We start from the raw sequence: 69,989 nt of genomic DNA on the forward strand, positions 1-69,989 counted from the left end.
AGGAGAAAATGAAGAACTGAAAGTTATAGCAAAGAAGAGAATCTCCATCTACTTTATCAGTTTGTCACGAACAACTAATGTTTGGTTGTGTAAGTGGTTCTATCATTGTTTCTTGGGAAAGGGATATCCATCATAACCTTAAAGAAAAGCTGGAGGAGGACGAATCTGTTTTAAGGAAACAGCTTAAAAGCATGCCTCGACATCTCCTTTCCTGCACTTAGAGTTGGGAGTCGGGAGTTGAGAGTCTAACTCAGCAATTGGGAGTCTACACTCAGGAGTCTGCGTCGGCATTCGAACTTGGTAGTTGGGAGTCTACACTCGGGAGTCTGCATCAACATTCGAACTCGGCAGTTGAGAGTCAGCACTCGGAAATTGGGAGTCTATACTCGAACTCGACTATTCGGAGTTTGCACTCGGGAGTCAGGAGTCTGCACTCGACTCTGCAGTCAGGAGTATGCACTCGGGCATACAAGGCAGTCTAGTTTTTTAGCCAACTCAGTCATCCCAAGCATCTTTTCCTTTCCTACTTGACAATTTGAGATTATCAGCTTAGGTCAACTCAACAGATAAATCTAAAAGTTTAGATTTTTTTTCCCTCTATTTTTGGTTACCAAATTGTCCAACTGTTATAATCAAATCCCTGGGCTAAAATGGCTGATAATGCATGGTTGCATGAGATTCCACTCAAATTCCATTTCCTACGAGCACATATCCACTCTTCTAAATTTACATTGTATTTATTCCCATCAAAGAATGTAACTTGGTAATGAAAATTATCCACTTTAATTGGAATGCAATCTCCAACCACAGCTAAGTTTTTCTTAATCAGTTTATCTATTCGAGGGCAAAACATTTATTCCCAACTTTTTTCAGCCTTATCCCTGCTAACCTGCATCCTTGTCATGAAGTATTCAACTAGTCATTCAAGCATAGACAATATAACCTTCTCCCTCGCATCTAAAATATTGTTATTAAAAGATTCAGAACAATTATTCAATAATGTATCACATTTGAAAATGGTACTGGAATATGATCTACTCCAATGCATTGGTGGCTTATCTTTGAACCAATCAGCTGCATGTGCATCGATTTCCTTCATTTCTATCATAGTACTGCTAAAATCATTCACCGTCATAGCTGTACCACATGCATTTTTAAGTGAAGACCTCTAAACCCAGATGTTTTAAAATTTCCATGCATATGCTGGATGCCTAAGACAAAATCGGTGATGAACCCTTGTGAAAACTTCACTGAATGCATAGATAAACCCTTTCTGTTTGTCGGACATAAATGTCCATTCATAGTCCTTTGTAATATTTAAATCTAATTTCAATGAGCTGAGAAACCACCCCCATGTCTCACATGACTTATTATTCAAAATGGTAATAGCAATAACAATTGGGAAGTTGCTATTGTTTGGATCAACTCCTGCATCCGACAATAGCACCCCACCATGCGGTCCCTTCAAATGGCATCCATCAACCCCAATAAAAGCCTACATCCAGACAGAAATCCAACTTTCAATGCATACAAACACATATACAACCTATCAAATCTATTCTTGATCGCCAATTGTACCATCAGTGTGAATCACAACAGGGCTCCCATGGTTCATTTTCTTCAAGACAGAAATTCAACTTTCAATGCATGCAAACACATATACAACCTATCAAATCTATTCTTGATCGCCAATTGTACCATCAGTGCGAATCACAACAGGGCTCCCATGGTTCATTTTCTTCACCTCATTTGCAAAATCCCAAAGTAGTGCATATTGATCATAAGCCAATTACCCTTCAACTAGTTTAACCGCTTTTGCTTTTGCCCTATAAGCTTGGGACTTCCAAACATTACATCTAATTGCTTCTATAACATCAATTTTAAAGCCATTCATATTTCTCTTTGGGTCTGATCTAGTTTTGCTCAAATACCTCTTAGACAATCAGGTTGATTTCAGATATTTTTTTTTACCTTATAACACACCGCACATTTGTGCTCAGACACGTACTTGATTTGGTAAGTGGATTCCCCACTAAGATTCAATGCATGAAGCTTCCACTCAAACTCCTCAACTTCACACTTAGTGAAAATGTGGTTAAAGTGGGCCCCTGGAGCGAGTTAGACTATAGGATAATGATAGGGTGGCCAGAGTTAAAAGGTGGTCAACATTCTTAACTAAGGTTAATCATCATTCGGATCGAGAGCTCCCCCGATCAGACCCTCTGGTCAGTCGGTCCTCAAGTTCCAACCTTGTGCATAAATGAAGCTTGAAGCTTTGAGCACGCCCCACCGGATCCTTTGGTCGGTCAGGCCTCGAGTTCCAACCTCCTAACATTGAAGAAGCTTAAAGCCAAGTATTAACTAGACCAATCAAGTGCTCCAGCCAATCGGACATTTGGCCCGATCAGACATATTGGATGTTTGGTCCACCCAAGTCCTCCGTTTAAGAGAAAAGGCCGAGCAAAAGGTGAGTCACCAATTGCATTCATAAAAACCAACCAGATAGCTCTTGTGAGTCGAGGTCGGTTGGATTATATCAAGGTCTCGGTCGGCTAGTCACAGGAGCCTATTGTGGGCCCCATAGCTCAACGATCTCACATTCTTTTTTGGTATTTTGTGCTACAGAAGATAGAGAATATTTTGTGTGAAAGCTGTACATTTGAAGCTTCCACCCTGTCAATTACAGAGATTATGGGCCCATTTTAGAAAAGATGTCATAACCTTTTTATGGTCTATCCTTTTTTGGAAGTGCTTTTAGATTCGTGCACAGACACAACATGGCATTATAAAAACGGTCTTCATCTACAAGCGCAGATACACAAAGCTATATAATTTTATATGCTCTTTGCCACTGTTTATTCTACATTGTTTCATTGACTCAACCTGATCACTGATTGAGCGTCAAAGGGTCAATGCCAGGGATTTTTTCCTAGCCCGATCACTAATGCACCTAGTCGAGACTAGGCAAAGAAGTCTTAGTGGACACTAGACAGGTGGAAAGTCCTAGCTGCGGCTAGACAACAAAGTCCTGGTCTGGGGGACTGGGCAAAGTTTGGGTAGGTCAAGGACATCGGACGGAATCCTAGAATCGTGCATGGACACTGGGTAGAAGTCCTGGGAGTCGCGGATACTAGGTGAAAGATTGGACGGGTCGGGGATTGAACGTCCAGTAGAAAGTCGTGAGGTCTTGAATGCTGAACAAAAGTCCAAATGGTCTGGAGGACTGGTTTGACAAAAAGTAAACTCTCCTGAGAGGAGTAAGTGAGGATGCATTCCCCGTTAAGGGACTAGTAGAAGTCTGTTCGACCTAGAGTTTCATGAAAAATCTAAAAGTCAGAATCAGACAATCCTTAAATTAATCATATTTTATTATGCTAACTTTGTTTTATAGATTAAATATATTTTTGTTAGACTAACATATTTTTGTAGGATCAAAAACAATGCGCAACTTCAGGTGAACAGTGTCCGAGATGCCTCCTCTGATGCTAAAGGCGCCTCGGATACCCTGGTCAAGTACCCCACACGGAAAGGTGTGGAGGCGCCTTAGAGCTGGGCACAGAGGCACCTTAGAGAGCCGGGAAGGAGCCTTCAGAGGGATAATTAAATAGTGCAGTTCGCACAGCTTATCGCAACCGAAGCGCAAGGGATGATTTTTATAGATGGAGGCGTAAAAGAGACTGTTGGGGGCACCCTCAATGCTTTATAAAAGAACTAGTCAAGCACAAAACAATACACAAGTCAATTTCATGATCTTTCTCTTGCGCGCTGCTTCAAAGACAACTCTACAACTCTGCGACACAACTCCGATGATCGAAAGCACAACTCTCTGAATCCTTAAGTCATCAATATAATTTTTGTTTATAACACTTAAATTATAATCTTATTATACTTATCTTTGTACTTATAATTTACGAATTGATAGTGAATTTCCCAACAAAAGTGATCGTTAATCGTGGGGGTTGGAGTAGGAGTCATCAAAGCTTTCGAACCAAGTAATAACAAACTTGTTAGCATTGTTTTGAGTTCCGTTCTTTACTTATTCACTGTGTTTTACTCCGAGTTTTAAAAGAATTAGTGAAAAATCCATGAGCATTACTCATTCCTTCTCTTCTAGCGCTTTCGATCCTACATAATCTTTTCTTTTGATAAATTTTAATTTTTGGTTATATAATTTACATAAAATTTACCAAACATCATTTGATTCTTTGAGAAATCGATTTCATATTGTACGTATACTTTCAGTTTCATATTGTAGTTATAATCGAAAGTATACAACATGGAATATACTTTCGATTTCATGTTGTAGTAGTTAATGTCCAATAGCTGCTACAACATGGAATATACTTTTACTCGATAAGTAGTTGCTACACATTGTAGCAATTAAGTCTTATACGTTACAACATAAATCCTAATAATATATTAGGATTAGAAGGAATTATAACTTAAAATGAAATGACATACCATCGAATGAATTATGGGAAATGATGTTTGACCAGTTTCCTACAAATTATATAATTAAAAAATGATAAGAAAATATTATTTGGACTATCCAAGTAGCCGCTACACGTTATAGCAGCTAACTTTCTAAGTAACTACTACAGCATATAGTAGTTAACTGTTCAAGTAGTTGCTACACGTTATAATAGTTAGGGCTTTTATATTGTAATATAAATTTTAATAATATATTACGATTAGAGGGAATTACAACTTAAATTGAAATGACTTATTATCCAATCAATTGAATTGCAACTTAAATTGAAATGACTTACCATCCAATCAATTATGTGAAATTGAAATAACTTAAATTAATAAGTTTTCTATAAATTATATATCCAAAAAAATAAATTTTATCAAAAAAAGGTTATTAACATTGTATGATTTTACGTTGTAGGCTTCAAAAGCTCTTTTTGTCTTCTCTTTACTCTCAAAGAATTGGTGTGTAGCACCTTTAAAATGATTAACTTATGTAAATACTTATATTCGGGTGTCATAAACATCCAACCGACGCCCAATAAAGATAGCATATATTTTTTCCAACATTAAATAGATCATTTAGAGTTATTTATAAATAATATATTAGGATTAGAAGAAATTACAACTTAAGATGAAACGATTTACCATTGGTTATGAAATGTAGAAAATGATGTTCGGCAAGTTTCCTACAAATTTTATAACTGAAAAATTTAAAATTTATCATAAAAAAATATTATACTTCATTGTAAAAAAAGGTTTTTTAAACTATCCGAGTAGCTGTTACACGTTGTAACAACTAGGGCTCGTATGCTGTAGCTATTACACGTTATAGCAGCTAATTGTCTAAGTAGCTACTATACGTTATAGTAGCAAGGACTTATATGTTGTAACATAAATCTTAATAAAAAAAATATTGTACAGAGTTGAAAAACGGATAATGAAGTGGAAATGTTTACAATCGAGAATGTAGAGGGGTGTTAAGCAAAACAACATCGACTTTATTTGCGTAAGCAGTTTGGCAAGCTTCCAATTAGCTCAAGAACAAAATAAGTTGTGCTTAACTTGGAGTGTCTTTGCTTTGCTTACCGGTAGGAACGAGAGCGATGGAAGATGACAGCTAAGGAAGGAGCAAGAGAAATTTAGATTTAGAAAAGTTGAGTAATTAAAACTTTATATATATATAAATAGAAAATATTAATTTAAAAAAAAATAATCCACGTGTGAATTTCTAAATCTCTGTGGCGTGTGAAGACACACGGCATTTCGTCCGCATCTCAAAATTAAATTGTATATACATTGACTAAGCTACTCCCTGCCAAGGCTGCCAGTTATCTTCCCTTCGATCCACGATGCATGGCGTGCGCCCATTCTTTCTTTCTTCTTCTTCAAAGAAATACGGCAGCAGCGGTATTTAGAACGAACCTGATCACGGGTCAGTGGTCGATCAGTCGATGCGTTTTCTCTAGTCGATCGGTCGATCGGTCGGTCGTCTTTTGCTTCAACAACATGAAGGTATCTAGCTATCTACGAACGCAGCTGTACGTAGGTCAACATTGAAGGCCAATTAAGAAGCTGAGTCACTTGCACACACTCCGATCCTGGCGACCAGCTGGTCGAAGGGATTGAAACGCAGTTGAATTGTAACATGACACCGCGCGCCTATATGCGGAATCCAAGCGTCAACATTTTTTTTTTTTAGTATATTATATATATTTGGTGTTTAAAATTTTAAAATTTAAGAGTTTAGTTATAATAAATTTAAGTTAATATTTTTTTTATTATAGTGTATAGAAAATTTAGATACGAGGTTCGATTAAAAAACACTGAAGAAGATATGAGCTAGGTTCGTAGACAAAACAGGAAGCGACTTTACAAAAAAGAAAAATGAGTACTTGATAGTTGATAGTTGATACGAATAATTATTTTTTTAATATGCATGACCCGTATAACTATTACGTACGCGTTCATCTCTAGCAAGTCATTCCCGAGCAAACCAATTAAAACTTGACACAAATTATTCAGCGAAGGATGTGAAACGGCATTGACAAAGAATTACATCGAACAAACCTCAGGACTTGGAATTTTTTATCAGTCTATAATAGACAAATTCTGTTTCATACGACCATCACCGCTCTACAGAAACAAAATACTGCTGCTTTAATTTCGTCTGTCTTCATTCAAGCTAAAACTAATTTACTACGTACGTGAAATCCCGACACGCACATTTTATTCATCACTACACTCGGCGACGACAGTTTAATTAATCCAAAATATAAACAGCATTTTCCTTAATTCAGACGAAAACAATTTGATTTAACTTCATTGCCTAATTAAAAACTAACTTTTAACACTAAGAGTCTTTCAATCTTTCAAAATAAAATAAAATTTTAATCAAACAGCTGGCATTACGTACGAAATTAAACCATCATATTTAGAAATGAAAAATAAATAAATAAATGGAAATGAAATTAATTAATACTGAATTGCACCTCTGACCATTTTGAATTAACGTCCTCAATACAATTTTCATGCAAGTTTTACTGACGACTTGTTGAATAAAACTTTCAAATTTTGTGTGAACGTTGGATAAGTAATACTTGGTCTATAGTTCACACCCAATTAGCTACAAAATCTAATTTTCATAGTTTTTTATTTATCATTTTCAATCTATATTACTACAAGATATAAAATTTAATGCGTAAAATAGTTGACTAGATATTAATTAATACTGAATTGCACCTCTGACCATTTTGAATTAGTCCTCCGTACAATTTTCATGCAAGTTTTACTGACGACTTGTTGAATAAACCTTTCAAATTTTGTGTACACGTTGGATAAGTAATACTTGGTCTATAGTTCGCACCCAATTAGCTACAAAATCTAATTTCATAGCTTTTTATTTATCATTTTCAATCTATATCACTACAAGATATAATATTTAATGCGTAAAATGGTTGACTTGATATTTTTTTTTGTCCAGTAGAGACGCAAGCATATATGGACCAAGTGAGTGGATAGATGGTCCTCCCCTCTCTCTCTCTCTCAAATCTTGGTTGAGCTCACAATGCGTTTGTCAATTCATCCCAAAATTAACATAAAAATATAATTTATGAATGACTACTAATTTTAAAAATAATGATTGATACATAAGAGAAGTATTTATCTCGATTATGTCGAGATTAGAATCCTAAAACTCATAGTGTCAACATTTCATACGATAGCCACTAAACCGTTTCAAGAGATCTCTCTCTATGAAATCTTGTATAAATATATGGAAATCCCACGAGATTATCCGAGATAGTAAATGATAGTTACATTTGCAGCTAAAAATGCGTGGTCGAGTCACAAGGATGCCGGGAGTAAATCTTCAAATCCTATGTACCTTACCCCATCTATTATTTACTCTCTCGACTATCATAATTTATCTTTCTCATGATAACCTTAAGTTGGGTGCGGCAGAAGAGCTAGGCGAACGATTTCACCTTTTGTAGTTCTATAAATATATGGAAGAGAGAGTGGCAGAGATCCATCAACATAAACATTACGTAGTACGTGTGCTACTGCAATGGAAGCACACATGGTCTTGGTCGGCTCTCTCTCTTCTTCCTTCTTCGTCGCTCTTTTCCTCTTCGTCTTCTTCATCGCAACTCTAAAGAGGATGAGGAAGAGTAGTGAGGCGGGACAAAAGCTAGTCCGTCTTCCGCCTGGACCGCCTAGACTTCCGCTCGTCGGAAACATCCACCACCTCGCCGGTGCCAATCCCCACCGCAAGCTCCGCCACCTTGCCCGAGCTCATGGCCCACTCTTGCTTCTCCGGCTCGGCCAGGCGGACCTAGTGGTCGCCTCCTCCGTGGAAGCCGTGGAGGAGATCGTCAAGGTTCACGATCTCAACTTCGCCGACCGGCCGTCGGACTTGACCTTCGCCAACATATTGTCCTACGACGGCCTCAGCGTCGCCATGGCTCCCTACGGCGGCTACTGGAAGCAGATGAGGAAGGTGTACGCCATGGAGCTACTCAACTCCCGTCGCGTGAAGTCCTTCGCCGCGATTCGCGAGCGCGCGGTCCGTAAGCTCTCCGCGGAGATCGCAAATGCGTCGCGCAGCCAGAGTACTGCGCCTCTCAACCTCAGCCAGATGGTGATGTCTATGACGAACGAGCTCGTGATCAGAGCGGCGTTCGGGGAGAGGTGCGAGCAGAAAGGGAAGTTCTTGAAGCTGGTGAAGGAAGGGGTGGGCTTGGTCACCAGCTTCGCCGTGGCCGACATGTTCCCGTCGCTCAAGTTCTTGGACACCCTCACCGGCTTAAAGTTCAAGTTGCAGAGCGTCCGGCGGCAGATCGACGAGGTGTTCGACGAGATCATCTCTCAGCGTCAAGTTGATCGAGCTTCAGGCTCTTCGGAGGAGGAGGAGGATCGAATCATCGACGTGCTTCTGAGGCTTAAGGACCAAGCCGACGACGACCAAGAGTTTCCAATAACATCCACCAGCATCAAGGCCATCGTCTTGGTACGAGAAAATATAATTAAATTGAGTTCCTTACTAATTAACATTTACATATCTCGATGAACAAATTAAATCAGGAAATATTTCTCGGAGGAACAGAGACATCGTCGACGGTGATCGAGTGGGCTATGTCGGAGTTGATGAAGAACCCGGAGGTGATGGAGAAGGCCCAAAGGGAGATCAGGGAGTCTATGCAAGGACAGGGAAAGACAGAGCTGGAAGAGAGCGACATCGCCAAGTTCGACTACCTTAAATTAGTCATCAAGGAGACCCTGAGGCTTCACCCGCCGGGGCCCCTGTTGCTGCCGAGGGTGTGCAGGGAGACGTGCGAGGTTCTCGGATACAGAGTGCCGGCAGGGGCTCGAGTGCTGATCAACGCGTGGGCATTGGGCAGGGACGAGCGCTACTGGGGCGCCGACGCTGAGAGTTTCAGGCCAGAGAGATTCGCCAGCGGCGCCGTCGATTTCAGGGGGTTCAACTTTGAGTATGTGCCGTTTGGCGCAGGACGAAGGATATGCCCCGGCATGACGTTTGGGCTGTCGTCGGTGGAAGTTGGGTTGGCTCACCTTCTCTTCTACTTCGACTGGAAACTTCCCGGCGGAATGAACGCAAAAGAATTGGACATGACGGAGATTTCCGGGGCTAGTGCGCCGAGAAAATCGCCTCTGTTCTTGCTTGCCAACCCGCGAGTTCCTCTGCCGTAGCCTACTCTTTGCCTTCTATTACTACATATAATATATATATATCTTACTTGTCTTAATGATGATAAATAAGAGTGATTACTGTTTACTCAGGTTTAGGTTATGATGGGTGATAATAATATACTTGAATACGTTGGCATTAACATTTCACATTAACGTCCGCAGAAGTTCTAATGAAGAAATGCACGTTAAGAATAATGTCACTGAATAAATTTTTGATAAGAATTAATAATAAATAAAATCCAAAAAATTGTTAGTGTTGAAAAAGAAAATTAAAAAATGGTGCATTTTATGATTATTTTGACTCAAAATATAATTGACAATAATTATATAATTCGCCAGTTCCAAAATAGAGATAATAATATGCAAATCCGCTAGGAATTTAAATGGTTATAATAAACTTTAAAACTATTAAATGTCTAACATCTATATTGGAACACAGAAAAGCAATTCGAAAGTAGGTTTTGAAAGATTTAGTATTAAAAATAAAAGTAGAAATATTTCATATCTTAAAAATAGACTGCTAAATAGATTTTTTAAGAAACAAGAGTAAGCTTTAATTAAAACTATAGGCCTTTTTCAAACAACTGGGTTTCTTTGTCATAGCAGCTGAGACACTAGCCACAGGGTGGGATGCACATCTTCCCAAAATGAACACTTTAATATAAATTTTAATAATTCAAAAATATATAAAAAAAATTATCAAAATATTCACTCACAAAATTTAAATATTTAAAAAACTATTAAACGACAATAAAAACATAAATTTTACTGATATTCAAATATTAAAATAATTTATTTTATAATTAAAATTAAATTTCAAAGTAAAGAAAAATCAAACTTCAAATTAAATGTATGAGGAAAAAAACTATCCCATTATGATAAAACAATAGGAAAAAAGTAAGAAAATCTAACTGAATCCAAAGACCGATATTATAGATATTATAGACAAGAGAAGAGTTTACATTTGAGAAGGGAAGGAAGGTCAATATGAGAAGAAAAGTCATGCATAAAAAAAAAATATTAGTAAAATAAATTTTCAAGGAAGAAGAGGAAAATTAGTAAAATAAATTTTCAAGGAAGAAGAGGAAAATTGATGTTCATGTTCTAGGAGCGATAGGAATCAAGCAAGAAAAATATATCACATGACATGTATGCAAAACCAATCTAATTATTTTAAAAAGTAATTAAATGTATGAATTAGTTTTTTTAAAATTTTTCTAAAAAATTCAATAAGAGGAGGAAAATCATCCCTTAAGCATATAGCTTAACCTCTCAAAAGGCACACAATTAAGACATCTTCGTTAGAGTTTTAAATAATTTTTTTTATGATTCCAATATGCCACATCAATAATATAAAAATTTATTGAAATATTTCCTAAAGATCTAAATAAACTTTTTTTGTGATCCAATTCATAATATAAATTGTATTATTTCATACTTATTGTATCAATTTCGATACAACAGAGCATGTATGAATTTGAACTATTACTCTTAAACTACAAATCTCAAACATACCCTGAATTTGTACTATTATTCTTAAACTATAAACCTCAAACATCCCCTCCATAATAATTTAAGGCTTTTTTGATTTTATAAACCTCTTACAAACCTTGCAGAGATGCCCTAAAGCGTATTGTGCCTGGGTCACTGCCCAGTTGGCTTGGCTGCACTAGGCCAGGCGTGTTTTTCACAACTATGTTTGTCAAACCCATCAAATGATGCATTAACAATCTTTAATCACTAGTCAACAGGTGTTATATCTTAATATATGTTTTTAGCCATTAACACCGGTGAAGCAACCAATCCAAAACATGCATTCAAAGTAAGAGCATGATCAACTGTAGCTGTTAAGATAACATTAGACAAAGTATATAAGCCACCAATTACCATGAGAAACTTGAATCATCGACATTAAAGAAAAAAAAGTGATCATAATTGAAACAAATAGTTCCATACCAGCAAAATCATCAGTTTACACAATGATTCATAAAGTTAAAACAAAAGGACGAAACTTGATCAAAGTACATGAAAGTAAGTGCCAAAACCTTAGAAGCAGAGTAAGAAGAGGAGAGTGCCTAGTCTCCTTTGCGCCGGAAGGAGCACCCCTCGGTGAGCCTGGCGCGACCGCCCGTTGGCTGGCAGAGCACCGTCTGGCAATTGCCGCACACCACCACGGTCTGCGAGTGACTGAAAACAGTAGTTCTGCAGGGAGGGGAAAAAGGTGTCACATATGATTCAAATATAGTAAAAAAATCGACAGAGAAAAAGAGGAACTTGATCTCACATGTTGAAGCAGCCTTGGCATTTCACGTCCTACGATTAGGAGAAAATAAAAATTAAGGAACGGTAATGGAAGGCGCGAGTATAACATGAACAAATTGACAGTTTTTAATGGGCGTCAGGAATGAGATTACCATGAAGAAGGAATTCGGAGACTGCACGAGGCGCTTGAGCTTGTGCCTCCTCTTCTCGAGCTCGGCAGGAGGGTTGAGCAAATCGATGTCGTTCGGAAGAACCTAATCAACCGAGCCATGGGAAAACAGGAAGATATTAAAAAAAACATCAATCAGAATAAAAGAAGGAAACCGAAGAGGAGGAAATTTGCCATGGTCGCGGATGCAGATCGCAGATGCACGAGAGGACGAGAAGCGGCGGCCGCGTGATGCTTCGATGGAAGAGCAACAGAAGAGCCTTAAATTAGGGTTGGAGAAGGGTAGGGAGCAATCAACCGGGCCCCGCCGGCCCGGCCCGGGTTTGCTTTAAAAATTGGAAAATAAAATAAAATAAAACAAAACAATATATAATTCAAACATGAAACATAAACACATATTATAATATAGTGATCAATTAAACACGTATATCCTAGTCAGTACAATCCAAACATAAAATCAAGAACAAATTGCATCAAAAAGAGTATTCCTTGAGATCTGCCTTGGAATCGCCCAGTTCCAAATCAGCTAGGCATTCCTCTGCAGTCAACGGAGGAAGCTGCCTCGTCTTTCGCTTCAGGTTATGCTTGTGCCAGTCAGATTTGAAGTGCTCCCTGTACTGTTTAGCATCTCCAAATGCAACACCACAGGCGCTGCATCTGTTCTGCTTGGCCTGATCTTCGCCGTGACCATTCCCAGTGGAAATTTCTTGCTCGTGCAGCCTCTCACCCAGTTGAGTAACTGCAGATGGCTCCTTTGTTGACCTTGGCATAAATTCTTCAGTATCATACTGGTCGACCTGAGCATCCCCCTCCATATGCACAGATACGGCAAGTATTTCCAACCTCCCTTGCAAGCTCCTCATCATGGCATCACAATCACGAAAAAATCTGGGTTCTAACTCGCAAACCTTCAGAATAAATGATCAGAAGTTAGAACTAGGAAGAAAGAATAATAGGTGACTTGGGGGGACAAAACAAACAAATTGGATCACAAAACCTCACTCACTATTAACTGTTACGCACTTCAAAAAGTCAGAAATGAAAATTCAAACATGCTTTTCACATTCCCTCAATATATCTGGCAGCTCAATAGCATCTAAGTTAATTGTGCAATATTTAAGGTTCACAACTAACCATAATGGAACAGAATCAACAATGTCTAGTGAATTTCAAATAAAAGAGTCCAAAGTAAATTAATGAGTATAAAATGTAAAACAAAGGTCAATACATATGCAGTTTCCAACCACAATACTTACAAGAGATGGTTCATTTCCAGACTCATCCTTGGAAGTAATATTAGGATTCCAACCACTGAGTTTCTCTATGAGAGTAGGAAAGCTTTTCTCTGGCACAACAAGCCGCAATCTCATAGGGGATCTTTCAATAGGGAAATGCTTTTGAAGCTCCCTAATAACTTCCAATGCCTACCAAAGGAGACAAAAAAAATGTAATCGTACTACTACTTTTCTTCAAATAACTAATGGAGACCGACACTTCATGAATCAAATAATACCGTGATAAGGTAAATTAAGCGGATAAAATATTTAAGTTAAGCCTGTCCTGTATTTTTTTTTCAATAAAAAGAGAGAGTTTCAAGGGTATAAAATATAATTTTATTTCATTTTTATGGAGTCTGAATTTTTTTTTTTATTTGTACTTTTACGATTTCCAATAAGATAATCTATTTTGCATGGAGACTGGATGGATATAATTGAAACCTATAGAAGAGATCATTATTTATGGTAATCTTTCAAGCAATAAAACAATTTCTAATTTCATATTCTCCCTTCGCTTCCAGCAAACTGAATTGAGGCAGGTCGATTTATCTCTTGATGTATCAGTAGTCCTTTATAGTTCTACCCTTTGTTTAATGATCCAATGACATCTGGTTAAAATGTCAGACACTCAGGCATAATCATGAAGCGTGAGAACTGGGATGTGCTGGGATAGAACTAGTATAATTATCAAAGATTTAACTAATCAATTATAGCTAGTTAACATACTAACCAATCTAACAATGACAACTTATAGAAAAACGTGATATGAGTTATATGTGTTGTAATATTATCTATTTGCAAAATTGATTTGCTTCATACTGAAGCAGAAATCTGACCATTTCTCAACTTGGAGTCAGCCTGAGTTCAGAAAGTTTATTACAATCAGGATATGATAAGAGTTGAAATCCAAGGCAGTTGGTACAGATGCACACAACTGTGTACATATCAGGGCATGTACATATATTGTTTTTTCGACTAAAATAAACTTTAGCCACATGCACAGTAAAAAAAAAAACTGTCATTTCAACACCATTCTATCCGACTAGCATTGCCAAGTACATCTATATAGTCTCCAATTAAAATGAAAACTTGCCATTTCCTACCCTTATTGTCTCTCATTAGCCATAAGATAGAAAAAAAGTTTTAAAAACTATAAAGAGAGTGAGCCTATTTAGCTTTATTAGAAACTGTAGGGAGTTTGAACAGAGTTAGATGAGAATTCTGGTCTGTATTTGTCAATAAATTGGCCAGTTGAAATGTGAAATGATAAATTGTCTGGTTCATCTACAAGTTCAGCTCTAAATCATTGATAAAAAAAATATAGACATAGATACATCTTACAGAAGTAGGATAGGACACATTGGATGGGGTAAAATTCTTTTGCCCCCCAAAGAAATTATGATTGTGGTTGCCAAAAAAAGGATAGATGAACATGGACGTTGAAATTTAAATTAAGCAACCTACCTGTTTTTTTGAGCTTTGATTGGAATCCACTGCAAAATGAGTCTCATGCATAAGTCGCTCAATCATGCTAATTGTATAGGGACGATGAGTTTCAGGGTTGATTGTCTTCTGCATCACGATAGTTGCAATATCCCGGAACTGACTAGATAACTGAGATTCTCTCTCCTTCCCAGCAACTTGAAGCTCTCCTTTTTCCAAGATCTATCAATCATCCACATTTTAGAGAACTCACAAATTTACAAAAACTTAAATTTCCTTTAGCCACAATGAATAATATATAGCGAACCCACATGTAAAAAAACTGCATCAATGGATGGAAGGAGAGAATCTTAGTGTGCTGCTTTTCATGTTGTATCAGAATTGTAGATAGGGGTTATCAAAGCACAAGGAATTTTTTTTTCCTAATTGACCGACATTGAGAAATAAAATGTGTACAAATGATCAAACGTTGGAGTTGAAGAATGCATATTAAATATAGCATTTATGAAATATATTTTATCACATAAAAATAGTCCCAAAATCATTACTAGGCACACTAATCTGTTATGTTTGTAATCTTATTATCATATACCTCCAAACATATTTTTGACTGATCATCGGTGCCAAATGCTGCGATCAATTCCTTTGACTTCGCAAGAATTCCTTTTGATACATTTGAATAAACTGTTTGTGACTGCAACACTTCATCCAAATCCTTCTCTCTGAATAAAATTTGTACAAAGTATGACACAAGTGATAATACACCAACAAATGAAATAACTATTAGGAATCCCAAAACACGCGTGAGGGAAACAAATAATAAACACAAGACACAGAATCGTAGAAGTAAATCTAGCAATTAAATTAAACTGGGAATCTAGCTCGACAGCCGAAGGCAAAGTTCTAGAGCTATAAAATGCCCATAAATCTAGTCACAATCTACACAAAACAATACCTTTATTCTGTTTATTGATAAACCCATCACTCTCTTCCATCCCGAGAACGATTAGACAAAAGCCGTACAAATTTGGGAAACACGATAAACACTCACAAGAAGTATCAAGTACAGTGCGAAGAAGAGGGAGAAGGAATAGGAGGAGATAGTTGTTAGGCGACCAAAAGGGAAAAGGATGTTCCGGGACTCTTACACTCCTGATCGCCACGAAAGGACCTTGTTCTTGTAGCAGGCGATCTCGAACCTGATTCCGTGCTTCTTGAGACGAACAACCGCCACGTTAGTGAGGCGCTTCTGCCCGATGGGCTGCACCAAGGTCTTCGACATCGCCGTCCGGCTGTTTCCGCCGCTAGCCGCCCCCGCGATCGAACTTCTCGACCCTTCCAATTCCGGAAGAGAATCAGGAAATCCGTTTCAAGATTCGTGCAACTGGCCCAAGTCGGAGCGAGGTCTCATAGTCGGACCATCAATTTTGGGCCGATTTGGGCCCAAGTCGAAGCGAGGTTTCATACTCATTTCTGATGCTTCGCTTAATTTTGATTACGCTCCTAATCTGCCCTCAAGGATTTTTTTTCCTAGTGCATGCATGCCGCTGAGAATTATTTTAACAATTATTATCCACTCTAATCAACTCGGCATTCTGTTGGGACAACCCGTCCCTAGACCAATACGAAGGAGGTAAATCACGGGTGGCTACTAGTCATTAGTACAAATGGCCAAGACATGGGGGAGGTTATGCTCGGTCACGCCGAGTTTCGATCCCAAGACCTCATATGGTAACACCCCATGTCTTAATCATCGCACCGCCCCAAGGAGACTTAGATAAGTGTTTGATGGTACTTCTAAATAAAATTAAAAGGAGCTACAGTGCAGCGGAAATGTGTCAAATTGTCACTCAATATCTAGGGTTTGATTCGCTCGTGAGTTATTTTGGTCTCAATTTGAAAAAAAAAAAATCGTTCAAATTCGTTTGACTAAATTAATAAGTTAAGATCAAGCTATATATATATATACTAGTGTATCGTGCACACGCGTTGCGTGTGTAATATAATAATATACAAATTATTTGGGTCTTTGAAAATCTAAATTGTTTCAATTTTTTAGTGTCACCCTTATAAACTACTGTAACGGGCTTCCCTATGCAAAAAAAAATTTATTTTAATATTATACTTGTCTTAGTAAAAAAAAAAACTAAAAAAAGTATATTTTTTAACATCGTTGGCTCAAAATATTTATAGAACCTTCTTTGATCATAGTATTGTCAATTCTAAAATGTGGGATTAAAGAGAATTATATTTTTTTATATAAAACAATCAAAGAAAATTAATAAAGAGAAAAATTCATAATAATATGTCGCAGCCGAATTTCGAACTCTAGATCACTGATTGTTTCGCTTCTGGAATTACTAATAAACCTTGGAATTATTTTTAATTTAAATAGAAAAAAAGGCATAACCTAAATGCATTTTAGGGTTCACCAAAATTAGTTAGTAAAGGGGAGAGATTTTTTAATAAAATAGTAATATATATATATATATATATATATATATATATATAACAGTAGGCATATATATATATATATAACAGTAGGCGACATTCAACCTGCATGATCCAACGCGACTAATTTTTTTTTTCCTTTCGTATCTATATGTAATTCTCTTCTTTTTTTTTACTTGTAAATCTCTCTCTTACATATAGGATGATGTTTTTTTTTATAACCTAGCACTAAGATGAAGCTGATCTTTAAAGATTATTTTCAATGGGATGATCTTTATAGACAAGCACCAACACATTAATTATTTTTATTTTATTTTATTATATATATATATATATATATATATATATATATATATATATATATATATATATAGCTCGAACCATTTAATTTTATTATGAGTAGAACTCGAGCTTAAGAATTAAAATTTAAATCTTATTCGAGTTGAATTCGAGCTCGAGTTTAGAGATAATGAACCGAGTCAGAGTTCAAGTTTCTTACTGTTCAACTTAATTTTATTATACCCCTAAATGGGACGCATAATTTGAAGAGGCTAGATTTTTAAACTATATTCATGATTACTTTTCGATTTTGATAAAAAATTTCTATAAAATCTAATTGATCGCCTAAGGTACAGGTTATCCGAATTGATATGTGGTGGGATGCTTGCCACATGAGGTCGCAGGGTCGAAACTCAGGGTAGTCGGGACGTAAATCTCCGGTCCCTGTGCAACTCACCCCACCTGCCACATGCTTATTCAGGATGCTATGATTTACCTCCCTTGTGATGACCTTGGGTTTGGACGGACGAACGATTTCACCTTTTACCACGTATTATCTAGTTCATTATTGACCATACCTTCAAGGTGGCAGAAGAAAGGAAGGCCACAGAATTAATCCTTAACACCTTATAGCGATCTACAAACTCAAAAAGATCCACTTTAAAATTTGTACATGCCCCTCCACTTTAGGTTTCAGATGCTCAGAAAGAATGTCCCTTTCACCTGATTGCATTGCCATATTTATGGCAAAATATGACACTGCAAACAGTGAGATGGATCATAAACTAGAGTACTGCAAAACATCAAAGATCACTCATGGCACAATATGACAACGAATTGCCTGCATGATGATGATGATATATATAAAAAAGGAAAATCACACCACCGATTGATACAGATCTTTTCCTACCGCATGCACATGCGTGTTCGAGCTCACAGTCCTCCTTGGTCCGTCGCCCACTTGGCTCTCAGCAGCTTCAGCAGAGCTCTGGCCTTGGACTTGACCTGCTCGCCGCTCTGGCTCTGCAGCAGCAGCAGCAGCTGCGTCAACACCCCGGCGTTAATGGCATCCGTTCTTGCTTTGGCCGAATCATTGCACAGCAGCAGCAGCGCCCCAACGGCATGCTCACTGCACCCCTTATCACAGGGCACCCTGAACACCATCTTCACCAGCACCATCACCCCGTTCTCCATCTTGCTCATCCTCCTCTTGCCAACTTCCAGCGCCAGAAGTTGCTCGAGCGTAGCCAGAGCTAAACTCGCGTTCGGGTTCCGTGAACGCGAAGCATAGATCGCGCTTGAAAGGTAACCAACGAGGCCGTCCATGGCGCCTTCTCTGATCGCAGTGTTCCTGTTAGCTTCGAGTGAGCACAGACTGCAGATTGCCCTGAGGGCAGCCTCCGTTAGCCCTCGGAATTCGGATTTGTCGAGCAGAAGAGAGACCAGCACTTGGAGTAGCTTTTCCCTTCTTCCTAGGACGAGACACAGCTCACGTGCCAAACTACACGATGCGATTGCCTCCAACAGGCAGCACAATCTGGTCTTCACTCTGGAATTCCCTTCTTCTAGTAAAAACACTAGTTGAACCAAGTTGGATTCATCCCTCAACATGTTCACAGACTCCAAGTCACTCGAAGGACTTAGATTGAGAAGTCCATCGAGAGCAAGCTCTACGATCTCAGCATCCTCTGCCATTGGAAACTGGAAGAGCACTTGCAGCAGCAGCTCAAACAAGCCTTCTCGAACCAAACTAGCCTGCCTAGCGCTCGACTCCGAAGACAGAAGTTTGATAATTCGAAGTGTTTCCAGCTTTGTCACAGTGGTGGATTCTCTGAATTGGAGGTTGTGCTTGAGCGCAGATAGTGTTACATCCGTGCTTTTCATTGGGACAGTAGTAAACACGGCAGAATTTGCAAGGAGCCACTGCTCGATCAAATGCCTGAGGGTGTGGTTGGGAACTAAGGATGTGTCAGAGAGCCTCTGCATTGTTACGGGGCAGGTCAAGTTGCCATAGGCAAGCCACTTCTCGATGTTCACCCGATCATAAGTCTGGCCCGTGCTGAGAGCCACTGGATCAGTGAACAAATCGAGGCCAATTGGGCACCTGAACAACTCAGGAAAACTCATTTCCCCAAGCAATCAGAGTTGCAAATCTATACAATTAATCATCAGTTTAAGATTACAATAAGAGCTTCGTATAACTGAAACTAGGCAACTAAAAAGAGGAGAGAGGAGAGCGGAGAGAAAGAAGTACCTGTCAAAGTTGAATCTGAATCAGCTCCCAACTTTCACTGAGCTGTTAGATATGGCACAAAAACATGAATATGCTTTGGATGAAGGGCAATAAGAGTCGTTTTTTTTAAAGACTTGGTGGGGAGGAATCAGATAACACTAGAGCTGCAACAACAAAAGCTGGTGGTGGCAATTGCTTGTCCTTGTCCTGGATATGGCCTCACTCTGCTATAACTAGCAAAATAATTGGCTAAAAATCGTCTGTCTGCGATCCCAACAATCTGAATTATCCGGTCAAAGTTGGGCTTTGGCTGATCTAATCAACCAAATAATAATTGCGAGGTTTTGGATGCACCCGGTCGTAGAAGAAGAATCACACTAGTAGGTGGAGGATTAATAACACTGACGAAATGTGTGGGAAATCATACACTAAAGCTCCACTACAAGAACTTGAGAGCTATCAAATAAAAGAACTCCAACCCGCGCACTGTCGTTTTGGCAAATGCATGTTTAGCATCTGAGTTATGACAAACTTTTGTGTTGGGTGCCCAGAGTTGTATCCGGAAAAGGCAGCAACTAACGAAGTAGGTGCAAAAGACCACTCAGTGTTCCATCAATTAACGTTGCCCTACAGAAAAGGTTAAAGAGGAGGGATTTATTAGGATCTCATAGTTGAATAAAGGTATTTGCATATTTTATAAGAGAAAAGGTATCGACTCTGTCACGAGTTGTACTCGAAATGTACAGATAATTGTTGGTTGAGGAAGGTTTATCAGCATTCTAACAGTAATGTATGTTTATTTTATTCTAAGTGGAAGACAAGATAGTGTTCAAAAGTTATCCATAGTCGTGTTTCTCTCAGTCAACCAATCATGCAGCATATTGTTGATATTTTCAATCATTTTGACAAGAAAAGTGAATTTGTGGGCTAGATCTGTGGAACTCAAATCTCTCCATTTCTTGACAACGAGGAGAGGATATACACAAGCCTATTAATCAATCGATTCATGATTACAACACATGAATTAAATGCTCGGTCAGTATTTTCCAGAATGAAAAAATTTGTCTGATGGTCTTTGTTCAAGGACATTCAACAGTGAACACTAAAGATAGACGTCCTAACGAAAGGTAGCAGTCAAGCATTAACTCGCTTTCATAACAATATGGACAGCATTGATATGAGTTGTACTCGATTAATGCATGGGACAGCCAGTAGTCCCGGAAGTAGGGCCTTTTGTGGCAAAAGAAAGAGCTAATGCATACCGATAAAAACACTGAAACAAAAAGAGTGGTAGAGATGTCATCTGGATGAATCATAAGCACACTGGGCACACTCTTTTTTCAGAGATATTGCTTCCTGAAATGTAAACGATACCACAAGTTTCTCTAAAGATCCGAGAACCAACACATTACATAGATGAACTCCAAGATGGAAGAAGGTGAATTTTAATTGATTCCAGGAGCCTTATGGCCTGGTTACTTCTAAAGAGGACGAAGCAGAAAATGAATTGTGCGAGGGCTAAGATATTTTTCTTGAAATAATGAATTTGGGTCCAGGTGACCAAGCAATTCTAACGACCTCAATTTCTTCTCTACGTGCCTAGATCCAAAAGCTCATGACTAACTCAAGGAGAAACATATAATATGCTTCAGTAAAGATAATATCAGGTTTGAACCTTCATCTTCACGATCCTTGTTTCCATCACTACTGGCCACTTCGCCATTCAAATTTAAGTCCTCTAGAATGAGAAGAAACGCAAGATAAGGCACAATTATGATAAGAATGCAAGATTTGCTCCAAGACATCATTATTATACATGACTCATGGTTAGGTAAAAACAAGCATTCATTCGCACAATATAACACCTTCAGCAACGTAGTTCAAACACAGTAGCAAGTTCTCCATGTTAAAAATACAGAAGGTACCTATAGATAATCCTTCTAAGATAATTTAGCATCTACAACATCTGAACAAATGTGAGATATTGTCATCATTTGCTTTCGTGCAAGTTAGGCTGGATTGGCTGCACACGGAAGGCCATAGTCATTTGTGGAGCAAACTCCCTATCTTTGTATCCAAGCTCTAGTCCCTGCACGCTTCCATCCATTGCCAATTGCTGATGGTGCTAAACTTGCAAAGACCAAGTGTTAATAGAAACATTATGAAGTAAAATGTCTAACAAAAAGTGATACATCGGAATCTCCCAGAACTAGACATTAGCAAAAGAGTCGCCTGACTCATAGCTAGAGATGACCATGCTGATATCTAAATTCCATAAGGTCAATTGCTAAAGAAGACTTGCTAAAGAGGCTAAATAGTTGCGTGAAATGTGTCCAAGAGAATGATAAAATAGCATGTCCCTGTACCCACAAGTTACTTTGGATTAAATGTGTCCCATTATTAATATTCCTCTATTAATACATGAAAAGTAATAACAGAGTATTGCCATAATAATTGATCCAACACCTACCAAACTTTGTAAATCAAGAAACAGGTATAACATTTGAAGATTACCAGCATATAAGTCAGTTGCTTGTTCTCCTCCTCAAGCAACTTTTCCTATATAATAGACGGAACTCATTAGGAGCAATAAAAAAATTAAAATTAAAATTAAAATTAAAATTAAAACAGCAAATTGCAGCGCAAAGGATTTTTGTATGCTGACATTCTTCTTGTGCATCTTCCAGATCTCCATCTAGCATGGGGAAAAAAATTGATGACTACTGATTCAACAACACAAAGATAATCACAGTTACACTGAATAAAAAATTCATCAAACAAATTTCTCACTTGCTTCTCCCTTACGCTTGTAAGGCCAATCTGAAGAGCTTCTTCGATTGGAATTAATTCTTTTGGGTAAAGGGAGTTCAGATCCTCACCCTTGAGATGCCTAATAATTCCACAGAACAAAGCCATCATAATACAGCATAAACTTCACCAAATGAGTGATGCAGTGAATAATATAAATCAAACAGTCAATTAGCACAATAAACCTTAGTTCAATCTGCATGTTGTCGTTCTCTTTCTTAACTCGTTCAATTTCAACACTCAAACTCTGCAAAATACAGCAACTTTCTTGAACCTTTTGGTATAAGTAGAGGAAAATAAGGTTTTATAATAATGGGATGACTGAAAAGAAAAAAAAAAGTCAAAGAAATGGAATCTCCATGATTTGTTTTAAAAATCAGGAAAAAAAATCTTTGCATTTATGGACGAAAAAAGGAGCCTTTTGAAACAAAGGAAAAGAAACAAAGCAATCTCTTTTTCTTTCTTTTTTTTTTCGTGGCCATGTTACCTCGTGCTTTGCATCCCAGAGCTTTTCGCCGGAGTTCGTCTGGTACCTCTCCAAAACCTTCGGCAAACTGACACAGTTCCATTCGCAAGCGTCATCAGAGTCTCAAAATTCACTTACCACACAAAAAACATGAGCCAAAATTTTTTTTTCTTTTCTTTCTTAGGAAAAACAAACAAATCGTGTGCAAGCTCACGTGGTGGAGGGGCTGCAGTACTCGGACATCTTGCCAGAGCTTGAGAATATGACGACGGAGACCTGCGCTTCGCAGAGGATGCTGATCTCTCTCGCCTTCTTAATGATCCCATTGCGGCGCTTGGAGAAGGTGACCTGCCGGTTGGTGGAATTCTCGATCCGCTTGATCTCGATCTTCCCGCGCCCCATTTCCTCCACCACTAGCACCGTCGCCGCCGCCCGGCTCCAACTCGTAGAGGAATAAAAGAAGAGGAGACTGGAGATCGATGAGGGAGGGAGGCTCGAGAAAAGGAGAAGGACTTTCCATACCGAGCTTGAAGGGGAGGAAACTTTCGGGGAAGTGCCAAAACTGCGCACCACTGACTTTATAAACCCTAGCGTTCAATCCCGAAAGACAGAAAGCGGGACGGAGGAAACGGCGAATAGGTAGGCGAAACGCAGAACCGATTCAAGTTGCCTATTGACCTACCCGCTATCTGTATGGCTGATAAGATGGCGGGCCAATGTCCCAAGCAATCTAGAGACTGGTAAGCAAATGATGTGAGCAAAGGCATGTCAAACGTTGCCGAGACAACGATGGCGGAGATCACCTATCTCAGGGCAGACAGGCAATTCCACTCAGCTACGTTACGTTAGTAACCACTGCACGTGATAATTAATTTTTTATGCACGATTAGTCCCTTTCTCCTTAGCATAGCTATCGGCGCGTTTCATTCCCTGACGATTTTTTATAAATGTATTTTCGTAAATTTTAAATCAAAATAATCACTATTTCTCCCTTATCTTTTTATTCAAAAATAATTATTATTTCATAATTATAGCTTTATTTCAGGAAGGAAAATAATTATTAACACATATAATTTGAATGAAAAGCTAATTAACACAATGGGAAAGAGATCTATAATTGACGCTTTATGGATGATAATGTGTAAGATGTGGTCCAAGGATGTGTATCTGTAATATTGGTCTTTTTCTTTGATTTTTTTATATTGAATCATGATTAAAATTTAATTAAAATTGACTATGATCTCTTATAAATTATTTTTATATTTAAATTATAGTTTAGTTAAGACTGATAGTTGGATCGTCGCCCACAAGGCCACAATAGACGGATTGTATCTCATCGTTTATCTTGACTCAAATTCTAATTTTAAATGAAAAAATAAATTTTTAAAAAATTATAATTAATTTTAATCAAATTTCAATCACGATTTAACTTACAAATTACGGAAGAAAGTACGAAGAAATTATACCTTACGGACAAAAAGATTCGCTCCGGTTGGTGCGTGGCAGGTCAATTCCGGTTGGATTTTTAAAAAAAAAAGAAAACTCCTCCAACTTTAAAGTATTACTGACAGTTAATTATAAATTGGTCCTTTAATTTACCAACTACGAGCGTAATCATCTTTTTGACGTGACAAAACGTATGCGTTAAAATCTGAACTTTCACTCGACCAATAGATGATCGACAAGTTAACGCGAGTGAGTCGGTGGGAGAGATTTATTATCGTCTTTTAATAGTTTATTTATTTAAATAATAATAAATTTAATAGAAAAAATGAGAATTTTGCGAGTTGGAGCTCCAGGTCACCGGCGGAGAGGAGGAGGAGGAGATCGCACTTCGCAGAAGACATGGACGTTCGACATGACCAGAGAAGAAGCTACGTAGGAAAGAGGCAAGCAAGATGAAACCTTTGCGCAAGATAAGAGAAGAGGTGACGGTGACGGTGGCGGGGGAGGAAAGGGGAAGCCGATTTTGGTCGGCGTTAGGAGTGGGACCGACACACAGAGCCGAGAATTCCTCACTTGGGCGCTCGTCAAGGATGCCGCAATCGGCGACCATGTCGGTGCCCTCTTTTCCTGCTCGTCAAGGAACTGATCGCTACGCTCGCCGTCGATGAAAAACAGGTTCGCTTCCCGGTCACGGCTTCAAATTCGAAAATTTGACCTCAAAATTAGGGTTTCCCCGTTTACCTTACGTTTCTCATGGATTTGCTTGGCAGATCGACCTAAAGTTGAAAATTTGTGGGGCTGGTAAGCGAGGCGAAATCTTCCTCTGCGTCAATGAGGACTTGTAAAGGTTTTTTTTTTTTTTTTTTTTTTAACACTGTTTTTTTTTATTGTGTAATTAGTTGATCTTTGTGATCTCCTAATTTTGTTTGGTAATTTACTTATTTTATTTAGATTTTTGAATTTATAAAAAAAAAACGTACTACTTTAGCATTTATCAAAAGTACATTTTTTAAAGAGATCTTCCTATTCTACTCTGATAAATTTAATTGATTTTTTATTTTCATTTCTCCTTTTCTCTTTTTTAAGAATGTATCTTTTTTTTCCTTCTTTGTTTTTTTATCTTCTCTTTATTTTTCTTTATTTTTTCAATTTTTTTTCAAACATGTTATAAGAGGTCAAATTCATGTTGACCTTGATATCTCTCCATATCAGATTTTTTTCCTTTTTATTTTTATTTTCTATATTGGGCCTGATACAGAAAGATATCAGGTGTAATAATAGGGAAAGAAATAAAAAAAAAAAGGAGAGATTTAGATTTTTCAACACCTTTGGTTCATTACTAGAAATGTCAAAAATAATAATGGAGAGCATATTTAGACTCCTTGCAATTTTAAAAATCTATAGGATCTGAAATGATTACAATATGAGATCTCTAAGTCGATCAGTGGATTTTGATCGGAATTCATTGATGGATCTAGAAAGTTCCGATTACACCCATTTCAGTTCCTGTGGATTTTTAAAATTATAAGAAGTCCAAATATGTTCTCTATTATTATTTTTGACATTCTTAGTGGTGGACCAGAGGTTTTGAAACCCCTAAATCTATCGTTTTTTTTTGGGTCTGATATCTCTTTATATGAAGCCCAATGTGGACCTGATATCTCTCCATATCAGGTCCAACATGGGTCTGATATAGATTAGGCCTGATATAAGAGATATCAGGTCTAATAACAAAAAAATAAAAAAAAAATAAAGAAAGAAAGAGAGATTTAGGCATGATATCTCTTCATATCAGGTCTAATAACAAAAGAAAAAAGAAAAAAAAAAAGAAGAGAGATTTAGACCTAAAGAGTTCCGATTGCACGCATTTTAGTTTTTGTGGATTTCTAATTTTGCAAGGAGTTCAAATATGCTCTCCATTGTTATTTTTTACATTCCTAGTGGTGGATCGTTTTGAAAACCCTAAAATGTATAGGGATTGTTTTGCTGATTATTTCTTATTATATTTTAACATCTTTTAGAAGTTGAAATAAATAATAGATAGTATATTTTAACTCTTTGCAATATTAGAAATCCACAGAAACTGAAATAAGTACAATCGGAGCTCTCTAGGTCCATTAGTGGGGTTTGATCGAAACCCACTAATGGATCTAGAGAGCTCCGATTGCACCCATTTTAGTTCATGTGGATTTCTAAAATTGTAAGGAGTTCAAATATGTTCTTCATTATTATTTTCGGCATTCCTAATGGTGGACCAGAGGTTTTGAAAAATCTAAATATCTCTTTTTTTTTTCTTATTAGGCCTGATATCTTCCATATCAAGTCCACGTTGGACCTGATATGGGGAGATATCAGGCCCACATTGGACCTGATATGAAGAGATATCAGATCCAACGTGGGCCTGATATCTCTTCATATCAGGTCTAATAGCAAAAAAAAAAAAAGAAAAAAAAAGGACAGATTTAGGTTTTTCAAAATCTTTGGTCCATCTCTAGGAATCTCAAAAATAATAATGGAGAGCATATTTGGACTCCTTGTAATTTTAGAAATCCATAGAAACTAAAATGGGTGCAATCAGAGCTCTCTAGGTCCATCAGTGAGTTTTCGATCAAAATCCACTGATCGACTTAGAGACCTCATATTGCAATCATTTCAGGTCCTGTAGATTTCTAAAATTACAAGGAGTCTAAATATGCTCTCCATTATTATTTTTGACATTTCTAGTAGTGGATCATGTGTTGAAAAATCTAAATCTCTTTTATTTTTTATTTTTTCCTCTATTATTAGGCTTGATATCTCTTCATATCAAGCCCACATTAGATCTAATATGGAGAGATATTAGGTCTAATGTAGGTTTGATCTCTTATAAAAGAAAAAAATTGAAAAAAAAATAAAAAGAAGATATAAAAGAAGAAGGAAAGAGAAGATACTACTAGAAAGAAAAAAAAATTAATTAAATTTGTAAGAGGATAGAATAGGAACATCATTATAAAAAAAAAAGTCTTTCTTTTGATAAATTTAAAAAATATCTTTTGGTAAATTATCAAATTTTGTTCATAGTATTTTTTCTTTTAATAAATAAATAAATAAAACTTAGAGATAAAACAAGAATTAAATATCAATTTTAATTTTTTAAAATTTGAATACGCACAAGAACATGCGATGGCGTGGCTTTTTGAAGTTTCAACTTTGAATGGAATAGGGGTATAAGCGGGACAGCAGTGTCGCCGTTACCTTCTTCTCCTCTTCTTTAAAATCGCAACGTTCCCTTCGAAGCTAAACACTGCGGAATCGATCCTCCCCAGAGAGGGCAAAGCAGAAAACTCCCTTTTTTTTTCATCGTAATGACGGAGGAGGAGAGGAAGCCCCTGAGCCTCAACGAGCGCAATGCGCGTCTTCTCGATTCGCTCTCCCGCTCTCGCAACCCTAAACCTCGTTCAGGTGTGTAACCATCGAACTCGATCTTACCATCTTCTCCCCGTGACTGAAGTTTTTGGTATTGGTCTTCATCAGAGGTTAGGGTTCGCAAGGTCAAGATAGAGGGCCGCCGTCGTCTCTGCAAGCTCTCCTCCGCGGACGCGGAGAGCGACGATGAGAAACGGCTGGGATCGCCTCCAGAGGAGGAGGGCGAATGTGGCGGCGGCGAGAGCATTCGCGACATCCTCGACGATCTCACCGCACGGATGGATGATCTCAGTGTCGAGAAGCCACCTCCGAAGTCGAGGGCGGTTCCGGCGCGCCCGGAGATGAATTTGGAGTACGAGAGCGCCGCTTCCTCGTTGTCTTCTCCCACGGTTCATTCCAGTCCTGACGACAAGAGGGTGGAGATTAAGAAGGAAGGAGAGATAAAAGAGAAAACGGTGAGTGTGTTCTCTGTCGACGATGATGTGGTGGGAGACGAGGAAGAGGAGGATTGTGTAGTGTTAGGAAGTGACAAGTACGAAAAATCAAAGGGCATAGAGATCCATATGGAATCGGATGATGGCTGGGCTACTGAGGAAGCGACGAATATCAGCAGTCAGGAGGAAGATGAAAGTAGGGATGACTTCACCATGCTTGGCAATGGCAGCAGTAAATCCAGGAAATTCGTGCTTCCATACATGATTTTCAAGATGTTATACCCACATCAGCGGGATGGTTTGAAATGGTTGTGGGCACTTCATTGTGGTGACACAGGAGGCATTCTAGGGGATGATATGGGGCTCGGGAAGACTATGCAGGTAAATCACCCGATCTTCACTTATCTTTGCAAGACATTCACGGTATCCTATTTCCATCCCTGGATCAATTTGGTACAATTTTTTTTATAAGATAAAGTGTTTTTTGCTCGGAGATAATGCATTAAATCCTTTGTTGCCTTCATAGTTGGAAGTCTTTTTGTTCTATGTTGTTCTTAACTAGATTTACTCAAACTTGATTCATTCAGTAATTTTCATGTATAGGCGATGGCTATTAGTTAAGCTGAATTCTTATTAATTTGCCTGACAAAATTGTTCCTTTAAAGATCTTAACTTTGAAAATGATTTAGTTCAAAAGGTTTATCCAGAATCAATTTTTTCCCACTACTACCAATGATTTGAATAAGCAGAAACAAAGATTCTTTATTATGCAGAGTAATAGGGAAATTATTAGTCAATTTTTATTGCTAGAGATCAGATTATAACTAGGATTTATACAATTTGTATATAAAATTAAGTAAAAGATGTTCAATCTCAAATAAGGACTAACTGACTTCAGGTGCAATATATTACTTATGCATAAACCTTGAATTCTTAGGAACTTTTCCTAACCAAACTTTTTTCCCTAATGTCTTTAATGTTTTTAAGGCTTTAAGCCTGAGAGTATCTATCTGATCTTTGCTTGAATTTAAGGCAATTGAAAGCTAATTGTTCCTCTTCACCATAGGCCTCAAATAAGTCACTTTGTGACAGAAAATTCATATTCCGACATATCTATTGCGATAATGAACAATAACTCAATGTTCCAAAAGCCTAGAATTACCACATTTTTTTTTTCTTGCAACACTATCCTTATCTGAATAATATGTTTGTTCAAGCTGATTTCTATTTTCAATAACAACTGTGATTTTATATAGTTGCAAAATTGCATAATATTGTGACTTTTAATAAGACAAAGGCTTCAATGACTGATTTTATCCACCTTTTTTTGGGATAAAATGCACGAGAAATTTAGCATTGAGGCCATATATTATTTTACCTTTTTGAGCCTTTTGAAATGTTTAAATTGTGATATGGAGCATTGTTCAGGTTTCTGCTTTCTTGGCTGGTCTATTTCAATCTCGCTTGATTAAGAGGGTGTTGGTTGTTGCTCCAAAGACACTTCTTGGTCACTGGATGAAGGAATTAGATGTTGTCGGTCTTAGTGAGAAAATTAAAGAGTGAGAAACTCTATATTGCTACATATCTTTAGTCTCATACGCAATGCTAAGATATTTTCTTATTTATCATCCTTTTTTGGATGCAGCTATTCTGGACCTAATGCAAAGCTTCGCCAGTATGAACTTGAACATGTGCTTAAGGTGTTTACATTGCCTCTATTCCCTGAGAAATGATTTTTTATTGTTTTCTCTGTATGAACTTGTTAATATGTTTATATTTCCAACAGTTTTATGTAGACGTATATTTTTTCTCGTAGCACAGATAAGTAATCATATAAGAATATCGGTACCTAGGTTGTACACAATGCTGTCATAAGATCCCCCATTTGTATTTAATGACTGCTTTTTAGGAAGGTGGTGTTCTTCTGACAACATATGACATTGTTCGAAATAACTCAAAAGCTTTAAGAGCCGATTGGTTTGCTGATGGGGAGGGATGTGAGGAAGACAATTTATGGGATTACACTGTGCTTGATGAGGGACATATCATAAAGAATCCTAAGACACAAAGATCAAAAAGCATTTCTGATATACCATGTGCTCATCGTATTATAATAAGTGGCACCCCAATTCAAAACAATCTAAAGGTAATTATTTATGTTTTATTCCATAGGTTCATTTTCTCTTGAAATCTTCTTCACAGTTTTCTATTTGGAATGAAAGAATTATTAATAGTAAAATTTTTCTTTGATTAGGAATTGTGGGCTTTATTCAACTTTTGCTGCCCAGATCTATTGGGTGACAAGGATATGTAATCAATTTCTACTACTTACCAATTTATTCTTGCACCATTTTGGGAATTTGGATCACTTTCTTGTTTTCCATTTATGTAGGTTCAAGCTAAAATATGAGAATCCTATCCTCCGTGGAAATGATAAATATGCCTCTGACAGGGACAAATATATAGGCTCAACTGTTGCTAAGGTATTTCTTTTAGTTGGAAATGACTATTATATTTATGTAATCTGTTTGAAACTTTGTTAATGATCGTTGAGAGCATTCAGTAATTAATTTACCAGCCAACTAATATGTGCATTGTATTTTAATCTAATGAATTACTGCCAAATCTAATGTTATTATGTAATTTTTTGTATAAATACAATACTCAAAGTAAATCATCTATGACCTAGCTTTATTGTGATTCTTGAGGACATGTTTTTCTTGTTTAGGATGTTGTGTGTGAATTATGTAATTAATCATTTTATAGGAACTAAGAGAACGAATAAAGCCATACTTCTTGCGTCGTTTGAAAAGTGAAGTATTTGTTGAAGATGATGAGACTAAAAATCCTAAACTCTCGAAAAAGTGTGAGATGATTGTCTGGTTAAAATTAACTACTTGCCAGGTACTTCTCTCATTTTTCTCCATGCAATGCAAGTGTTATTGGAGTGCACTTAGCCTATTTCACTTTAAGGCAAATGAAATTGTTTTTATCAATGCAGAGACAACTTTATGAAGCTTTTTTGAAGAGTGAGCTAGTTCATGCTTCAATGGAGGGATCACCCTTGGCTGCTTTGACAGTAATATGGAGACTGTTGTTTGTTTATTCAATTGATTTATTATAGTTGGTTTAGCATGGCAAATTTGCATGTCCATTCTGGAAAAAGAAAATTCTTAGCTAGTTCAGCTCTTGAAACTGAATTGTGACTAACCCCATTTTGTAGAGGGTGAATTTAGCTCCCAATTTGACTGATAAAAACAGAGTTAGATTTGTTTATAGTCTTTCTCTAAGGTTATGTTTTCTTAGAAGAAAGAGATCAAAAAAGGAACAGTGTTAAGTTAGGTATCCTACCTTGATCATATGTGAAGCATAATCTACTTGGATATTTCCACAAAAGGAAACTATCATTCAATATGTCAACTAGTAACTTGTCTGGATACTCACTTGTTAGTACTGGTCAAGGTTTGAGTCTTTATCCTAATATGGATTTTATTATTCGGTTTGACTGGTATGGCTCAACAATGCTTAGTTGTAGTAAATGTAAAGACCGCTTAGTCATAACAAATATAATGAGTAATAAAACCATTCGGTATCCAGTTGACCAAAGGTGTTTCAATGGTGGACCCTCTATGAACTGTCATATTTTAGTAATAAAACCATTCGGTATCCATGATTGTGTGCTTTCAAAAATTCCTTCCACTAGTGTTTACAGTTTTATTCAAGAGCACCAAGTTAGTAGACATGCACTTTAACAAATCTCTCTGAAGCTTTATGAGCTAAACACAGAGAAACAATGTCACTTTTAGCAAATCTGGATGAATGGGCATCAAAGAAAGGCAATTTTCTAAAGTATGAAAATATCTATGTTTTTTGTTGTGGTTTGTTTCTTTGTGCATATTAATCAATTGAAATTAAGTTAATTAGGGGATAAAATATGTATGAAAGAAACAAACATATATTTCTAAAGATTCATCTAACTATATTTTGCCAAATGTGGAACCAGATTCTGAAGAAGATTTGTGATCATCCATTAATTTTGACAAAGAGAGCTGCAGAAGGTGTACTTGAAGGGATGGATTCAATGTTGAACCGTGAAGAACTGGGCATGGTTGAAACTATGGCAATGAACTTGGCAAATATGACTGGTCAAGATAGCTTGCTACAACTGGATCATAACATCTCATGCAAGATAGCTTTCATAATGTCTTTACTGGTTAGAATATTGCCAATTTGCTTGTGTTCTGAATCATAGGGAATGCTATTGTAAAGTTGTATATTTTTTTCTTATTTTTCAGGAAAATTTGATTGAAGAGGGACATATAGTACTCATCTTTTCTCAAACCCGTAAAATGCTGAATATAATTCAGGTTTTGTTTATTGAATAACCTCTGGCTCTCATATAATTTTTTATTTTTATTTATTTATTTATTTTTTCAGTCAGATGCCATTTTAAAATTGTGCAACTTGTATCTAGCTTTATTTAAAACTTGTTGAAAGTCAAATTTGTGGAGCCTTATTGATTAGATTTTCTGGACCATTAAGAACTTTGGTTTATGAATAAAATCCAATTTTATAGTGACTTGATATAGATTTTTAATACTATTTTTTGATGATGAGAAACTGTGCTAGGTTTAAACTTTTAATACATATCACATTTAAGATGCAAACCTAGATTTTTATTGCACTTTTCTTTTTACCATGGCATACAATTTGATTACTATACATTGAGTTGATTTTGATAGTTTTAGGTTTATGGTAGTTATAAGCTGTATTACCTTATTAGCTAAAAGGACATGTAAAGTAGAATTCTAGAATGAACAATGCAAAATCATCTTAATATATTGGTAAGTACAGATAAAAATAGCATATTTCAATGCAGTGAGTACTGGATACTTTTATGGTTAATTCACAAGTTTGACGTATTTGGAGACTTTTTTTAAGTTTATAATATACCCAACGAAAATTTCTATTGAAAATACTCCAGTACAATTAGCCTGGTTTTAATTATCTAATGACAAAGCCAAGGATCATTGTAGTAATGTGGAAAAGAATTACTTAAAATTTGTGTGAATTCTAAAAATGTGTTTCCAGGATGCATCAAGACTTCAGAATAGTTTTAGTGTTCCTTATGTCAATTAGAAAAGCTTGGCAATTAGTGTTGATTTATAGTTTAATATTTTGGGCCATTATTAACCATTGAAACAAGATTGCTATATTATTGACACATGCAATGCTAAAATTGACCAACTGACTACTTTTATAAAAGCTTCAGGTGTTTTAAACAGAGATCAGTCTGTATTTTTATATTCTTAACAATTCTTGCAATGTGTAGACAAGCGGACCAAAAAACTAGACTGGAACTTAATATGTAGATTAGCTTAGTATAATTGAGTATATATTACTGACATAGTAATTAATTTTATTGTATCGGCCAATTAATCTCAACAATCAAGATTGTTTTGAAATTTTGGGATAGATGGTCAAGGTGATGCTAAAATTGATTGGCTGACAACTTATTCCAAAAGCTGAAACATTTTGGACAAATGGTCAATCGACTTACTTTAGCAATGAAGGATGTTTCTTTGTTCTTGTTTTTACCAACCAACTGCTTCTGCAAAAGCCAGAGTTTTTTTTTGGGGGGTTGGAAAAGACATACGTTATTATGGAAGAGAGCAAATTTTATCTTTGTATTTTCAATAATCTTGTCATTTATTGGCAGGCTTATATTTATATTTTTAATTATCTTGTCTTTTATGTGTAGGCTTATATTCATATTTTTAATAATCTTGTCATTCATAGGTTGGCTTATACTTAAATTTTTAATAATCTTGTCAATCATAGGTTGGCTTATACTTATATTTTTAATAATGTTGTCATTTATGAGCAGGCAGATAAAGGACACCCAACACCTAACATGTGGGCTTTCTCAACTTAATTGAGTATATATTACTAATATTGGAAGTGATTTTTGTGGACTTCTTACTTTGAGGCCTTATCAAAAGGCTCATAACTTGTTCCAAAACCTTGTACTTTTCAACAGATGGTCCACTGATTTACCAATGAAGATCACATTTACTTACGCTAATTTATTTTCATGATTTTGTTCTTCTAACTAGTGTGGTTTATGGCTCTTCTTGTTCAACTTTACAAATTGAGGCATTGGGCCTAAGATAACTAAAACACTTCAATTTAAAGCATGTGGCTTATGTAAATTCTGAAGAACAAAATCTTGCTAGACTGAAAATCCATAGTTCTTTGAAGAAACCCTAAAGACTTTGCCACCATCACTTAGCAACTTTTTTTGTATTCGGCTGTATGATATTGTGTTAATTAGATATGCAGCACTTTGCCACCATCACTTAACAACATTTTTGTATTCGGTTGTATGGATATTGTGTTAATTAGATTTGCAGCCTGTCAAGTGATGCATCACCCAGATGGTTCAAATCCAAATTGGCCATGATAATTCATGGTCAGGTTTTGTAGTTCAGTGTCACATGGCATAATCTCTAATGTAATCAGAGTGAATGAGAATATTAAAGAATAGAAAATGTACATATCTCCAAATCTAGCATGAATCCTTCCAAATAATTTTCTTTAGATCTTGTATTTTTTCATAGGGTTGACTAGTTGCTTTTATTCTACGCAGGAAGCTATTACCCGTGAGGGCTACGAGTTCTTAAGAATTGATGGCACAACAAAAATTACTGAGAGGGAGAAATTAGTCAAGGTTGATTAGTCTTGATATTTACATGTGCAATTCTTATTGGATTTGCCCCTGAAAATGAGTCTAGTAAATTCATTTTTTCAGGAATTTCAAGAAGGTTACGGAGCTCCAATATTTTTACTAACTTCGCAAGTTGGAGGCCTTGGTCTTACACTAACAAAAGCAGATCGTGTCATTGTAGTTGATCCAGCATGGAATCCAAGGTTACTGGAATATTAATATATGGGACTTTTTTCTTCTATATGTTAATAATCATATTTTTTATCAACTCATTTATTACTAAAATATTACATATGTTTAGTCTACATTTTTCCTTAATTATATTATTTGTAAAGTATTAAACAAATTAGTATAGTTTCTTTTTTCAGTGGAGCATATATTCAATGTGATAAAAAAATATGTATGATAATGTGGTTACTACTGTTACAACTACTAGGAGTTAGTGGGTCCAATGATTTTTCTACAGTTATATTGCCCTATCTTGCTGCATTACTAGTAGATGTTCTGAACAATCATATTAAGATAAACTTTCTTGTTGTATGGTATTTGTAGATGGTATTATGTTAATCAATGAGAGTTTAATTAGATTGAATTTAAAGCTTAATCGCGGAGAAAAATTTTAGAAACAAAGGTTTTAAGATATGTAAGATAAGTAGAATGAAAATTGAATATATAAGATGTTAAAGTAGAAAGAAAAGATTTGATGGAATAGTAAGATAGATGAACATGTAATATTGGTAGTATGAGTTATAGGTGTCTCAATTCTATTATTCATTAATATAACATAGATGAAAATCCTTACAGAGATGTGTAGTGTTACAAGCATTTGAAAGCAATTAAGTGTACAACAACAATGACAATCAAGTCTTATCCCATTAAGTGAGGTCGACTTTATGGATCCTCCTATTCCTGTTGGGCTTTATCCCCTATTATATCATTATTTATATTTAAATAAATTATATCTTGTTTTATTGTTGGTTAACTAACCAAGTCTTCTTTGATCTTCCTCATTTAATGTGTGTATTTTTTATAGTTTTATATCGCTTAATTGAAACATTTCTAAGCATATGTTCATACCAACTTAATTGCGCCTCTCGGAGTTTCTGCAACTTCGACTTTCTCTAATGTTCTATTTCATATTTTGGCCATCTTCGAATGTCCGCACATCCACCGTAACAATTAAGCGTAGTTCTACTAATTAATGAAATGAGAGCAAATAGTTTGAGACGGTATGGACAAGTTCAAAGATGGCCAACAAATTTATAGTTAAAAGAGTTAAATATATTAGGGTGAAAAGTATAAGGGATAGAGGGTGACACACATTGGTCAATATAATAATTTTTTTTTACTAATTTGAATGTTACTAGTGATATTGCCTTGCATTGAGCTCAATGGATGGATAAGATTCTTGCAACCAACTACATATAGTTAGGCCAAACACCATTTTTTATTACAATAATTATACTAAAGGTTAGTTCTTGATCAAGTTTATATTTTTTCCCTTATATATTGATATAATCTTGTTTCACCAATATGATATTGATTTGTTATAGTATACATTTTGGTTCTATTTATTATCTTGTTTCACTCTTTTTCTTCAGTTCTTTTCTCTCATTTTGTGTTAACCTTGGAAATAATCATCGGCAAAAGAAATCGTTTGAAAGATCTTTTAGGTTGAAGAAGATCTGTAATCTGGCAAGATAAAATGAAATATAAATGCAAATATAACAAATAAGATATAAAATTTCTCGGCCACAAATTATTTGTATAAAAAATAGTTTTGCCAATGGAAGATAATCCTTCCCTGTTTCTGATCTTAACGGGCTAAGAGAAAGCAGCTTTTGTTTGAACTTGTTGGTTTGGTTTTATGAGGATACCTTGAGACATTATAAGTTAAATTGCTATTTGTTCACTTTTGCAGTACAGATAATCAAAGTGTGGACCGTGCATATAGAATAGGTCAAAAAAATGACGTCCTTGTCTATAGATTGATGACTTGTGGGACAATTGAAGAGAAGATATACAAAATGCAGGTTAGACCTTTGAATGTGAATATGAAATTATTTTCGTTGATTTACTCTTTTATCTTCCATAACATACGATAGCATTCCAAATGGTTGAGCAAACTGCATATTTTCTAATGCCTAATGCTCGTTGGTGCTATCTAAGTTGTGGTAGTACCATCCATGATTGATTATGTTACATAAGTTGCTAAATCCTTCCAGGTCTTCAAGGGTGGCTTATTTAAAACTGCTACAGAGCACAAAGAACAGACTCGTTATTTCAGCCAAAAGGTACATCTAAAGTAGTTTCAAATGATTTGATGCATGTTTAGATTTTACTTATACCTTAAAAAACAATATGCTGATAAATATTGCTTGGGAATTTAGGATATAAGCGAGCTTTTCAGTCTCCCAGAACAAGGATTTGATGTTTCACTTACTCAGCAACAACTACAAGAGGAGCATGGACGACAACAAAACATGTAATGTCATAATTGTTTCTTATTGTTTCACTATTCAGCAGAATGGTTTTTTGTAAACAACATTGTCCATAGTATCTTAAGCTAATCTTGGTCACTCGAGATGATTGAGACACATGGCTTGTAGTTGTAGTATCATTAACCTATAATCCTTACATAAATAATCACTTCTGAAAATTTAGTTCCGAATGCAAGGAAGGAATATCAATTTGATTGTTGTCCTTTTTTAATGTTTTTCCTCAGGGAGGAGTATTTGGTAAAGCATATCGACTTTCTACACACACTAGGTATTGCTGGTGTTAGCCATCATAGTTTGTTATTCTCTAAGACTGCTGTTGTGCCTCTTGTTCCTGGTACCAATGAAGCAGAAAGGTTGGTGTTCGCCTTACCTCCTGTATTGGTAGCTTGTATTGAATGCACGATCCTTTTCTCCAGTTTAGGGATTACTATGCCTATTTCTTGGGCTATGCTTGTATGAACTCATCCTGTATTTTCTATGGTTCCCATCACCTCTTTTGACAACCTTAGGTTTGTGCTTACCAAGGTGGATCATCATTTTTTATGTGAAATTAATTGCGTACTTGAATACTAGTGACATTCCTTGAGCCTTTCCAGTGATATGCTTGAGGTCAATGGATGGCCGGGCGGCCCTAGTTACTATGCTTGGAGTTGGCTTATTAACTATTTTTAGGATGAAATCACATTTTAAAATGCACATCTAAACGATATTCTTTTGTTCCACATTTGGAAAAAAAAATGGAATCTTTGATTATGTTGTCTTTCATGGCATTTTTCTTCAATGCAATATGTATAATGGATGGTGGCATGAAGTGCGAAAATTATGTGTATTTTTTTTTCCTTCCCTGACTATTGATATATAATCACTCTATCCTGTGCAGATTTGTTGGCAAGTTTGTATTAGATTTTCCTTTATCATTGGAAGAAATAGATATGCATAATTGCATTACATTGTTTTCTTTTGGAAGATATATACTCGCATCAAGTTTGAGTGTACTCATTTAATTATCTTTTGCAGTAAAATGAAGAATAGGATCATAAGAAACTCACAATTTGGCTCTTCAAATGGGTATGCATCTGAACTACTAGGCCATTTCTTAATCCCGGATATACAAACACTGAACTTCTCTTCGTTACAGGGCTGAGTATGCCTTCAACCCCAAAGATGACAAATTCATTTCTCGTACATATGCTCCAAAATTCCAAGCAAGTACTTCAGAAGACAGCCCGGAAGTGATACAGTTGAAGATCCAACGCCTCTCGCAAACCCTAGGAAATAAAGTAAAAATGTCGACTTGCAACCTAGTTAATTAGGGTCTTCTGTCTATGTCAGGCTGATTTATTTGGTATATTGGGATTGTAGGCACTGGTGGCAAGACTACCAGACAGCGGAGAAAAGATACAGAAACAGATTTCTCAACTCCAGTCACAGCTTCATGATCTTTCATCATCAGTATCATCCGAGAGGGAGGAACCAGAAGTTGTTAGCATAGATGATCTCACGGATGATTTGAAAAGAGTTTCTGTATGAATGCAAGCATACAGATGCGCAGATTGGGTGAAGTGATATGATTTGCTCATCACTTATCTCAAAGAGGATATGAAAAGAGTTTATGCTGTAACGCAAGCATTGAGATTTTTTGGGTGGAGACTGTGAAGTGATGTGCTCATCACTTTGGTGCTCTGGCTTTGTTAGGTTATTTTGGAAGGCGAATGATATAACTTGTGGACTGTTTGCTTTCAAGCGTATGGCTCTTAAACGGGCAGGAAGTGAGATGCGTATTATTGATTTAGATATTTTTGCCTTCAATTAAGCGATATTGTGGTTCCATGCATAATCTAGTTTGGAATACCTTGGCACAACGAAAATTCTCTTGATTGTACCTTTGGAAGTTCTCCAAAGTGTTACAATAATCAAACACTGTCGAATAACATTAATGTCTCTTCTTCATTCAAATATATTCATTACATTTCTCCTTAATTATCCATAATCTGTTTTAATTTTTAAAATACTGTAAAGTACATGAAAATACGTATGAATTGATACTATACCAACCTATCTATGGTACTTCAAAGAATGGTGCTGGCTATAATGTTTACTAAGCTGACATACCCATCCTTAAATAATCAATCTATATATGCACTCACGGTCCGATTCCACAAGACCGGAGTCGACTCGGTCTCTCTCTGCGGCGGCATCATCAGCCGTCCGATTCGGCAACTGTCCCGAAACCAACGGTTCAAAATGCAACTCGGTGAGTGGACTCAGTTCGTAGCTCGTCTGCCGCATCTTCAAAAGGGCTTGCCCAAGTAGACGAGGATGTCCTGGAAGGGATCGCTCGTCCCGGTCGAGGGAAATAGACCCGGTTCGACCTGGTTGAAGAGCGAGTTGGGGGCGGTCGAGAAGCCGAGCGCCCGGTCCCAGTCGCTGGGCCGCCAGCGTGGCTGGCTCTGCACCTCCCGCTCGCACGCCAGCTTCTCCGGCGACAGCACGTGCTCCGAGCAGCTGGAGTCGGCATGGAGCCTCGGCATAGAGTCGGCCGACGGCGCGAAGCTGTACACCAGCTCTGCCGCCGGCACGTGCTGCCTGACCGCCGGAGCCGGCGGCACCATGAGGACGGGCTTCTGGTCCTCCGGGCTAAACGCTGGACCCGGACGGACGATCTGCGGACCCGCCGGCTTCGACGTCTTCTGGTCCGATGCGGCGCTACTGCCCTTCTTGTTGTAGATTCGGCACAATACCCAATCGTCCAACTGCAAATGGAAAACTTAATTATTTCCTGTCGTATCATAATTAAGACACAAAATTACAGTAACGAATCCGTAATTTATGTACCCTAAGGGAGTTCTTCTTTCGGGCGCTCCGGTCGACGTCGGCGAGCCGGTACTCGTGCATGATCCAGTTGGTTTTATCGCCCTTGGGCGCCTTGCCGGTGTAGAACACGAGCGCCTTCTTGATGGCCACCGGCTTCGGCGATCCCACCGGCTTATCCGCACCGGTCGCCTTCCAGTAACCAGACGCCGCCGCCCTGTTCGGCCTCGATCCGTTCGGGTATTTCCGGTCTCTGGGCGAGAAAAAATACCACTCTTTTTCCCCGTACAACGCCATCTCTGCAATATCCTCCCAGTTCGATTCGATCAGCACAATCAAAACAATAACAAATCGGTCCGTTAAAATTAATTAATTATATATGTACCGGGAAGTTGCCATGGGTTAAATTTGTAAAGGTCGAGCTCGGTGATGATGGGGACTGCGATCGGCCGGCCGGCGCACTTCTGGCAGAGGTAGTGCACGACGAGCTCCTCGTCGGTGGGGTGGAAACGGAACCCGGGGGGCAACTGCAGATCCCCGCCGTTCATCTTCACTCTGCTTGAAATCACGACCGCACGCGCTCCTCCCTTATCCCCTCTCACTGTGCAGATGAGAGAAGCTTTAAAACTTAGGAAAGCAAGAGGCGACCGGCATAAATAGACGGCGGGGGAGCGAATAAAGCCACATGGTGGTGGACCATCCGCAGCTTCGAGAAGGGTGGGCGGGCGGCTGGACACGTGGTCAGTATCTACCGGCCGACAAAGCATTTCGCGCGGATTGCGGCGGGCGGATTCTGTCACTGCTTACGTCACTCTTTTTGTCGCGGTGCGGTCCTCGTCTGTCCCGCTGGTCGCTCGACACGTAGCGTGTTCCGGACGTGGCTCGGGTGAGAAAGCAGTGGCTCCGGATGCGGTTGGATAAGGACGACGACGGAGAAGGAGTAGCAGGCGTGGCAGCACACAAATGGCTGCGAGAATAATATTCTAAAATAAAAAATAAAAAAATGATCTAATTTATTAAATACATAGAAAAAAAGTAAACAAATAGCTGATAAAGGTCGAACACGTGCACTGATTTGTCATCGACACCTGACTTTCTATGCGAGCATGCATGGCTTCGAGAGTTGCGTTGTCTTGGTTGGCGCAGTAGTTTTGAAACGTGTCCAATACTCTTTAATTACGCGGGCGCCGTTCACACGTGGACAGGTGTAAGGCCGCAGATAAAAAGAATGCGGAAGAAGTAATCCAAACGAAAGGAAGCGTTTGTTTGTTCTTATCTCTGCTAAATACTAATTATTGGAATATTCCAGTCGCGAGATTCCTTTAGTTGCCAATAAGTTAGTTAGTTCTCGGAAAGAGTTCATTAAATCGAAATCTCTAGTCGGCTAGTCGGCTAAATGACCCCACCGGAGTACAAGTCATCACGATATCGACTTGCCATCTGTAACAACGAGAAAAATATTTCGATGAGCTGTCCCTAGAAACTAATAAATAAATGTTTTTTTTTAAAAATCATTATTTCAATTGACACATTATTTAATATACTTTTAACAAAATTTAATAATCCTTTGACCAAAATGAGATGTTCTTGTTATTGATTGATACATGTCTAATTCATTCAATGGAGGGACACCACTTCACATGCATGTTTTAGACCTTTTGAGAAGATATTTGTTAGGTATTAACTCAATGGAGTCCATCCGTGTTCCTGTTTACAAAGAGGACAAAGAAAGATGGGGGGAATTAAAAGCAAGTTGAGTCCGTGATTTTGGTCCCAAAATTGTGACCCCTGTTCAATTACTGAGATTCCAAACTGGTTTGTGTAGCGATCAACAAAGCATATCTTTTTTCTCTTTAGCATGTTGATGAGTTGATTAAAGTTTGGTGCTTCCCAAATATCTTTACTTTCTGATTTTAGGGATTATTTCAACTCGTTTAGTACCCATCTAGACAGCTAAATTATCCCACTAATATTGAAAATATTTTATTTTGATTATAAATATTTTCTTATTAAGTGGTACATATTATCTTAATAAAGAGGTCTAAGATTCAAATGCATATAATTAATTAAAATTTTACCTTAATATGAATATCATATTTTTTTTAATATGATATACTTATTTTATCATATCTTTTAATATAGTATGATTATTTCATCATAATTTATCATAATATTAAGGATTGACTCAATGATGATAATGAATCTCTATAAATAATGATCTTTAGGGTAATTAAATATACACATCTTTCAAGAATAACAACACAACTATAGAAGAGATTTGGAGTACTTAGAAGGCTCTAAAGCATTAAACATCAAAATGGGTGATCAAGCGTTCTTCAAATATCAATGACTGGAGATAACAATTGATTTATTTTTCCACATTTAGTTATCATATTTATTTAGAAACAAGCATGATCTATTATTTCTAACAGTTGGTATTAGAGTCCGGATTGTCAAAAGGACTAACCGTCAACTGTGTACAAGAGCTATGGTCCAATTGAGCCATGCAGATAGAATATTGACCTCTAATGAAGGAAGTGGTGACTCTCATGTCTAAATCAAGATAACTAGACATTAAGCAAAGAAGTCCTACTTGCGGCTAGGCAAGGAAGTCCTAGTAGGTCGATTGGACCGATGGGTAGGAAAGTCTTGGGGGGTCGAGGATCAGATGACATCAAACGGATAGGCTTGAAGGGGTGGTCCTTCGCTTGAGGGATGATTATTGGGTTGTAATGGTTATAAGCAAAGTTCCACATTGAAAACACATAGAAATGATCATAGACTTATATCTCCATTAGTATGAGATCTTTTTGGTAGATCCCAAAAATAAAATCATGAGGGTTCAACCCTAAAATAGACTTATATCTCCATTAGTATGAGATCTTTTTGGTAGATCCCAAAAATAAAATCATGAGGATTCAACCCTAAAATAGACAATATCATACTATTATAAAGATATCTTAATTCTTTTGGTCCTAACAGCGGGTATCAGAATAATTTTTACTTTCGTCTTCGTATAATTATCAATAAGTAATTTTTTTTTAATGAAAATTTATAATTTCAGATTTTTTTTTAAAAAAAATCAAAATTTAGAATTTAGAAAATTTGAATGTACAAATTTAGATTTAAAAAAAAATTCTAATTTAAAATTTTAAAAAATTTGCATTTACGAAATTCTGATTAATATTATATATATATATATATAATTTAAAATTTAGAAAAATTATTATTCTGAAATTATGAATATTATTTTTTGGAATAAATTTACATGTAATATATGAATGATTATGAATGATTTGCATCTATAAAATTTAAAATTAAAAAAAATATCCTTCTAAAATTTTGAATATTGATTTTCTTAGCATAAATTTACATGTGATATATTTTCTTGTTACACATAATTTGATGTTACATTTGAAAATTTTACATACAAATTAAGTAGAAAATTTTAGCTAATAAAGATTCATTATTTGAATAATAAAATTTAAATAGTAATTATAAGGTGACATAAAAAGACATGATCCAAGATAGTTATTCATAAATTAGGCTGGTTGATGCTCTCGCCTTAAGCTAATGCCTGAGCCACTAGTCAACTTGGTAATATTGCTTTGTCTAAGGAGGCTGATTTTTAAAGAGGTCTTGCCTTACCAATCTTCCTGGGAGCACTCTTGAAAAGTGTTGATTGTGTTACTAAATAATTAATATATAAATATTAAAAAAAGGGTCAACGATATAATTTTAAATAATTGAGGTTTAGCCACAACATCCTAAATTATTTAAAATTATACATTATATGGATTAGGATCATATAATGGACATAAATTATAATTAATTATATAAACATAACAAATTTTACCCCACAAGGATCTATGTTATATTTATATGATTAACTAGAATGAAATGTCAAATTATATTTTCTTGATTTACCCACAAGAGTCAAAGAAAAATATAATTAGATAGTTTCATTATAAAGTTATAGAAAACTCTAATTGAATTAAAACTTTAGCCCACACGTAATTTTTTATGTCATTAACTTTTTTTTCTCTAAACACGATTTACATTGATAAATATGATATTTTCGTCAATTTTTTAATAGGCATTATTTAATTTATGCAGCACAATCTTCAAATTTCTCTAATATGCATTGTGATATCTCCAAACTTAAGGGTGATAACTATAAAGTCTAGAAGGAAAGAGTTCTCCTTCATTTGGGATGGTTGGACATTGACTATGATGCGGCGATAAGGAGGAGCCTACCTGGCATGAGTCAATTGCCACAATGTAGATCAAAGTCAAGGTGGTCAACACCTAACCTTAAGCAAGGCTCTGCCTCACTCGAGCGGGAAGTGGTTATATCAGCCGATCAGAGGAATCACGGTCCGATCAGCCATTTGAGTATACCAGTGTCGGGTCAGCCCGGCCGACAGGAGAGTCAGCCGAGCGAGCCAAGAACCTGAACCGTGTAGGCCACCCGTCCGGCTCGAGGTATGACGTTGGCATTTGTACACATAATAATCGATAAAACAGATAATTATAAGAGGAAGAGAAGACAAAAGAAAACACTCCATCTATCATTGAATAAGGAGAAGCCAAGATAAAGACGCCTTCTTCCTACAGTTAATCTCATTAAACAAGGGCATATGAAGGGTCGCCAAGACAGGTATAAAAGAGTACGATAGGTATAAAAAAAGGGAAAGAGTAATCTTTTCCGTTATCTTGATTTCCTCTTCCACTATTTCTTATTCTTTTTCTGACTTGAGCGTCGGAGGGCCAACGGCAGAGATCCCTTCCCTGGTTTGGTTTTATTTTGCAGAGAGGAGTGAGGTCTTCATCTAGTTAATGGAACTACCACCTCCCCGGCTTTCCAGCTTCATGCCTTCTGACAGGATCATTTTGGCGCTGACTATGGGAACGTAGCCTGCATCCGAACAAGAAGATGGAAGACGCTGGATGACCCATTGTTGGTGCGGGAGTATCCGACGATCGAACCTAAGTTTTGATAATGACAAAGGATTCAAAGTTAAGGTGTGTGGTGATCTAACATGTTGAATGAGTATTTCAGGAAAGTCCTAACTGCGGTTAGACAGGTGAAAACCCTAGGGGGTGGTAACCCTAGGTCCTAGGGGGTGGTAACCCTAGGTCCTAGGGGCTGGTAACCCTAGGTGGAGAAAAGTCCTAGCTGCGGTTAGACAAAGGGAAAACCCTAGGGGGCGGTAACCCTAGGTCATAGGGGGTGGTAACCCTATGCGGAAAGTCTTGGCGGGTCGAGTGCTTCAGGCAAAAGTCCTAGGGGGGGGGGGGGTAACCCTAGGTGGAAAGTCCTAGTGTCGCGAACCAGGTGAAAGACTGGACCAGCCGAGAAGCGGAAGTCCAGCAGAAAGTCCGGAAGCATTGAGTGTCGAGCAAAAGTCCAGTCGATCTGGAGGATCGCACTGGAATCAGGTAAATCTCCTGAGTGGAGTAGGTGAGGGCGCGTTCCCCGTAGAGTGAACAGTAGGCGTCGAGTCGACCTAGGGTTTCCGGTTGGAAATCCGAAGTCAGACCCGGACAGTCCGATGACTGTCAAACTTCATATTTACGATATTATATGTGCTAACTTTTGTTTTGCAGGATATGTTTGTGTTTTGGATCTAACATGTCTTGCAGGTACGAAAGAACAAGGTTAAGCCTCGGATAAACAGTGTCCGAGGTACCTCCATGGAGCTTGGAGGCGCCTCGGGTGCAAAAGATGAGCTAGCTGAGAAGCAGGCTTGGAGGCACCTTGAAGGAAGCTCAAGGTGCCTTGGACTGTTGGATGAAGGCGCCTTGGAGAGCAAAGAAGGCGCCTTGAACCTGATAAGATTCGACCAATTCAACCCTTATCTCAGCGTGTGACTCGGCCAACATGGAGGGGCCTTGGATGGCTTTTAAGGCGCCTTGAACACCCTTTATAAGAGGGTCTCGACCAGCAGCTCAATATAACTTCGCACAAGCAATCATTCTGCAAACTGCTGCTAATGAGACGTTCCGACAAAGCCTCAACTAGACGTCGATAACCCGGAGCTTCAGATTTAGTCTTTTGTTGTCGGTATAACTGTTATTTTTACTGCTTTAAATTCTACTTAGTTTGTAATAGTTTTTACGAACTATAGTTGTTGCCCACCGAAAGCGGTCAACGACCACGGGCCTTCGAGTAGGAGTCGAGATAGGCTCCGAACGAAGTAACCTCTCATGTCTACTGTGTGTTTGTGCGTTTTACTATTTCCGCTGCATTATTACTCGTGTTTTACGATTCCGAAAAGAGTGAAAGCCGCGAGCGCTATTTACCCCCCTTCTAGCGCTTCTCGATCCAACACCCACGACAGTGACACTGACGCAAGAGGATCTCGACGCACTAATAGATGCTCGAGTGACGAAGATATTGGAGCAATAGCAAAAACAGGCGCTGGCCAATCGGCAAACACAGGAGCCTGCAACTTCCGTGGCAAGCTGCCAGGTTGAGCGAGGAGACCAAGCGGAACAACTTTCCATTTGGGACCTGAACAAGAGGTCGATCGACACCTATGAGGAAGCACCTCATGCGTCGGTCCCCTTACGCCAAGTGCTGTTATGGATCCCAGCAGAAGAGAGGGGTTGAGCGGATAGAGACCGGGAATCTTCCTCGGATAAGGCACCCACTCAAGATACAAGGAAAAGAAAGGCATCCAAAGTGGATAATTTACCCAAGCAGGTCAATTAACAGTTTTCGGAGGGGATTCTAAATGACCCCCTACCGTAACATTACACCCCACCGATGATTGGGGAATATGATGGAGCGACCAACCCCGATGACTATTTGGCCAAGTTTGATAACGTGTCCACGCTGCACCAATACACGGACGAGGTAAAATATCGAGTCTTCCTTACCATGTTATCTAGATCGGCATAACGCTGGTTCAAATGTTTATCGAGTGGCTCGATTTATGACTTCAAAGACTTCCGAGCGGTCTTCCTGCATCACTTTGCTAGCAGTCGCTGCCATCAGAAAACGAGCGTGAATCTACTCTCACTGAAGCAAGGGCCCTGAGAGGCCTTAAGGGCATATATCCAACGCTTCAATCAGGTGGCGATGAACATCCTGATGATCTCCTCGGATGTATTGGTGAACGCTTTCACTCAGGGGCTCATTGAAGGAGAATTCTTCCGGTCCCTCATTCGGAAGCCGCTAAAGAACTTTGGCCATCTACAAAAAAGGGCCAATGAATACATCAGTGTAGAAGAAGCCCGAGCAGCTAAGAAAAAAAAGGCAACCACCGAACCAGCGACGGTATCCGAGCAGCGTTAATCGAGCGCCATCGGCCTCCTAGAGGACCCCGATCGGGAGAAGCTCAACCACAACACGAGCATAGGACACATGCTGTGCAGCACGTGGGGGTTGGACGCCCAAAAGCCTCCAGGGGAAAAATATGGACGTCGATGTTTTGCTCCTTTCATCAGTCGACAACTCATAATACCGGGACTACTACCTGGCTAGCAGACTGGCCCCAAGAAGTCAGTATCGTCAATCACCGTCGCTCGATCGTAGACAAAGGCGTCGATCAGCTGGGAGAAGGGAATACGAAAGGACAATGGTTGAACCATGCCACAACTAATCTCAACAACAGAACAATCCAAGTCCTGTTTGGGAGTGGGCCGAATGGAGATGATCCTCAGCTCAAGAGGAAGAAAATAGGAGCAACGCTGCTCGGGGCAAGATAGGAATGATCGTCGGAGGGCCGACCGACAGTGATTCCAATCGAGTGAGGAAGTTGCACTCTCGGCAGCTTGAAATTCATGCGGTTGGCTACAGTAAGGAGAAGACTGAAGGACCTGAGATCAACTTCAACCTGAAGGATTTAGAGGGAGTACAAATCCCCCATGATGGCGCCTGATTATCCGAGCGGTAATTATGTTATTCACCGTACCTTTGTTAACACAAGAAACTCGGTGAACATTATATTCAAGAAAGCGTTCGATCAGCTGCAAATCGACCAAGGTTATTTACTGCCCATGACGACTCCACTCTATGGGTTCACCGACAATGAAGTGTTGTCGATCGGCCAACTGCGCCTGGCTGTCTCGCTTGGGGAAGAGCCGCTGAAGAGGACACGGACGACCAATGTCATTGTGGTGGATGTGTCGTCAGCCTACAACATCATTCTAAGCTGACCAGCGCAGAATGAGTTCCGAGCGATGGTATTCACTTTCTGCTAGAAGATCAAGTTTCTTGTGGGGGACAAGGTGGGCGAGGTCAGAGGCGATTAGTTGGCCGTCCGGTGTTGATACGTCAACATGGTCAGAACAAAAGCACGAGCCACCCAGAAGATACTGTGCTTGGAAGTAAGCGCTATCAGGGTGAATCCTCCCGCTCTGGTCTACGATGAGAAGGAGGAGGTCTAGATCCATCCAAACCGATCAAAGGAGATAACCTTTATCGCCGCCGATCTAGAAAGCAAGAAAAAAGCAGAGCTGGTCGCCTACCTCAGATGAAACTATAACGTGTTCACCTGGTCGACGCACGAATTGTCTTGCATTTCTCCGAACGTGGCTCAGCATGAGCTACATGTTCGACCGAACTCCCTATCGGTTAAACAGAAGAAGAGAGATATTAATTCTATGACATCTAATGGAGTCTGGGATCTTGTTGAGTTGCCCGATAATGCAAAAACCATAGATGTAAATGAGTTTTCAAAATAAAGGACTCATTGGACAACATTGAGAGATATAAAACAAGACTCATGACTAAATGATTCACTCAAAGGGAAGGAATTGACTACAAAGAGACATTTTCTCCTCTCTCTAAGAAAGATTCCTTTCACATTATTATGATATTGATTGCATATTTTGACTTAGAATTGCAACAAATGTATGTGAAAAACTGTGTTTCTTAATGGAGATCTAGAGGAAGAGGTTTATATGAAACAACCAGAAGGTTTTTTTCTCTAGTAATGGTGAGTACTTGGTGTGCAAGCTCAAGAAATCCATATATAAATTGAAACATGCTTCCCGTCAATGGCATTTGAAATTTCATGATATTATCTCTTCATTTGATTTTTTGGAGAATGTCATGGATCAATGTATATACCAGAAGGTCAGTGGAAGCAAGATTTGTTTCCTTATTCTCTATGTGGATGATATTTTACTTGTAACCAATGATAAGAGTTTACTATATGAGGTAAAATAATTTCTCTCTAAGAACTTTGATATGAAAGATACGAGTGATGCTTCTTATGTCAATGGCATTAAGATATACAAAGACAGATTTCAATGAATCTTAAGTTTGTCTCAAGAAACCTATATCAACAAAGTTTTAGCAAGATTTTGGATGAAAAATTATTCACCAAATATAGCTCCCATTATGAGAGGTGACAAATTCAATATGGATCAATGCCCGAAAAATGACTTTGAAAGAGAACAAATGAAAAACATTCCTTATGCTTCTATTGTTGGAAGCTTGATGTTTGCTCAAGTCTGCACTAGCCCTGACATTGCATTTACTGTTGGTATATTGGGAAGATATCAATGAAATCCGAGTATAAACCACTGGAAAGCTTCAAAGAAGATGATGAGATACCTTTAAGGGACTAAAGACTACATGCTTTAATTTAGATGAGCTGAGAATTTAGAAGTGATTGGCTACTCTGATTCAGACTATGTCGACTATATTGATTCATGAAAATCAACTTCTGGATATATTTTTATGCTAGCTAGTGGAGTTGTCTTAGAGAAGTGCAAAGCAGATGTTGATTGTTACTTCTACTATAGAGGTTGAGTTTGTATCTTGTTTTGAGGTGACCTCGCATGGTGTTTGAATGAAGAGTTTTATTTTGTGGCTTAGAATTATGGATTCTATTTCTTATCCATTGAGGATATATTGTGGCAATTTAGTTGTTGTCTTTATGGCTAAGAGTAATAAAAGTGGGGTTTGAACTAAGTATATCGACGTTAAGTATCTAGCCATAAATGAACGTGTTAGAGAAAAGACAGTGGTTATTGAGCACATTAGCACTGAATTGATGATCCTTTGACTAAAGGTATGCCACCGTTGAAATTTAGGGATCAAGTAGAGAGGATGAGACTTAGTTGCCTTATGTATTTTGTGTTGTTAGAATAATTTGGTTATCAATGAAAGTCAATTATGATATTTTCTTGTATTTGTGTATACATTAATTAATTTGAGAAACACCACTAAAGTTGGACCTTGAATAAACATAACATTTATTCATTAAGATATATTGGTTGAGAAACATGATACAATGTAATACATAGAAGATAATACTCACGTTAGAAGACCTATCGTCATGATTCATGTATCTTGTACTACTCATTTAATGAATGATGAAATACATATGTGTCAAGTGGGAGAATATTGGAAATATTTTATTTTGATTACGAATCTTTCCTTATTAAGTGACACATATTTATTAAAATTTTATGTATGAACAATCTTTTGTCTTAATAAAAAGGTAATATATTGTAAGATATAATGTACATACTTAATTGAAATCTTGCCTTAATATAAATATCATATCTTTTAATATAGTATGATTATTTTATCATATCTTTTAATATGGTATGATTATTTCATCATGATTTGCCATAATATTAAAGATTTACTCAATGATAGTAATGAGTCTCTATAGATAGTGGCCTTTAGGATCCCTAAACATACACACCTTTCACGAATAACAACATCATCTATAGAAGAGGTTTGAAGTGTTTAGAAGGCTCTAAAGCATTAAACATCAAAAGGGGTGCCAAGTGTTCTTAAAATATCAATGACTGAAGGTAATAATCAATTTATTTTTTCACATTCAATTATCATGTTTATTTAGAAACAAGCATGATCTATTATTTTTAACAACTAATTGACTGATGAAACCATAAATTTGAGTTCTATGATTACTCTTCACATTTTTACATCAAAATAATATTAATTTAGTGTGTTTCACTTAATCAAATAGAAAGGTTCTTGGTTTATGGTATGTGTTTATGAGTGTGTTTATAATATAACGATAGCAAAATTAATCAAGCGACTGTATAGAACACATCAGTATAGAATCAACATCCATAAACAAATTTACATTATTTGTTCTTAGTGGTCCACACATCAGTAAGGCATATGATCCTGATTGAAATCGAAGAAGATGATGTACTGGTACGTGTGTGAGATACGACAATTGAATTCTAAGGGTTAATCAAGAAATTTTTTTATAGAATATTTTAGGATCTTTTAGGAATTTTTCAACATTTATAAAAGAGTATTTTTTTAATTTTATAGAGATAAATAGAATAATTTTAACTACCTTAATTAAATCCTGTCCGAACGCTGAATCAATGGACGCTGGGCACGTGGCGCTCTCCGAACTGATGATGTGGATTTCCGACCGAACGTAGGGACCTCCGACGAACCTGCAAGGAAATCGGGCCGGGAAGGGGTTTCCGACGACGACCCTCCGACGCTCAAGTCAGGCAAGAGGAAACTAGGAAGTGACTTCGAATATCAGAGAATGCGTACCTCCGGCGAAGTGTGAGGACCCTTATATAGAGTTGTGAAGAGGCTTGCGCACACATACCGAGGCAAATACGTGTCCTCTTACCATACCTCAGTATGGGCTTGTTAGAGGAGCTTGCCTGACACCATACTGCTACAGTCCGAGCACCTCTCTGATGGGATGGCAGAACCTTCTGTCGTAAGGTTCAGCGTATGACTCGGTCGTGGGACATGCCTGTTGTCAGAAGATGTTTCCCGATGTTTCCCTTGTCCTTTTGTCTCTTCTGTTCCCGCGCTGAGCGTCTGACCGCTCGGCAGGCATGTCGCGTCCGACCGGACGCAAGTACTGGTACGCTCGGGAGATTCCCGGTCGTGTGCTCGGCTGAGACTGTTCACGGCATTGTTGCCTTACGCCTCGGCTGAGCGGTCCACCCGCTCGACCCGGCGACTTTGTTCACCATGAGCGTCGGAAACCCAACTCCCCGCCGGGTTGTCTTCGATTCTGTTCTGACCCGTTCAGCCGGTTGACCCGACCCTTATCCGATCGGCCGAACCTCATCTCGCCTTTAGACTTTTGACCTCTACGTGTCATTGACTTCCCTCAAAGGGGGTCCCCAGTCCTTACTGCCGGATCACTTAATTTGATCCTGTCCGAATGCTGAATCAATGGACGCTGGGCACGTGGCACTCTCCGAACTGATGACGTGGATTTCCGACCGAACGTAGGGACCTCCGGCGAACCTGCAAGGAAGTCGGGCCGGGAAGGGGTTCCCAGCGACGACCCTCCGACGCTCAAGTCAGGCAAGAGGAAACTAGGAAGTGGCTTCGAATCTCAGAGAATGCGTACCTCCGGCGAAGTGTGAGGACCCTTATATAGAACTGTGAAGAGGCTTGTGCACACATACCGAGGCGAATACGTGTCCTCTTACCATACCTTAGTATGGGCTTGTCAAAGGAGCTTGCCTGACACCATACTGCTACAGTCCGAGCACCTCTCTGATTGGACGGCAGAACCTTCTGTCATAAGGTTCAGCGTATGACTCGGTCGTGGGACATGCCTGTTGTCAGAAGATGTTTCCCGATGTTTCCCTTGTCCTTTTGTCTCTTCTGTTCCCGCGCCGAGCGTCCGGCCGCTCGGCAGGCATGTCGCGTCCGACCGGACGCAAGTACTGGTACGCTCGGGAGATTCCCGGTCGTGTGCTCGGCTGAGACTGTTCACGGCATTGTTGCCTTACGCCTCGGCCGAGCGGTCCACCCGCTCGGCCCGGCGACTTTGTTCACCATGAGCGTCGGAAACCCAACTCCCCGCCAAGTTGTCTTCGATTCTGTTCTGACCCGTTCGGCCGGTTGACCCGACCCTTATCCGATCGACCGAACCTCATCTCGCCTTTAGACTTTTGACCTCTACGTGTCATTGACTTCCCTCAAAGGGGGTCCCCAGTCCTTACTGCCGGATCACTTGCCTCCCCTTCAAGTCTAGTCGAAGGAGGCGATTAGTCCGACTGACTGGACCATCAGTTGAGCCGAGCGGTGTCTATAAGCAACTATCCTCCGCTCGACCCCCACGGGGGCAGCTATAACGTCGGTCAACGCCAACATTCCTCGGATCTCTTCGAAGCTTGTGCCAATCTCCATCATTAAGGCCGGGCACGCGCTCTGTGCCTCGTTAAGGCGCTTATTAAATGCTCTCCCGTGGTGGAATGCCACGTGGCATTGCTGCTGTCATCGTACGGCGGCGGCGCTGCGGGTGACGAGACCGAGGCGGTTTGAAATGGACGGCGCGATGCGTGCTCCGGTTCTCGTGACCTGAATCCGACGGCAGAGGCCGCTCGGGCTCAACCCTATAAAGCCTTCGCCTTCTCCGCCTTCGCCGCATTTCTGCTCTCGCGTGCCCAGAAGCTCCCTTCAGCGTTTCAGCGTTCCAGCAGCTTTGGTTCTCCCTTTTCCGGTGATTCCGCATTCCTCGTCGATCCTCCTTCTTCTCTGTAAGGCTCTTCTTCTGTTCTATCTTTAGTTCTTGTGCTTTCTTTGCGTTTCTTTCCCGAGTTTTGATTCTCGGGGCACTGTTTCGTTTGCCATCTTCTTTCTTCTATCCTCTACCTTTCGTCTTTTTTGGTTTCGTCCGTTCGGACCATGGCCAGTTCCTCTTAACCCCAAGACCAAGCCCTCGGCCCGTGGTACACCACCATGGAGTCGCGCTTCGATCGGCGCGACGCCGATATTCTGATGGATAATTTTGACATCCCATCTGACTTCGAAATTATCTTACCCACTCCCTCCGCTCGGCCACACAAACCGCCGCACGGAGCTTTTTGTGTTTTCCACGACCAGTTCACAGCCGGTCTGCGATTTCCAATTCATCCTTCATCGCTGAAGTTTGTAATTTTTTCGGCATTCCGCTCGGAAGCCTAGTTCCTAACACTTTCCGCCTTTTATGCGGAGTTGTCGTCTTATTCAAAATCCACCACATTCCCCTCTGACCGGAGGTTTTCTACTATTTCTACTACCCTAAACAGTCCGAGCTGGGTACCTACATGTTCCAAGCTCGCCCCGGTTTAGTTTTCTTCAATAAATTACCCTCTTCCAATAAACATTGGAAAGAGTTCTACTTCTACCTTCGTATGCCCGAGCGGGCCTCCTTCCGAACCCAGTGGCAGGTCGGACCGCCAATTTCCCCAGAGCTCAAAAGGTTCAAGACCCGACCGGACTACCTTCACGCCGCCAACATGCTAGCCGGTCTGAAGTTTGACATCACTAAGTTCCTGCCTGAAGGGGTGATGTACATATTCGGCCTGAGTCCGATCAGGACCCCCCTTCCGAGCGGCTTCAGTAAGAATCTTACTTGGTACATTTGCCTTGATTGCTAACTGATTTTCTCCTTTTTCCTTTGCAGCGAACATTGTCATGGAGTCGGTGATGGCTGGAATTTTGAAGAGGAAGGCGGCGGCGCTCGAGGCCACAGCTGCCAAAGAGATGGAGGCGCTCGGCATTGAGCCGGTCAGCTCACACGAAGGAGAGAGCGACACCAATGCGGGGGAGTCGGCCGCTCAGGCTTCTCTCCCGGAGCCAGCGGCTGACGCAACTGCTAGCCAAGAGCATTCCGTCCAGAAGGAAGGCTCCGCTCAAGAGGAAGAGTGCCCGCTCAGGCAAAAGAGACGCTGAGTGGAGATACCTCTTCGCTCGGCTACTTCCGCGGTCCAGCCGGCCGAACGGGCCACCGCCGATTCTCGCGGCAAAGCCCCAGAGGTGGAGGCGATTTCGTCCGATCGGACCCATCCCAACTGGACGCGTCCGCGGATCCCCTCGAGGCCGTTCCTGTCAGCGTCCTTCCGCCCCGCTCCCCGCCAAGTCCAACGTTCGGCCATTCTGTCCCAATTTTCGGTGCCGGCCTCCGATCCTTCCCCGGCCTCCGCCCAGACGACTCCCGGTCGGCGCCGTACCGTCAGGGTCTCACTTCACCTCCCAATCGAAGAATTGATGCCCGAGGCCGATCGACCAACCGCGCCCGAGCACATGATCACAATGAAGGGGCCTCTAGCCGAAATGTGGGCCGACGCTCGGGCACGCGTCGCTTTGATTCCCCTCAGCAATTTGGCCAATAGCCACATGCAGCAGGCCACTGGGGTAAGTGTGTTTCCTTCTGAAGTTTTTTGTGCATTCTTTCTGATCGGCTGTTAATGATTTTATTTATTGACAGAGATGGGTGGAGGAGATCGCCGTCTGCAACCGTCTGGCCATGGTGGACGAAGAATTAAAGAGGCTGAAGGCTCCGGGCAGCCCTTCCGGCTCACAAGGTCCATCATATGCCGAGCTGCAGAAAGAGTTCAAAAAGACCCAAGCTTTGCTGGCGGTGGAGCAAAAGAAGATGACCGATCAGGCCCATACCCTAGCCAAGCTCGAGCGAAAGGTCAAATCACGGGACCGCAAAATAAGCCTGACAACCGAGCAGAAGAATACGGCTATCGCCGATTTGGAGAAGAAGAATGTTGAGGCTCGGGGCCTGGAGCAAAAGGTTAAAGAACTGATGGACCAGCTAGCCGGCGAAAAGGTGGCCCGTTCGGATGAAGTGACAAAACACAAAGATGAATTGAAGGCATTGCAGGAGTCTCTCGAAGCTTCTCAAGTCGCCTTCAAGGAATACCAAGAGGCGGAACCTCGCCGAGTCGCCACCCTGAGGCTGAATTACATCCGCTCGACCGAATTTTCTGAAAAAGTGTGCGAGTGGATGTATAATGCTTTTGAGCTTGCCATCACCGCTACAACGGACTACCTGAAGTCTAAGGCTCAGCTTCCCGACTCCACGACTATCCCGGCCGAAGATTATGTGGCGCTTCTCTCCTCCATCCCAAAGGACATTTATGATTTTCTTGAGTAGAAGTCTTCATGTAATTAGGCCGGTTGGTTGAAAACTATCCTTGTTTTGTAATTCGGCCACTCGGCCTTAATTTCTTTAATGATATGCTATCCTTTCGTTTGCTAATACGCGTGCTGTCCGCTCGGCTCACCAACTACCGTGGTACATGTAGGACCGTTAGATTCGATAGAGGGGGGGGGGGGTGAATATCGATTCGAAAATCTCGAGTTAAAACGCAGTGGAAAAGTAAGGAAGTAAAGAGATGAACACAGTTGATTTTTACTTCGTTCGGAGCCTGTGACGACTCCTACTCGAAGGCCCGTACTCCTTGAGTACTTTCGTTGGGCAATTCACTAGCAATTCGGATAATTACAATTTACGTACAAATATTACTAATGAAAGAAAAACAAAGCTATACCGACAAATAATGAATTAACAGAAGACCGGAGTGAGTCGTCGGAGCTTTGTGAACGTCGTTGGAGCGCAGAGTAGCAGAGTGATTGGACTCAGAGTTCTCAGAAAACAGATGTTTTGAAGCTCCTGCCTGGGGCTTCTTTTATATGCCGCCTGGATCCCTTCCAGGCGCCTGAATGTGACGTAACACTCCCAACCAGCATGCTCCAAGTGTCAACGTCGCCTGGGATAAAACTTGCCTCCGGGCGCCGACGACTTGGCTGGATCGCCTTCCGGGCGCCCGGACCACCTTGTTCCCTACCCGCAAAACAGTGTTAGTCCGAGGCAAAATAAAACCCGCAACACAGATTGTAAGCACATTTTATAGGTTCAACAGATAATCAACAAGAGTATGACTTAGATTCCGTCTTTCCGAGACCGGAATCTAGTCACGATCTCGACTTAGATATCCGAAATGGATCTAAGCCGGATCGACGCCTAATGTCCCTTCCCGGGAATCCTCACAGTCACTCCCCTCCGGTGACTTACCTCACTTACCCGCCAGACGTCCGGTCAGCCCGTCGATCCGTCTGGCAAGCGTCCGGTCGGCCCGTCGACCCGCTGGACTTCTCGCCAGCCATCCGGTCGGCCCGTCGACCTAGCTACGCGTCCGGTCAGCCCGTCGACCCGCTTGGACTTCTCGCCAGCTATCCGGTCAGCCCGTCGACCTAGCTGGACTTCTCGCCAAGCGTCCGGTCAGCCCGTCGACCCGCTTGGACTTCTCGCCAGCTATCCGGTCAGCCCGTCGACCTAGCTGGACTTTTCCTGCACACTTGATCAAAGTGTCATACAACAACACAACTAACTTAACCTTTTTGTCATTCATCAAAACTTGGGTTAGACCGTTTGTGCTACCTGCACCAACAATCTCCCCCTTTTTGATGGAATGACAACCTGGTTAAGTTAGTGAAAGCATATGTACGAAACAACATGCATTTGTGTGGTTTTAAAGTCAGTTTGTGTTTTCAAATTGGTTTAGCTAACTTAACCACCTAACCCTTCTCCCCCTTTGGTATTCATCAAAAAGTAAGCAGGGGTAAACAAGCATAGTGTAGAGTAATAAACAGTTTAGTTCAAAAATTCAAAGATACTGATAAAAGTACAATTTTTAACAGCAAGTTAAAAAATAGTCAAGTTGACTTGGAGGAGTTTAAGCCTTTGAAAATTTGTTTAAAGCATTAGCTTTTAGCTTTTAGAAAGCTAGCTAAGTTTTCATTTTCAAACACAAGTTTTCAAAAACCAGAATTCCAAAACTAAGTTTGAAAAATTTATTTTTCAACACTAAGTTTGTAAACGATTTAATTTAAAACTTAAGTTTTGACAGTGATTTAAGTTTGAAAAAATCTAACTTTCATAATTTTTAACACTTGAGTTTTTGCAAATCAAATTTCAGTTTGTAAATATTGATTTTGAACTTTACTTTTAGTTTTCAAAGGAGTTTGGTAGAACTAATTTTGATAGAGTAAAATAATTAAATCTAATTTTCAAAAATCAAAATTTTAAAGTTCAAAAGTACTAGTTTCAAAACCATTGTTTAAAATACTTGAAAAGTTGAGTTTTCAAAAACTAAGAAAAATGGATAAAAAGTTTGTGATTTAAAAGAAACAATTTTGAGTTGATTTAAAAAATTTTCACAATTTTAAGCAAGTTGATTTTGAAAATTGATTTTTAAACTTTGATTTTCAAAATTAAGAAAAATAATTTTGAGAAGCTTAGTTTGTAAACTTAAGTTTTGAAAAATCTAATTTCCATAATTTTCAAAACTAAGTTAAATCTAATTTTCAAAATCAATTTTCAATAAAAAGTAAAACCCAATTCTTAAAAACAACTTAGTTTTATAAGAGTTAGTTTTCAAAAGTAGGTTTAAGAAATTTTTAAGAGAACATTTTTCAAACAAAATTTAAAATATTTTATATAAAGGAAAATTTTTAATTAATTCCTCCCCCTGAACCTGACATAACTTTAACCAGCTGTCTAACCAATTAGGTACTAACTAACTATCAGAAGATAGTAGCTTTCACTTGGTTAGTCAGATTAAGTTAATTACAACCATTCAGTGTTTGACTTGACTGATGAACTTTAATCTGATTAATATCTGAATTATATTTAACGTCCAGACTTATGTTGATGCACTGAAATTAGCATCTTAAGTCCAGACAGTTGGCCTATGCATCTCACCCCTTTCTATGTTTATCAAACACAAGCAAGGTAAACCTAAGGTGTTGGTGAGATGCTCAAGAACTAGACCTATGGGCACATGCTTTCTAAGGATTCAAAACTAGTCTAAGGCCAAAACTGTTTTTGAAAGGCTAAGAATGGAAAGTTTTGAAAAACAAACAATTTTAGCCTATTAGTTGGTAAAATCATTTTTGAAAGTATTTTTGAAAGATTCTAGCATATTAAGATAGAACATATTCAATGTAAGTTTGAAACGCTACTAGATAAATCCAAAATATTTTACAAGTAGTGTAGCTACAGACGTAGGTCATCACTAAGGCTACTGAGATGATGAAGGGGGTGGTCCAGATCCCAAGGATCGAAGAAGTGTCATCAGCTCAGTGTGTCGGGTGAATCCGGCAGCTCGTAACTCGGCAACCTCTCGCCGCATGTCCCGATGAAAGTCAGAGTTTTCCTGCTGGAGACTCGCCATAGCTCTCTCTAGTCCGGTCATACGGTCGGCTAGAGTGCGGGGAACGTGTCGTGGTGCTCGAGCTGGGGGTGGTGGTGGAGCCGGTGCGGCTTCCTCTGGAAATAGTGCGAGCATGAACTCGTCCACCTGTGCGTCTGGATCGGGCTGGTGCTGTGCCCCCCTCCGCCAAGACATAGTCCCGTCATCTCTATCTATGTGGATGCCGGCTAGAGAAAAGTTTCGAGCGGCTATAACATCGAACTCGGTCATATGGGCAACGTCTCCCCTAGTGACATCAATGTGCAGTGAGGACATATAGGCTGTCAGAATGTGACCAAATGGTATATGGACTCGACTGTCAGTCACAAATCCAGCTGAATAGATAATGGTGGAGAAGATGTGTAGGCTAATGTCAATGTCTAACCTATGAATCAGGGCATAAAGTAAGAACGAATGGAATGGGCGCATCACAGCGATGTCCCGAGTAGTCAGTGGTAAAATGCAAAGGACTACAACCCTATAAAGAGCGTAGTCCTGGACTCGAAGTTCTACTGACCTAAACTGTGTCACCGTGGGATCTCTCTCTCCCCCGAAAAAATACGAATAGATCGTATCGAGAGTAATATGTGAGTAGGGATCTTCGAACGGTAGATCCCTCGGAGGATAGCACAAAAAGGAGCAAGTAGATGGACGCAACTCTAAAAACTCTCGGATAGTCGTAGGGGAAAATACGATATCAGTGCCTGCTGCCCTAGTGGTATAGGTGAAATCGTCTACTTTTACTAGGTTATTGCAAAATTCGGCACACAGGCTTATGTTTATTGGACTGGTACATTCGACAAGGTTCGTTAAGTTATAGTAGCCTATAACTTCTAAAGCAGAGGGACATGACCTTAGAAAGAAGGATCTATCTATGCAGGAAGTCCTTATGGCCTTATAAATGGTGGACTCAAACTTAATCCTAAGTTCGTCTGTGGGAAACCTAGGGTCTGTACTAGCATTGGAGGGTCCAGCACCAGTATTTGTTCGTTTCTTACTGTTTTTTAAAAAATATTCTAAGAGAGTTTGCAAAGATAATAATAAATAAAATTTCAGATAGGGGAAGAAGTTTTACCGAGGAGCCATCGATAAATGTAGATCTGACGACCTCGGTTGAATCGCGACAGCGTCTTCACCGTAAGAAAATTTTAGTTAAAAATACTTTCGCGCTGAGGTTCGAAGTGAACCTTGGCAAAAGTGAGAGTAAGTGGTGCAAGAATTGGGGGCGCCTGCTGCCCCTTATTTATAGGGGACTCCGGGCGCCCGGATTCCTTCCTGGCGCCCGGGGTTGATTTAGGGCGGGGCGCCCGGATCCCCTCCGGCATTTTTTGTTTTTTTTTTTTTCTGGGTTTTAGGTTTTGGAGTTAAGTTTTAAAATTAAAATTTTGAAATTAATTTAAGTTTTAAAAGTAGAATTTTGAAATTAATTTAAGTTTTTAAAATTTTGAAATTAATTTAAGTTTTAAAATTTTGAAATTAATTTAAGTTTTAAAATTGAAATTTTGAAATTAATTTAAGTTTTAAAATTTTGAAATTAATTTAAGTTTTAAAATTAAAAATTTGAAATTAATTTAAGTTTAAAATTGAAATTTTGAAATTAATTTTTAAGTTTAAAATTGAAATTTTGAAATTAATTTAAGTTTTAAAATTAACATTTTGAAATTAATTTAAGTTTTAAAATTGAAATTTTGAAATTAATTTAAGTTTTAAAATTGAAATTTTGAAATTAATTTAAGTTTTAAAATTAAAATTTTGAAATTAATTTAAGTTTTAAAATTGAAATTTTGAAATTAATTTAAGTTTTAAAATTAAAATTTTGAAATTAATTTAAGTTTTAAAATTAACATTTTGAAATTAATTTAAGTTTTAAAATTGAAATTTTGAAATTAATTTAAGTTTTAAAATTGAAAATTTGAAATTAATTTAAGTTTTAAAATTAAAATTTTGAAATTAATTTAAGTTTAAAATTGAAATTTTGAAATTAATTTTTAAGTTTAAAATTGAAATTTTGAAATTAATTTAAGTTTTGAAATTGAAAATTTGAAATTAATTTAAGTTTTAAAATTGAAAATTTGAAATTAATTTAAGTTTTAAAATTAAAATTTTGAAATTAATTTAAGTTTTAAAATTGAAATTTTGAAATTAATTTAAGTTTTAAAATTGAAATTTTGAAATTAATTTAAGTTTTAAAATTGAAATTTTGAAATTAATTTAAGTTTTAAAATTGAAATTAATTTAAGTTTAAAATTGAAATTTTGAAATTAATTTAAGTTTTAAAATTAAAATTTTGAAATTAATTTAAGTTTTAAAATTAAAATTTTGAAATTAATTTAAGTTTTAAAATTAAAATTTTGAAATTAATTTAAGTTTTAAAATTAAAGTTTTGAAATTAATTTAAGTTTTAAAATTGAAATTTTGAAATTAATTTAAGTTTAAAATTGAAAATTTGAAATTAATTTAAGTTTTAAAATTAAAATTTTGAAATTAATTTAAGTTTTAAAATTAAAATTTTGAAATTAATTTAAGTTTTAAAATTGAAATTTTGAAATTAATTTAAGTTTTAAAATTAAAATTTTGAAATTAATTTAAGTTTTAAATTTGAAATTTTGAAATTAATTTAAGTTTTAAAATTAAAATTTTGAAATTAATTTAAGTTTTAAAATTAAAATTTTGAAATTAATTTAAGTTTTAAAATTAAAATTTTGAAATTAATTTAAGTTTTAAAATTAAAATTTTGAAATTAATTTAAGTTTTAAAATTAAAATTTTGAAATTAATTTAAGTTTTAAAATTAAAATTTTGAAATTAATTTAAATTTTAAAATTAAAATTTTGAAATTAATTTAAGTTTAAAATTGAAATTTTGAAATTAATTTAAGTTTTAAAATTGAAATTTTGAAATTAATTTAAGTTTTAAAATTAAAATTTTGAAATTAATTTAAGTTTTAAAATTAAAATTTTGAAATTAATTTAAGTTTAAAATTGAAATTTTGAAATTAATTTAAGTTTTAAAATTAAAATTTTGAAATTAATTTAAGTTTTAAAATTAAAATTTTGAAATTAATTTAAGTTTTAAAATTGAAAATTTGAAATTAATTTAAGTTTTAAAATTGAAAATTTGAAATTAATTTAAGTTTTAAAATTAAAATTTTGAAATTAATTTAAGTTTTAAAATTAAAATTTTGAAATTAATTTAAGTTTTAAAATTGAAAATTTGAAATTAATTTAAGTTTTAAAATTAAAATTTTGAAATTAATTTGAGTTTTAAAATTAAAATTTTGAAATTAATTTAAGTTTTAACATTTTGAAATTAATTTTTAAGTTTTATTCATCTCACCCGATCTATATTATCAATCAAGGAATCCTATGATTTTGTGAGATGAAATTAGTTTGATTACTGAGTTTTGTTTTAACTTGTGTTAGATTCAGACTTAGCTTTGGTTTCCACAAATAGGCATTCTTCGGATAAACTTCTAAGCTTGGTGAGTCACAAGGACATCATTAGAAGTAACCAACCTTTCGAGGTTTTCCGAATAGTCCTATCCACGGAACTTAGTACTAAATCTTGGTCTAACTGGTTAGGATTCGTTTAAGGGTAGCTTCGGTCAGTTCCACTTGGCCAAATGCACCAGATCGAAACCATATCTTTCTAGACATGCGATGCCCAAGTTTCCCTAACGTACTATCATCCAAAAATTTCACCAGTACCATGTTTCAAGTTAAACTTGGTCTCTTTTTAACTAATCCTAATTACCCTGCCGGGTTAGTTTGTTTTGGGTTACCCTGTCGGGTTAGTTTGTTTTGGGTTACCCTGTCGGGTATGTTAGTTTTGGAGGTGCCAGCTATTCTGGAGCCTCCCCCTGAATTATTGGCCATTAATTTAGATTTTGGGTTTGTGTCGATTCTTTTTGTAGTTATAATCAACTTGGTGATAATCTAAATTTTGTTGAGTTTTGAATTTTGATTTTAATTTAGATTTATATTTTAGTTTTTGATCTGATTTATTCAAGTTTATATAATGTATTTTATCTTTAGTTATATAGAATTGATTAAGTCCTACTTGCGTGGTTAAGCACGCTTTCGGGACCCAAGCTTGTTTAGTTGCTTTGTGTTGGGTTAATAATGATTTAAAGGTTTTGTTTGAGTTTGACTTATATCCAAGTCCGGTTTTATTATAGCATGCCTTTTGGTTATTTAGAATTAAATCTAAATTTTTAGATCTTGTTGTGAATTTTCCAACATTTCCTTTAACTTATTAAGTTCATTTTTAATAATAAATTCTCCTCCTCAAGTGTTCGATCTTGAGTTGGATTCAATTTTTAATTGTTCCTTGAGGTTTTGATTTTCCTCAAGAAGCGATTTATTTTTATTTTCCAAATTAACTAATTTTTTATTCAAACACGAGATAATTCTAAAGAATTTACGATTTAAGTTTAGGTATACCTCTTTGGAACCTTCGGAAACGAGTACGGACTCGTGGCTCGATTCGGGTTCGGACCCGTCTTCCGACTCTGCTTCAGCTTCGCGAGCCATCAGCGTGAGGTGACTTTGGTGTTTCTCCTTCCGATTCGTCTGAGGAGGAATCGTCCCATGTTGCTTTGAGGGCTTTCTTCTTTGTTGACTTTGGTTTGTCAAGTTTCAATTTTGGGCATTCGTTCTTGTAGTGCCCCTTTTTGTTACATCTGAAACATGTGACATTTCTTGAGTCGGCTGGCGAACTGATCTTCTGAAGATCCTGTTTGCTGAAGCTTTTCTTTTTCCTGGTGAACATTTTCCTTACCAGGTTCACCAGGTGTTCTTCGTCTTCAGAGTCTTGATCGGAATCTTCTTCGGATTCGGGCTTGTTCTTCTTTTCTTTAGAGGAACCTGCAAATAGAGCTACACCTTTCTCGACCCCAGCGTTAGTTTGCTCATGAAGTTCTAATTCACAAAAGAGTTCGTCCAATTTTAATTTAGATAAATTTTTTGAAATTTTGTAGGCATCTACGATTGATGCCCACAAATTGTTTCGCGGAAAAGCATTTAACGCGTACCTGATTAAGTCTCGGTTCTCCATTTGGTGGCCTATCGCGTGGAGACCGTTGAGGATATCTTTGACCCTCGCGTGGAGCTGACTTGCCGTTTCTCCTTCCTGCATTTTTATATTAAAAATTCTATTTAACAGCAAATCTCTCTTTGTTACCTTTGCGTCGCTTGTTCCTTCGTGCAGCTCGATCAGTTTATCCCAAAGTTCCTTAGCGTTTTGATGCGAATCGTGTTAGTCCGCAGTGTAGAGTATTGATGGCTTTGTTTTCAATTGATGCCTTTTTCTTCACATCATTTGTCCAGTCTTCAGGGTCTAGTATGTTCCCGGAGTTGTCTACTGGAATTTTGTAAGCCCTTGTGACGCTCATCCATTGGTCGTAGTCTGTCTTCATGTAGACCTCCATTCTCCTCTTCCAGTACGAAAAATCATCCCCGTTGAATAGAGGAGGACGTACTGTGCTGAAGCCTTCTTGTTGAGACATCATTACCTACACACACGAAATTAACTGGAAAAATATCCCAAGACTTCGTCTTGGATTAGCAGTGCGGGAGAAACAGAAACTCTAAGTTGGTGTTGCACCAATTTAGATTTTAAATGCAAAAAAAAATCTTCCAAGAAGATAATAATAATATCAGTTTTAAAAAATTTCACCCCCTATCTGTTTGGTGGTTGCACCAAATCAGAGCGGTACCTGCTCTGATACCACTTGTAGGACCGTTAGATTCGATAGAGGGGGTGAATATCGATTCGAAAATCTCGAGTTAAAACGCAGCGGAAAAGTAAGGAAGTAAAGAGATGAACACGGTTGATTTTACTTCGTTCGGAGCCTGTGACGACTCCTACTCGAAGGCCCGTACTCCTTGAGTACTTTCGTTGGGCAATTCACTAGCAATTCGGATAATTACAATTTACGTACAAATATTGCTAATGAAAGAAAAACAAAGCTATACCGACAAATAATGAATTAACAGAAGACCGGAGTGAGTCGTCGGAGCTTTGTGAACGTCGTTGGGCCTAGAGTAGCGAGTGATTGGACTCGAGTTCTCGAAAGCGGATGTCTTGAAGCTCCTGCACTGGGCTTCTTTTATATCTTCTCGGCGCTGGATCCCTTCCGGCACACGGAATGTGACGTAACACTCCCAACCAGCATGCTCCAAGTGTCAACGTCGCTCTGGGATAAAACTTGCCTCGGGCGCTGGGTCCCTTCAGCGCCGGACTCAGCGCCGAACCATCCGGGCGCGGGACCCTCCTTATTCCTACACAAGCGGTGTTAGTCGAGGCAAAATAAAACCTGCAGCAGTTGTAAGCACATTTTATAGATCGCTAAGTAATAAAATCAACAAGAATATGACTTAGATTCCGTCTTCCAGGAATCTAGTCACGATCTCGACTTAGATATCGAAATGGATCTAAGCCGGATCGACGCCTAATGTTCCCGGGAACGCGTCCTCACGATCACTCCCTCCGGTGACTTACCTCACTTACCCGCGCGTCCGGTCAGCCCGTCGGCCCGTCTGGACTTCTCGCCAAGCGTCGGTCAGCCCGTCGACCGCTTGGACTTCTCGCCGACTATCCGGTCGGCCCGTCGACCTAGGTGGACTTCTCAGCGTCCGGTCAGCCCGTCGACCCGCTTGGACTTCTCGCCAGCTATCCGGTCAGCCCGTCGACCTAGCTGGACTTCTCGCCAAGCGTCCGGTCAGCCCGTCGACCCGCTTGGACTTCTCGCCAGCTATCCGGTCAGCCCGTCGACCTAGCTGGACTTTTCCTGCACACTTGATCAAAGTGTCAGACAACAACACAACTAACTTAACCTTTTTGTCATTCATCAAAACCTGGGTTAGACCGTTTGTGCTACCCGCACCAACAGTACATGTTCCCGTACTTCTCCCATTTTTCGCCTCTCATCCCACTTCTCGTGTTCGGGAGGGATTTTTTACGAAGTATTTTGCATAGCTAGTCCGCTCGGCTGAATATATCCTGCTTCGTAAATGGACTTTTCGCTAGATGTTCATGAAGTACTTTCGGTTTCTTAGCTGATCGGCTAATCGACTTAAAAGTCGACCTCTTTATAGTCGCCTGCGCGACTCTCGATTTTTAACGTCGGAGCTCGACGGTCTTTCGACCGGAGGGTTTATAGTCGCCGGTGCGACTCTCGATTTTTAATGTCGGAGCTCGACGGTCTTCCGGCCGGAGGGTTTATAGTCGCCGGCGCGACTCTCGATTTTTAACGTCGGAGCTCGACGGTCTTTCGGCCGGCGGGTTTATAGTCGCCGGTGCGACTCTCGATTTTTAACGTCGGAGCTCGACGGTCTTCCGGCCGGAGGGTTTATAGTCGCCGGCGCGACTCTCAATTTTTAACGTCGGAGCTCGACGGTCTTCCGATTCGGCTGATGATGCTCTATACTTGCGCTAACTTTTCGATTTTTTACTCCTGCATTTCAAGTATACAGCCGAACGAAAAAGATACAGCATATATTACATTGACGCACCTTTCACCCCGCCCGGTAAGGCTGGAGGTGGTTCGCGCTCCATGGTCGATCCAGTTGTCGTCCGTCTTCATCCTCCAGATAATAGGCACCCGAGCGGAGCTTTTCGATGACTTTGAAGGGGCCCGCCCAAGGAGCCTCCAGCTTGCTGACGTCCCCGACCGACTTTACTTTCTTCCACACTAGGTCGCCAACCTGGAACGCTCTAGGGAGCACGCGCCGGTTGTAGTTCTGCTTCATTCTTTGTCGGTACGCCATCAGTCGTTCGGACGCCTTGGCTCGCTCTTCGTCGATCAAGTCCAATTCCAGCTGCCTCCGCTCGGCGTTGTCATCATCATAGTTCTGGATCCGGACGGACTCTATGCCGACTTCAACTGGGATAACTGCTTCACCGCCGTACACCAAATGGAATGGCGTGACGCCCGTTCCCTCCTTTAGGGCCGTGCGGATAGCCCACAGGACGCCCGTCAGCTCGTCCACCCAGCTTCCTCCCATATGGTTGAGCCGAGCCCGAAGAATGCGAAGGATCTCCCGGTTGGCTAATTCGGCTTGACCATTGCTCTGGGGATACGCCACGGAAGTAAAATATTGTTCGATGCCATAACTTTTGCACCATTCTTCAAGCTGCTTCCCAACGAACTGTCTCCCGTTGTCAGATATGCGCCGGCGAGGAATGCCGAACCGACAGATTATATGCTGCCAGATAAACTTTTTGACCATCTGCTTGGTGATCTTGGCCAGCGGCTCGGCCTCCACCCATTTGGAGAAGTAGTCGACCGCCACTAGGAGAAACTTCCGCTGACCGGTCGCCATAGGGAACGGACCCACGATATCCATCCCCCACTGATCTAACGGACAGGATACAGTAGACGCTTTCATCTCCTCCGCCGGTCGGTGGGAGACGTTGTGGTACTTCTGGCAGGAGAGGCACGTCGCGACAGTCCGAGCGGCGTCTGCTTGCAGGGTTGGCCAGAAGTACCCGGCAAACAGGATCTTCCTAGCCAGCGATCATCCGCCCGGATGCCCTCCGCACGATCCTTGGTGCACTTCCTGGAGGATGTACTCCGCGTCTCCCGAGCTCACACACTTCAAAAGTGGGCGGGAGAAAGCCTTCTTGTAGAGTTGGTCTCCCACGAGTGTGAACCGACCGGCTCTCCTTCTCAATAGCTGAGCCTCCTCCCGGTAGGAAGGTGTAGCACCCGAGCGGAGAAACTCCATGATGGCTGTCCTCCAATCGCTTGGAAATGCGAGGCCTTCCATCCGGTCGATGTGCGCCACCAAGGATACTTGCTCAATTGGCTGTTGGATGACAACCGGTGATATTGAACTTGCGAGTTTGGCTAACTCATCTGCCGCCTGGTTCTCCTTCGGGGTATCTTCTAAATAATGACTTCTCTGAAGTGGGCCTTGAGCTTTTCGAAGGCCTCAGCGTAGAGCTTGAGTCGAGCGTTGTTAATCTCAAAAGTGCCTGAGAGCTGCTGAGCGGCCAGCTGGGAGTCTGAATGGAGCGTCACCGACCGAAGCCTACATGCCGGGCTGCCTGCAAGCCGGCTATAAGGGCCTCATACTCCGCTTCATTATTTGTGGCTTTGTAGTCCAACCAGACGGAGAGGTGCATCCGTTCTTCCTGGGGGGAGAGTAATAGCACACTAATCCCTCTCCCGAGTCGAGTGGACGATCCATCCACAAATATTTTCCACATAGCTGCTGGCTCGGGATTTTGCACTTCGGTAACAAAATCTGCTAAGGACTGCGCCTTTATCACCGAACGGGGTTGATACTGAATGTCGAATTCACTCAACTCCGTTGTCCATTTGATGAGCCATCCGGATGCTTCTGGATTCAGCAGTACTCTTCCCAATGGGCTGTTCGTCCGGACGATGATTGTATGTGCCAGGAAATAAGGACGCAGTCTCCGAGCGGCGAGGACCAAAACAAAAGCCAGCTTCTCGAGCCCAGTGTAGCGAGATTTAACATCTTTTAGAATATGGCTCAAGAAGTACACGGGTTGTTCTTCTCCGCTCGTCCTCACTAATGCCGAGCCTACTGCCTGCTCGGTTGAAGATAAATAAATACAGAGCGGCTCACCTACAGCTTGCTTGGCTAACACGGGCAAAGAGTTCAAGTATGTCTTCAGATCTTCAAACGCTCGATCGCATTCCTCGTCCCAGTGGAACTTAGTAGCTTTGCGTAGGATCTTGAAAAAAGGGAGACTCCGGTCGGCGGTCTTAGAGATGAATCTGGATAAAGAAGTTATCCGCCCGGTCAAGCGCTGTACTTCCCTCAGATTTCTTGGTGGCGGCATATCTTGCAATGCTTTGACCTTACTGGGATTTGCCTCGATGCCCCACTCGGTCACTATATAGCCTAAGAAACGCCCACCTTTTGCTCCGAATAAACATTTCTGAGGGTTCAGCTTGACTCCATACTTCCTCAGCGTTCGGAAGGTCTCCTCCATGTCTTCTAAAAAGATCAGCCGCTCGAACTGACTTGATGAGAATATCATCCACATAGACTTCTAGATTGCGTCCGATCTGCTCCTTGAATACTTTGTTCATCAAGCGCTGGTAAGTTGCTCCCGCGTTCTTCAGTCCGAACGACATTACATTGTAACAGTAAGTGCCGTCGGCTGTGACGAAGCTGACCTTCTCTTGATCTTCTCGGGCGAGCGGCACTTGATGGTAGCCTTGATAGGCGTCTAGCATGCAGATCAGTTCGCAGCCGGCTGTGGAGTCCACCAGCTGATCAATCTGGGGCAGAGGGTAAAAATCCTTTGGGCATGCTTTGTTGAGATCCCTAAAATTGATGCAAACCCTCCACTTGTTGCCCGGCTTGGAGACTAGCACGACATTTGCGAGCCAGCTTGGGAACTGGACTTCCCTTATATGGCCGGCCTCCAGGAGCTGCTCGACCTCCGCTCGGATGATAGCGTTTTGTTCAGTGCTGAAGTCCCTCTTCCTTTGCTTCACTGGCCGAGCGTTTGGTCGGACGTGGAGCTCATGCTGCACTATACTTGGTGAAATTCCCGGCAGCTCATGTGTTGACCAAACGAAGACGTCGCAGTTTCTCTGGAGACATTTGATCAACTCCTTTTTCTGGCTTGCCTCCAGATCGACCGCA

At 39.1% G+C, this 69,989-nt stretch overlaps 7 protein-coding genes across 7 annotated transcripts; 2 read left to right on the plus strand and 5 right to left on the minus strand.

Annotated features, from left to right (window-relative positions):
• The first annotated feature begins 7,992 nt into the window (after positions 1 to 7,992).
• On the plus strand, positions 7,993 to 9,826 carry LOC122054197 (alpha-humulene 10-hydroxylase-like). Its single transcript, XM_042616005.1, has 2 exons — positions 7,993 to 8,980; positions 9,055 to 9,826. Exons 1-2 carry the CDS (start codon positions 8,039 to 8,041, stop codon positions 9,679 to 9,681), a joined length of 1,569 nt encoding a protein of 522 aa, XP_042471939.1. The 5' UTR covers positions 7,993 to 8,038; the 3' UTR covers positions 9,682 to 9,826.
• Positions 9,827 to 11,607: 1,781 nt separating this feature from the next.
• On the minus strand, positions 11,608 to 12,417 carry LOC122053068 (40S ribosomal protein S27-2). The gene is made up of 4 exons (XM_042614941.1): positions 12,287 to 12,417; positions 12,096 to 12,197; positions 11,966 to 11,994; positions 11,608 to 11,883 (listed from the first exon to the last, which is right to left on the minus strand). The coding sequence occupies exons 1-4, from the start codon at positions 12,287 to 12,289 to the stop codon at positions 11,757 to 11,759; spliced, it is 261 nt and encodes an 86-aa protein (XP_042470875.1). The 5' UTR covers positions 12,290 to 12,417; the 3' UTR covers positions 11,608 to 11,756.
• A 63-nt stretch (positions 12,418 to 12,480) lies between these two features.
• LOC122053067 (ribosome maturation protein SBDS-like) lies at positions 12,481 to 16,217 on the minus strand. The gene is made up of 5 exons (XM_042614940.1): positions 15,981 to 16,217; positions 15,425 to 15,554; positions 14,854 to 15,054; positions 13,369 to 13,536; positions 12,481 to 13,020 (listed from the first exon to the last, which is right to left on the minus strand). Exons 1-5 carry the CDS (start codon positions 16,112 to 16,114, stop codon positions 12,586 to 12,588), a joined length of 1,068 nt encoding a protein of 355 aa, XP_042470874.1. The 5' UTR covers positions 16,115 to 16,217; the 3' UTR covers positions 12,481 to 12,585.
• A 2,182-nt stretch (positions 16,218 to 18,399) lies between these two features.
• LOC122053069 (U-box domain-containing protein 26-like) lies at positions 18,400 to 20,346 on the minus strand. Its single transcript, XM_042614943.1, has 2 exons — positions 19,817 to 20,346; positions 18,400 to 19,715 (listed from the first exon to the last, which is right to left on the minus strand). The coding sequence occupies exon 2, from the start codon at positions 19,687 to 19,689 to the stop codon at positions 18,496 to 18,498; it is 1,194 nt and encodes a 397-aa protein (XP_042470877.1). The 5' UTR covers positions 19,690 to 19,715; positions 19,817 to 20,346; the 3' UTR covers positions 18,400 to 18,495.
• Positions 20,347 to 21,622: 1,276 nt separating this feature from the next.
• On the minus strand, positions 21,623 to 23,627 carry LOC122053070 (MADS-box transcription factor 2-like). Its single transcript, XM_042614944.1, has 7 exons — positions 23,284 to 23,627; positions 23,091 to 23,157; positions 22,789 to 22,850; positions 22,586 to 22,685; positions 22,461 to 22,490; positions 22,310 to 22,354; positions 21,623 to 21,920 (listed from the first exon to the last, which is right to left on the minus strand). The coding sequence occupies exons 1-7, from the start codon at positions 23,469 to 23,471 to the stop codon at positions 21,786 to 21,788; spliced, it is 627 nt and encodes a 208-aa protein (XP_042470878.1). The 5' UTR covers positions 23,472 to 23,627; the 3' UTR covers positions 21,623 to 21,785.
• Positions 23,628 to 24,836: 1,209 nt separating this feature from the next.
• LOC122053071 (SNF2 domain-containing protein ENL1-like) lies at positions 24,837 to 39,419 on the plus strand. Its single transcript, XM_042614945.1, has 22 exons — positions 24,837 to 25,190; positions 25,286 to 25,362; positions 27,718 to 27,956; positions 28,029 to 28,735; positions 29,783 to 29,913; positions 30,000 to 30,054; positions 30,264 to 30,500; positions 30,609 to 30,664; positions 30,747 to 30,837; positions 31,121 to 31,258; positions 31,356 to 31,433; positions 32,358 to 32,567; positions 32,650 to 32,721; positions 35,004 to 35,084; positions 35,166 to 35,284; positions 37,003 to 37,114; positions 37,307 to 37,375; positions 37,472 to 37,566; positions 37,807 to 37,935; positions 38,600 to 38,650; positions 38,721 to 38,862; positions 38,945 to 39,419. The coding sequence occupies exons 3-22, from the start codon at positions 27,860 to 27,862 to the stop codon at positions 39,110 to 39,112; spliced, it is 2,838 nt and encodes a 945-aa protein (XP_042470879.1). The 5' UTR covers positions 24,837 to 25,190; positions 25,286 to 25,362; positions 27,718 to 27,859; the 3' UTR covers positions 39,113 to 39,419.
• A 91-nt stretch (positions 39,420 to 39,510) lies between these two features.
• LOC122053072 (NAC domain-containing protein 48-like) lies at positions 39,511 to 41,022 on the minus strand. The gene is made up of 3 exons (XM_042614946.1): positions 40,779 to 41,022; positions 40,418 to 40,692; positions 39,511 to 40,335 (listed from the first exon to the last, which is right to left on the minus strand). Exons 1-3 carry the CDS (start codon positions 40,939 to 40,941, stop codon positions 39,874 to 39,876), a joined length of 900 nt encoding a protein of 299 aa, XP_042470880.1. The 5' UTR covers positions 40,942 to 41,022; the 3' UTR covers positions 39,511 to 39,873.
• Between the last annotated feature and the right edge of the window lie 28,967 nt (positions 41,023 to 69,989).

Source organism: Zingiber officinale, chromosome 3A, assembly GCF_018446385.1.
Source record: "Zingiber officinale cultivar Zhangliang chromosome 3A, Zo_v1.1, whole genome shotgun sequence".
Taxonomy (NCBI): domain Eukaryota; kingdom Viridiplantae; phylum Streptophyta; class Magnoliopsida; order Zingiberales; family Zingiberaceae; genus Zingiber; species Zingiber officinale.

Excerpts from the sequence above, each read along its gene's own strand:
- LOC122054197 (XM_042616005.1), top strand. The coding sequence starts at position 8,039 with ATGGAAGCACACATGGTCTTGGTCGGCTCTCTCTCTTCTTCCTTCTTC. Across the intron at positions 8,981-9,054 it reads GCATCAAGGCCATCGTCTTG|GAAATATTTCTCGGAGGAAC; the intron begins GTACGAGAAAAT and ends AAATTAAATCAG.
- LOC122053068 (XM_042614941.1), bottom strand. Across the intron at positions 11,995-12,095 it reads CTCCGAATTCCTTCTTCATG|GACGTGAAATGCCAAGGCTG; the intron begins GTAATCTCATTC and ends TCCTAATCGTAG. Across the intron at positions 11,884-11,965 it reads TGCCAAGGCTGCTTCAACAT|AACTACTGTTTTCAGTCACT; the intron begins GTGAGATCAAGT and ends CCCTCCCTGCAG.
- LOC122053067 (XM_042614940.1), bottom strand. The coding sequence starts at position 16,114 with ATGTCGAAGACCTTGGTGCAGCCCATCGGGCAGAAGCGCCTCACTAAC. Across the intron at positions 15,555-15,980 it reads CTTTCGTGGCGATCAGGAGT|AGAGAAGGATTTGGATGAAG; the intron begins GTAAGAGTCCCG and ends AATTTTATTCAG. Across the intron at positions 13,537-14,853 it reads ATCAAAGCTCAAAAAAACAG|GCATTGGAAGTTATTAGGGA; the intron begins GTAGGTTGCTTA and ends CTCCTTTGGTAG.
- LOC122053069 (XM_042614943.1), bottom strand. The coding sequence starts at position 19,689 with ATGAGTTTTCCTGAGTTGTTCAGGTGCCCAATTGGCCTCGATTTGTTC.
- LOC122053070 (XM_042614944.1), bottom strand. The coding sequence starts at position 23,471 with ATGGGGCGCGGGAAGATCGAGATCAAGCGGATCGAGAATTCCACCAAC. Across the intron at positions 22,851-23,090 it reads TCTGGGATGCAAAGCACGAG|AGTTTGAGTGTTGAAATTGA; the intron begins GTAACATGGCCA and ends TGTATTTTGCAG. Across the intron at positions 22,686-22,788 it reads AACATGCAGATTGAACTAAG|GCATCTCAAGGGTGAGGATC; the intron begins GTTTATTGTGCT and ends TGGAATTATTAG.
- LOC122053071 (XM_042614945.1), top strand. The coding sequence starts at position 27,860 with ATGACGGAGGAGGAGAGGAAGCCCCTGAGCCTCAACGAGCGCAATGCG. Across the intron at positions 32,722-35,003 it reads AAATGCTGAATATAATTCAG|GAAGCTATTACCCGTGAGGG; the intron begins GTTTTGTTTATT and ends TATTCTACGCAG. Across the intron at positions 35,285-37,002 it reads GATCCAGCATGGAATCCAAG|TACAGATAATCAAAGTGTGG; the intron begins GTTACTGGAATA and ends TCACTTTTGCAG.
- LOC122053072 (XM_042614946.1), bottom strand. The coding sequence starts at position 40,941 with ATGAACGGCGGGGATCTGCAGTTGCCCCCCGGGTTCCGTTTCCACCCC. Across the intron at positions 40,693-40,778 it reads TAACCCATGGCAACTTCCCG|AGATGGCGTTGTACGGGGAA; the intron begins GTACATATATAA and ends AGGATATTGCAG. Across the intron at positions 40,336-40,417 it reads GAAAGAAGAACTCCCTTAGG|TTGGACGATTGGGTATTGTG; the intron begins GTACATAAATTA and ends TTCCATTTGCAG.